General features: G+C 38.2%; 1 protein-coding gene and 1 pseudogene across 2 annotated transcripts; one reads left to right on the top strand and one right to left on the bottom strand.

Annotated features, from left to right (window-relative positions):
- Positions 1-3,699: 3,699 nt before the first annotated feature.
- On the bottom strand, positions 3,700-33,438 carry LOC117408706 (peroxisomal acyl-coenzyme A oxidase 3-like; annotated as a pseudogene).
- A 31-nt stretch (positions 33,439-33,469) lies between these two features.
- On the top strand, positions 33,470-55,210 carry trmt44 (tRNA methyltransferase 44 homolog). Of its 2 annotated transcripts, none has more exons than XM_059005118.1 (12): positions 33,470-33,919; positions 38,191-38,308; positions 41,155-41,374; positions 41,569-41,637; positions 42,270-42,377; positions 42,903-42,974; positions 44,382-44,488; positions 45,330-45,513; positions 45,822-46,242; positions 51,975-52,091; positions 53,150-53,359; positions 54,155-55,210. In XM_059005118.1, the coding sequence occupies exons 1-12, from the start codon at positions 33,562-33,564 to the stop codon at positions 54,256-54,258; spliced, it is 2,088 nt and encodes a 695-aa protein (XP_058861101.1). In that variant the 5' UTR covers positions 33,470-33,561; the 3' UTR covers positions 54,259-55,210. The 2 variants fall into 2 exon arrangements, with proteins under 2 accessions (XP_058861101.1, XP_058861112.1); XM_059005129.1 differs by having other exon boundaries at positions 33,471-33,919; positions 54,193-55,210.
- The last annotated feature ends 5,738 nt before the right edge of the window (positions 55,211-60,948 follow it).

Genomic DNA, 60,948 nt, shown 5'->3' with positions numbered 1-60,948 from the left:
ATCTGAAAAACCAGTGTTTACAAACCACTCAGTTCAGAGGCCTTTTTATGTATATTAAAATACCTTTAAATGAACATTGCTCGTGATATTCTTCAGATCAGTGCTTATTTTCCAATGTGTAGTTTTGGACCACCAAACCCATTCGTTAGTTCTGAAATGCAGGTTTAAACTTAAGTCTCAAGTGTTTGCCCTGATAAGACCTACATGATAATTATTGCTAGATAATTGCTAGATGACAGACCGTGTTTAAAATGAACCCATGTAAAAATTTTCTCAAGGTTGATCTATAGAATGTACAGAGGGTATTATATATACAACACATAAAACAGCAATAATATGTATCAACTAGAGACACAAACATCATTGTTTTTTTATAGAGAGCAACAGTGTTACTGTTGCCTGAACTTGACACATCAAATGGCCTTATATATAATAGTATTTCATTTCTTACCCATTTGACATGTTATTGTATGACTCTCTATTGCTCTTTCTTCTTAATCATTATGTGTCATGCTTACAAACTATCCCACGGAAGTATATCAGCGTTGTGCAGGCAGCAGAGCACAATACTTCATCTGTGGTTTTCAGTACAAAACACAACACCTGTTTAAGACTAAAATCAATTGAAGTGAACGTTGCAGGGAACAACTAACCATATACATACTTATTTGAGATTGAAATAAATGCCAAACACATCATTTTGTGCTCTCTGAGCTGCCTAAATCGTTTGTGTCTCTGCAAGAAATCCAAACCACAGCCTTGAATAATGTATCTGTATTCTGTTCTAACAGTTCTGGCAGGCTGTGAAATTCCAAGGGTTTCTGTCAGCAATGCTACCACATAACTGCCCCAGATTCCGCTGAATATAGGGTAAGTTAGACCATGTTAAGTCATCTTCTTTGACTTAGGTTTTAAGTGGGATAACATATATGGCCAAATCAGGCAGTAAAATAATTAACTTGCAACTAGTATGACATAATGTTGAACAAAGACAAATCTGCTATAAATGTTTTTTTTTTTTACTGATTTAATTTAATGGATGACACCACCTTATTAAAACATCAGTCAAATTAAATGGATAACGATTAAAACAAACTGCAATTGTCTTATGTGCTGACTAGCTCCAACCAATGTACATGTAGCAGAAGCATTTTGGATAGAACTTTCTTTTTAGTACTACTTAATATTTTATGATTGAGGGTTATGAAAGCAGTAACACACAACAGGGTGTTGAAATATGGTCTAATATCCACATGCTAAGGAGTGGGGTTTGGCACAAGGGCTTATAAAATGGCACCACCCACCCGTCCTTACCCCTACCAAAGTGAACTGGTTTTCAAGTGAATCAGTTAGAGTGGTTCTAAAGGTTCCATGCCATGCTGGTATGGTGACATATTTGTACAGGTTGGAACACTTAGCCACTGAGATTGCTCCCTCTTTTCTTGCCATTTTCATAAGGATGAATAAAAACTATAGGTTACTGTCAAAGATGGCTCGAGTGGTGCGTGTGGGTGGTGACGTCAGGTTCAGGAAGCAACACACAGGCAGGCAGTACTGGGTTGAGACTGAGATGCAATGGCTGTGCTCAGTGTTTTAATGAAACAAATAAAAGATTTAAACAAAAACAGCACACGGCACTTAAGGCTAAAATAAACAGACAAACAAAACGGACTAACACTTAAACAAACAGTGGACTTACAGGCAAACAAACACGGTGAGTCAAAATAAACATGTATCGTGCTGGTCCTTCCAGCACGAAATAGCAATTGTTAATTATTATTATTTTACTTTATTTTTCTCTTCTTCTCTCTCCCGTTCTCTACTCACCGAACACCCAACCCCGAGTGAGTGAAACACTGCATTTTTATAGAGCTGTACTGAGATTGGATTGCTAATCAATCATTCAATTTCGGTACATCTGCCCGTGAACTACTTTGTGCACAATAATATATTTTAAATCACTCGTTGTCAGCAGATGTGCTGACAACGTCAAGGCTGGCTCCTCCAACCTCGGCAGTCCCGGCAGTGGTGCACGGGCACCCCCCTGCGATGGCAAACGGGTATCCCCGGGCTGTGTCATGCAGGCATCCCCGGGCGGTGACGTACAGGCATCCCCGGGCAGTGAAGCCAGGATGGGAGCCCCTGGCCCAGAAGTCGGCAGCGGGAGCTCCACTTCTCCCCCTGGTGATGGAGTCAGGACCAGTCGTGGTGCTGGGGTTGGCCACTCTGGCAGTTGCTGCGGCAGTGTTGGCCCTCTTCGCGGCCAGGCTGTTTTCCACCATGCTCCCCTCAGCAGCCTATGCAGTGGCTGCTGAGGAATGCCAGCATCACATCCTGGTCATTTCTCTTGTGGTGTAAGTGGGAGCTGCAAGTAGTCCTCCCACGGCGGTGGAGGCGGAACCAGCAGGCATTCTCCCTCTGCGGGTGGAGGTGGGAGAAGCAAGCAGTCCTCCCACGATGGTGGAGGCAGAGGCAGCTCCTGCTGCTCTCCCTCTGGCGGTGGAGGCGGAGGAAGCTCCTGCTGCTCTCCCTCTGGCGGTGGAGGCGGAGGCAGCTCCTGCTGCTCTCCCTCTGGCGGTGGAGGCGGAGGAAGCTCCTGCTGCTCTCCCTCTGGCGGTGGAGGCGGAGGCAGCTCCTGCTGCTCTCCCTCTGGCGGTGGAGGTGGAGGCAGCTCCTACTGCTCTCCCTCTGGTGGTGGAGGCGGAGGCAGTTCCTGCTGCTCTCCCTCTGGCGGTGGAGGCGGAGGCAGCTCCTGCTGCTTTCCCTCTGGCGGTGGAGGCAGAGGCAGCTCCTGCTGCTCTCCCTCTGGCGGTGGAGGCGGAGGCAGCTCCTGCTGCTCTCCCTCTGGCGGTGGAGGCGGAGGCAGTTCCTGCTGCTCTCCCTCTGGCGGTGGAGGCGGAGGCAGCTCCTGCTGCTCTCCCTCTGGCGGTGGAGGCAGAGGCAGCTCCTGCTGCTCTCCCTCTGGCAGTGGAGGCGGAGGCAGCTCCTGCTGCTCTCCCTCTGGCGGTGGAGGTGGAGGCAGTCGTATCCCGTGGAGGGACACAAAGGAAACATTGGTCCTGCATCAGTGTAAACCACCACTCTTAATAATAATAATAATAATAATGATAATAATAATAATAATAATATTTAGTTACATTTCACATAGATCTACTGTTCCATTCTAATGGCTTTTTGGAGACATAGACTAAAATAGTAAACCCATATAAAACATGTATAAATATCCACCTAGTAAAAACGACATACCTGATATGTCAGGTATGAAGTCAGTCATACTGAAGTCAGAGCTGAAGTCAGTCAACTAATACTAAGAAGAAAGTGTATATAGTATACTGTAGCTGTGAACATTGTTCAAACTGTCTGGTAGCAGCTGCACAAGATGTGTCAATAATAACTAGATACAGATAGAGCACAGATCATACTAGCCTGATGTAGGGCCCCGGAAAATTCACAATATCACAAATTTTACAGAAATCGTGTATTTGACTGCCGACCAAGAAAAATATGCATTTTATTTTCCTTACAGTATTTTACATTACTGTTCACCTCCCCTGTTCATTTCATACTTTTATCAAGCAGAAGCAGCACACGGTCCAGCGTCAATACCGTGCATTTGGTTACAGGGTCATAATTGGTGAATTCCTCATACTGTACGATGACGTAACATGCGAGTCAGAGGCGAGAAGTTTAAAATGGTTGTTTAAATAGTGCTGATTTATTAGCTTGCAGCATATGATTAACATAAAAAATGCAGACAGCTGACAAATCAAAAAAAGCGAAATTCATTTCAACAGAAGATGGCGTTCAGAGCTAAGAAAAGGGGTCGTTGCATGCAGATGGTGGGATTCTGTTTTGCTCAACTTGTAATGTGTCTTTGGATCACCTAAGAAAAGGTACTATTGACAAGCATCTTGACAGTGCAGTACACAAAAACAAGAACATCAAACTTGAAGTTCAGGCTAAACAATTACCGTACAAGCAGGTCACAATCACAGGATTGTTTAAAAAGAGCACAGAAAGTGGACAAACACGTAATGTCAACATGTTTGAATTAGTGGAAGCCTTTGTGCAGCGAACATACCGATACAACAGCTGGTCAATGAAATAATACAACGTTTTTTAAGAAAATAATCCCGAATTGTGGAGCCGTGCCTAACAGTGACACACTCAGTATTTCCCTAAAGTGTCTTTTATACAGAAAAACACAGAAGCTTTGTTTTTGTCATTTCAGGTTTGCTGTTAACATTTCCCATGTCTATGGGAATTACACGGTCATTGCATAATGTGTGAACATATGTTTTAAAGGTTTACAATACTCAAAAATGTTGCTGAATTTGTGATTCAAGGTTGTTTTTAAAAATGCAGTGTGTGTGTGCGTGTGTACGAGAAGAGAGTTGAACAAGTACAGCATGACGGTTAATAGTTATGCAGGGATATGGGAACTCTTACAATAATATGCATATATTGGCTATCTGTGGTTTGTGTACTCGATTGTGAGGATGGAGTAACGAAATATTATTATTATTTATTTCTTAGCAGACGCCCTTATCCAGGGCGACTTACAATCGTAAGCAAATACATTTCAAGTGTTACAATACAAGTAATACAATAAGAGCAAGAAATACAATAACTTTTGTTCAAGCAAAGTACAAGTGTGACAAACCACAATTCAATAATACAGCAGATAATAGTGATAGTTACATCAGGATATGATTAAATAGTGATAGTTACATCAGGATATGATTAAATACAAAGTACTACAGGTTAAACACTTGGCAGATTACAGTATTCTGAAGTACAGGATTAAATGCAGTAAAATAGGGGGCAGATAAGAGCAAAATAAAGCACATTTACATGAAGGGTGATAGTGTCCCAGGATACAAATAGAGTTCTACAGGTGCTGTTTGAAGAGGTGAGTCTTAAGGAGGCGCCGGAATGTGGTCAGGGACAGGGCAGTCCTGACATCTGTAGGAAGGTCATTCCACCACTGCGGAGCAAGGGTGGAGAAGGAGTGGGCTCTGGAGGCAGGGGAGCGTAGCGGAGGTAGAGCTAGTCTTCTAGTGCAGGCGGAGCGGAGAGGTCGAGTGGGGGTGTAGGGAGAGATGAGGGTCTGGAGGTAGCTGGGTGCAGTCTGGTCAAGGCATCTGTAGGCTAGTACAAGAGTCTTGAACTGGATGCGAGCGGTGATCGGGAGCCAGTGGAGCGAGCGGAGTAGTGGAGTAGCGTGGTCGAAGCGAGGCAGAGAGAACACCAGACGGGCAGCAGAGTTCTGGATGAGCTGGAGCGGATGGGTGGCGGACGCAGGGAGGCCAGCCAGGAGGGAGTTGCAGTAGTCTAGGCGGGAGAGTACCAGGGCCTGGACCAGGAGCTGGGTAGCATAGTTGGTGAGGAAGGGTCGGATTCTTCGGATGTTGCTCAGGAAGAATCGGCAAATGCGTGCCAGAGTGGAGATGTGCTGGGAATAAGAGAGGCAGGGGTGATGGAAAATAAAAACTGAGGCCTTTCCAAAAGTCTGTACTTCTGTGTATTCACTTTCCTACATTGTTACGCTGGCCGAACCTTACTGAAACCTTACTGTGTTATTCAAAAGATGCTGCTTACACAAGGCATGTAACCCAAGGTTTCTCAGTACTGCTCTATACACGGGTAGCGCAATTATATACATGCTGGCTGTTATAGTACAAAAAATGCAGTACCTACTTTACCAAACAGTTTTAGAAATGACTTTGCTGAGTGTCAGCATTGCAGTACTCGTAATGTATTCAAAACAATGTAACATTTTGCAAACCCAATTGTTCAGATGCATTTCTTACTTGCCAAATAGAATCATGATTCACTGGACATAAACATATTGAGGTTGTGTCTCTGCTAAGTGAAGTTTTGTTTCCTGTTGAATTTGGCCAAAAAAATGGCCAAAAAAATAAAAAACAGAAAATGAGTTGTCAGGATTAAAGGGAACTTGGGAGTTTCAATGCAGCAATCACATTAGTCATTTTATATTCCTTATAGAAAGGTCAATGTTTACCAGAGCATTTAAAGGACTGCGCAGGAGTTATGCAGTTTTGTTCCTTACCTCACCATCTGCCTTGCCAATTGGTGAGTTCAGAATGAAGTCAGGAGGAGCAATGACATCTACCAAAGCAACGACATCATCCTTCAACTATGTGAAAACAAGAAAACGTTGCATTAACGCATATGCAGCTCTAGAGTTACACTTACACAAGTCATGAGAAGATGCAGCATTTTTTGTTGCTACGACTGTAAAAACAATATAATTCTGTTATGGCAGTGGGGTCTGATGAACTCAAGTTGTTTTCCTCACTTTATCCGACGATAGAAAGAAAAATGAAATCTATATCAATAATACTCAATAATGTAATTTGGAAATAAATGACCACATGAGTTTACAGGAAATACCATATGAACCAACAGCATACTTATAGTAAAAAAAGAAAACAAAATCAAATGGATGAAGCCAAAAACAAATACTCCACTACCAACCATCATTTTGGATTGTTAGTATTGGCACAAGAAGGTTGGGGTATGGAATGCAGAGGGAACACGGAGAGATTATTTTTTGGAAGTGGCTGTGTTGTCGGAGGTGCTTAGCATTCAGATAAAGCTACTTAAATGATTCTCAACTACTAAGTAATCATATCATTGAACAGGGACAGATTTGCAAAAATACGTATTTTTTGTTTTTGTTACATGACACATGATGAGAGAAACTGTTCAATTAAGGAAATTAGACAGCCAGTCCTGGCCACTTTGCCATTTAGTTATTTTTTATGGACTTTACATCTCGGTGCTGGTTTGTATTGTTATTATTGATATGGCTTTCATTCACTTGTATTAGATGTAACATGTGCCACCCATTCAACAGAGAGTTTTTTTTTTCATCGTGATTAACTGACCAAGAGTAATATATTTGTATAATAACCTGAGAACAGAGACGAAGAATTTAATTTTGAATCATTTCAGCAGACTGCTTGCTGGAGTGGTAACCACTTGTAAATAAAACCAAAACACAACTGAATCACATGCTAACTAAATGTGTTTTTATTTTATGGTATTACTGGAGTAATTGTTCCAGAAATGCAATGCAAGCTTTTAATTAGTCCAAAAACAGCCTGTAACAGCAATCAGGTTTGTATAACATTCTATAAAAAACATTTAAGTAATATATTGAAAATATAAAATCAAACTACAAAAGGAAAACTAAAATATGAAGTTAATGCAAAGTTTGCATGGTAAAAACCTATTTTACTGTTGTTTTACTTCCAAGTAATTATCCAAAACTGATGCAGCTTCTCTCAAAAGAAACCTCTATGGCTGAGATACAGAAAATATATTTGAACACACTGCATCCATGACTGTAATGGGTGAAGAAATACTGAAAAGCTTTGTCAAGATGCTAGATATGAATGGTACATGTTTCTGTATGCTCAGCTACATGCAGAAGGCAAGACTCTTTTTGGAAGCCTGCAGTGTGTGTAAACCAGTAATACATTCAAGTGAATATGACTAAGTTGACCGACAGCAATGTGAATACAGACAGTGGCTTCATGGCAATTGAAATGTGACAATAAATGACCTGGTTGTGAACATATAAAATACCTTGGTATAAAACATCCATATGAGTGTTGAGAGTCCACAGGGGGTATAATCATGGAACCTCTGCAATACCGTGTGCTCTATAAAGGCAATGGCTAAAGAGCAACAGTAATAAACCTGAAGAAAATAAAAAGAAACAGAAAACAGACAACAGTTTTCTTTTCCATTTTACTTTCTTATAAGCATCTCCTTGGAATTCAAGATTAAGTGCTTTTGAAGTTATGGATTATGACATGGCTATCTTCTGTCAACCCTTACAGTATATAGAGCATGGCACACACTGCTGAGTTTGTTGAGGAAAAATACTGCTAGCTGAAATTCTGCATCTATCTAACCCTCAATTGTCTCTTCTTTATTGGAAAGCAGCTACAACTAACCTCCAACAAGGTTAAGGATAAATCAAAGGAAATACTACCACTGTATGAACATCGGGGGGATCACTCTTCTCATGTTTCATTTAAAGCCTATGTTATACTTGTTTGTATTTACAACTAGAAAATACTTTTAAAGACTGAATGGTTTAAAATAACTTTGATAAGTTCACATTCACAGGGTTTTAAAAGTTACTTCCTAAATTGAGGCTCTATAGTTGTGGGATAGCATCCTAAGAATGCACACTGTCTGCATTTTACCCCTGTGATTGTCTTAAGTAAACAGCTAAAGTCTTCATGAAAGAAATATAAAATACTTTAGAAAAACATAACGTGCAGGAAGAGAAAACAAGTAGAACAAGGTTATATTTCTAAATAATGAAATATATAAATTATATTTGAGACTTCAAAGGGAGCTGGGTAAAAGGAGATTGTCTTAGCTTTCCAAATATCAGAAAATAATCATTATCTTTGATCTGCTGCCATGATTGCATGTTTCCCAGCTCCATGTCTGTTCGATGTCAAACATGTGGTTAACAATGAGAATACTTGAATTAAAATGCAAGTTAATCAACTTTTTAGAGTCTGCTTATCTTTACATTAAAATATTAATATAAAAAAGCATGTGTAGGCTACAGTATATAAAGTTTATATTGATCTTGTATATGAATGTTTTTATTTCTGTACCAAATTTGCTTCATAAATTAAAATGTTTAAAATATCTTACATGCAAACAAATCCTGCGCTGCACATTCTACACAACTATATGATCCCTTAAGGTAACAGCAGCACTTTATTTAGCTAATTGAGTACAGCTGCAAAATGCAATGAGTAATTTCTACTACTGTCAGGAGGAAACCAGCTTCAGTTGGGAGGGGCACACCTTTGACCTACTTATGCACTGTATAATCCTGACCTTGTTTTTGTCTGAAGATATGGCAATGGCCTTGGCTTGCTAACTTTCACATGACTTACTGTATGGCACCAGGTGGGGATGCTAAGCGTACACAAGAGAGTTTCTCATGCCAAACAAACCTGTCTAAAAGAAACACTGGCCTAAAATGTGTTTGCCACCAATGAAAAACCTGCATCTGCTTAGCAACAAATTGTAATTGTTAGCAAAAAAGTGTAATTCGCACGGTGGCTGGATTTAAATGAATGCAAGGTCAATTCCAAAACGAGGTCTGGTAAAACAAACAACAACAACAAAAACAAATGAATCAGCAGGGTTGAATCTGAAAAAGCTATTCCACGTTGATCTCTCAACACTTGTATAACCATATATATGACTTTATTTTCAGCCTGTTGTGTGTATACAAGATTAGTACATTAATGTAAATGACGGTGGCATTTTCACTTATTTATAAATCACACTGCGTGCACAGTAGTGATCGCTATGAAAAAGGTTTTTCTTAAAACAAAGGGAAAATTCCTATTTTAACTATTTTGATGATGCTATGGCTGGGGACATCTTTCTTTCAATAAATCATCTACTGTTAAATGTTGATATGTACCAATGAGTGTTTGGAGTTGAAGTTTTGTCTCCCCTGCCAACACTGGAAAGGACACTGTATTATGTTATATAATTATAACGACTAACTAGAATAAAAATAAAGCATACCTGGGGGCCTCTCTAATGGAATATTCTGTAAACAAGAAAAATGGATAAGTGAAAAAAGATTGTTATTACTGAAATTGCTAGTGGATAAACGGTTAATACTGGATACAACTGTAAAGACAGTATCTCAATGTGTGTGGTCTGTATCATTAAATGGCCTAAGGTTAAAACAATATAATGGTTAATCTGTACTGGCCAGCACTGGTAGTGGAAGTAATGGAGAAAAAAAAACAATTGTGTACCAAATAATAAGGAAATCAATTCAAAACATTGTCTCTATATACCCAAGGAGCTTAAAAGCCCCATGACATTAATATGTCAGTGTGGCAATGTGCCCCGCCCCTGTGTGCATATTATGTGTTGTATGTTGCGTGCGTGTGTTAATGTTGGTGTATAGTCATTGGTACACGGGATATAAACGGGTCTATGTTTCACGTGTATTTAAAAATGTAGATTTATATTTAGGCACGAGGAGGGCACAAATCACTTCATGTGCTGGTTAAATGTAATATGTGAGCACGGGATTGCACAGAATTAATTCACGTGCTGGGATTCAAGTGAATAATTAATTAGTAATTGAATCCCAGCACAACAGTATATATAGATGCTCAGTTCTTTCACTGGTGGTTGGGTGTTCGAGAGTGGAGAACGGGAGAGAGAGAGAAGGAGAGAGAGAGAGAAGGAGAGAGAGAGAGAGAAGGAGAAAGAGAAAGAAAAACATAAAGTGTTTGTTCTCACCGTGTTTGTTTGTCTCCGTGCACCGTTTGTTAAGTGTTAGTTCGTTTTGTTTGTCTATTTATTTTGGCCTCAAGTGCCGTGTCCTGTTTTGTGTTTAAAACCTTTTATTTTCTGTTCTGTTTAATTATTAAATGCTGAGCGCGATCACACGCTCAGCATCATCAAAACCCCAAGTCTCTGTCTGTTTATTTCCTGCTTCTGGTCTGACGCCACCCACTCCGGCCGTCTTTGTGACAGTCAGCCATATCAGGTCAATGTCTGACCCACATTAATAGGCTTGGCAGAATTCGATTTTTATTTTTTAAGAATTTCGACGTATAATATCAGTGTTTATTTGTAAGCATATATTTCGATATTAATCAATTGAAATTTTCAGGATTGGGCGAAATTAGGGGGGTGGAGGGGGGGTGTGTGGGGGCAGACAGTTCATTAATGACAGACAGTATACTGTTAAAAGCGTTATAACATCACATGTCAAAATATAAAAAGGAAATATCCATAAATCAATAAATCATACCTGCTTTAAATTATTCTGTTCATCTGGTGGTATATTCATAAAAAAATAAAAATAAAAAAAAAATTAAAATTAAAAGAAAAAAAGTACAGTTTGTTAGTTACTGGAATGCATATTTATTTGCTAGATCCAGCAAAGCTCTCCAAATTTAAGTTTATGTCTTTATTGTAGTAGCCTACAAAATGTTGAGCTATCCAAGTCGGTCTTCAGAGAGGCGCATGCGATGTTTGTCTTGAACTTTTCTGAACAAACTGAATCATCTTTCCATAGACACTGAGGCACTGCGAGCGCACGAAATGACACAAAGGACATGACAGGCAGTGACTGGGTTTCACTTTTCCAGTTATAGTGCAGTTTAAACGCCCGCGACAAACATAACTGAGTATGATATGATCTTTCTCAACTTTAACCCCAACACACCGTATTGAATAATGTGCAACATAAGTTATTCACAGCTCCGCCCTGGAGCAGTCTGCTCTAGCCAGGGATGTAAATACCGTACCTCCTTCACTCATTGTATTTTATACATTAATGAACTCTTATACATTTTCAGCCATCATTTTTCTTACATCACCTTTCTATAAATTTTGATTATTAATGACAGAATTTTTTTTTTTCGTCAGTCTATGAGCGTGAGGTGAAATCGACGTTTATCAACATCTTAGCTGTTGAATCAGAGTGGTGGCTGTGGAATGACAATTACATATAGGCTTACCAATGGAAATCAGTCATTGTTTTTTTTAGATAAGTGCTCACACAGCTGACCTATCACAGTGAATAACCTCAGGAGATTAGACATATTCCCTGAAGCACTTATGCTGAATTGTTAAGTACCGGGAAGACACAGCACATGGTATCTCTTAATGATGAAACAGAAGCCACTATTCGGGATGGGAGAAACTATGAGATAACTACAGTGCCTATAGTAAGTATTCACCCCCCTTGGACGTTTTCACAGTTTGTTGTGTTACAACCTGAAATCTTGATGCATTTAAATTGTTTTTTTTTCCTTTGATTTACACTACCTACTCAACACTTTGAAGAGGCAAGATAATTTTTATTTAAACAGTTCATGAAAAATAAAAAAAACTGAAATGTCTTGGTTAGGTAAGTATTCACCCCCCCTGAGTCAATACTTGGTAGAACCACCTTTGGCAGCAATTACAGCTGTGAGTCTTTTGGGGTATGTCTCTACCAGGTTTGCACATCTGGATTGTGCAATATTCGCCCATTCTTCTTGGCAAAATTGTTCAAGCTCTGTCAAGTTGGATGGAGATCGTTGGTGGACAGCAATCTTCAAGTCTTGCCACAGATTCTCAATCAGATTCAAGTCCGGGCTTTGACTGGGCCACTCTAGGACATTCACTTTCTTGTTTTTAAGCCACTCCAGTGTCGCTTTGGCTGTGTGCTTGGGGTCATTGTCCTACTGAAAGGTGAATCTCCGTCCCAGTCTTAGGTCTTTTGCAGACTGAAGCAGGTTTTCCTGAAGGATTTGCCTGTATTTAGATCCATCCATTTTGCCCTCTACCCTGACAAGCTTCCCAGTCCCTGCTGATGAAAAGCATCCCCATAGCATGATGCTGCCACCACCATGCTTCACAGTAGAGATGGTGTTACCTGGGTGATGTGCTGTGTTGGGTTTGCACCAGACATAACGCTTTGCATTTAATCCAAATAGTTCAATTTTTGTTTCATCGGACCACAGAATCTTTTGCCACATCTTTTCAGTCTCCCACATGCCTTTTTGCAAATTCCAAGCGGGATTTTACATGGGCTTTTTTCAGAAATGGCTTCCTTCTTGCCACTCTTCCATACAGGCCAGATTTGTGGAGTACCTGAGCTATTGTTGACACATGGACAGTTTCTCCCACCTCAGCCATGGAACGCTGTAGGTCTTTTAGAGTTGTCATTGGTGTCTTGGTGGCTTCTCTGACCAACCTCCTTCTTACCCGGCTGCTCAGTTTGGGAGGACGTCCTGCTTTAAGCAGATTCTGGGTGGTGTCGTATACCTTCCACTTCTTAATGATCGACTTGACTGTGCTCCAAGGGATATTCAATGCCTTTGAAATCTTTTTATACCCCTCCCCTGATCTTTGCCTTTCCAGAACTTTATCCCGGAGCTTTGAATGCACTACCCAACTGTGGGACCTTACAGAGACAGGTGTATTTAATCTGAAATCATGTGAACCACTTTTATTGCACACAGATGGACTCCATTTAACTTATTGTGTGAATTATGAAGGCAACTGGTTGCACCTGAGCTTATTTGGGGCAGCAGTGTGGAGTAGTGGTTAGGGCTCTAGACTCTTGACCGGAGGGTGGTGGGTTCAATCCCTGGTGGGGGGACGCTGCTGTACCCTTGAGCAAGGTACTTTACCTAGATTGCTCCAGTAAAAAACCCAACTGTATAAATGGGTAATTGTATGTAAATAATAATGTGATATCTTGTAACAATTGTAAGTCACCCTGGTTAAAGGTGTCTGCTAAGAAATAAATAATAATAATAATTTAGGAGTGTCATAGCAAAGGGGGTGAATACTTACTTATCTAATGAAGACTTTTCAGGTTTTTATTTTTAATTGATTTGTTTTTCCACCCCCTCCCCCCCCAATTTTTTCACACACTGAAAGTGTTGAGGAGGTTGTGTAAATCAAAGGAAAAAAATCCCATTTAAATGCATCAAGATTTCAGGTTGTAGCACAACAAACTGAAAACGTCCAAGGGGGGGTGAATACTTCCTATAGGCACTGTATGTATAACTATACAAGTTAAAATGAGATATCACAGTACACTTGTTGTCTTTCAGATTTGCTCATTTGTCTGCATTGTAAGGGTGCTGAAAATTAATCTTATCCCTCAAAATAACAGATTACCAGAAGATAGCAGTGGATGAGCTGAAGACCGGGATTTGTTTACCTGGTTGTTGTTTCTAGCCTCAGAGTCTGGTTTTCCGGATGTTTTCTCCCGATTTAGTTTTTTGTAACTTTCTTGCAGCAGGAAACAGACCAGCCACTTGTAGGCTGCCAATGGAACTGGAGGATAAACAACAAATAAAGAAGGATGAGCCGAGTCAATGTTTTTAATAAAAAAAATTGTAAATATGAAAAACCAAAAATGGCCTGCTGCCCAGAAACAACTGGATACAAACTTATAATTTTATTTTTTTTTAAAAAATTTTAAGACAAAATTATAAACAAAAGGGAAATAAGCTGCTTTGTGTCTACAATTGTATCAACAGTTGTCTGGCTATTTGGAAAGTCTATCAACTGGACCCAATCACAACAACACCGTTCTTTGGCATAAGTAGTGCAATTTTCTGCATATATATATATTTTTTAAGAGTTATATAGTGTAAATATGAACATCCCATTTTAACTGTGACTATATCAAACATCTGTTGTATTGTACTCTGGGCCAAATTCTCATATATTCTCCAAAAAATGCATTAGCCATCAGGACTTTAACCTATTGGGGGAAAAGGACACATCTGTGTGCCTTTTTTGTTGTATTTTTTTATAGCAATGATCCCAATGATGTAAAAACATAGATACACAAATATACTTCTCTCAGCTCTCACTAGATGGCAGCATAATACATCACAAATCACTGTGTCATCTTGAGACTTATCACAAGGTGAGTTTCGCTAGGCAGTAAGTAGAGTAAATACCTGGTAATATTTAAAATCAATAAGGATCAGAGGAGCATTTCTTAAGTGACATTTTCAGAGAAAAGTGATATGAATGTCGAACAGTGTACTATATGTTTACATAATTAGAAATAGGTCAATGTTACTCGTGTGTGAACCTGGTTGGGTATTAATTCAGATACATTGCTGGTACAAATACTGTGAACCTAGCTTGAATACTTAAATATCCAAGTATTTCATAAGACAAAGCCCTGTAACCTTAAAAAAAGGTAATAGTCATTCATGTGTCAACTAGTCTACATTCCGGCTAGCGTACCTTGAAAAGTTTAATAGATATCTAACAATAATTCTTAACAGACGGATTTTCAGATAGATTTGCTGCCAATAACCTCTTCAGCACACTGGGCTAAATCGATACAAATAGCAAGGAATCTCAGTGTGAAGAACATTAGTTTTATACCATTACAACTGTCTATTTCCTCTCAGAAAAAAAAACTGTTGCATCCTTTACAATGCTTTCAATTGAGGCCTAAAGCCTATTTTCAGACAACTTCAGCTTACATTTTCCATTGTTTCCAGTCCCTTATTCTACCTAGATCACAAAAAACTGTATCCCACAGTAGTTTTTCACCCTTAACTGTTTTAACTAGAAACATGCCATCTTTTGCATGGTAACTTGAACAAGATGAATTCCCTGTGGACATTAGAGCATTACACAGATTTTGTAGTAGTACGTTTTTGTAACGTTACCTAAGTGGTGCTATCTCATTCCTGGCTGTTTAGATTTTCAACAAATACTTCTTCACACAACCCAGCTGCGAGATATCAAAACTGGGGGCATGAACCAATGTTCTCCATATGCTGTAACTATAGAATCTTGTTAGCCTACACTGACAGTAATATGTGGAATTACTTCTTGTCACAAATGTCCATGCAAAGTTTCATCAAATGGCGAGTGGTTCTGCAGATATAATGTTGATTTGTCAAAGAATAATTATTATTTGTTTATTTAGCAGACGCCTTTATCCAAGGCGACTTACAGAGACTAGGGTGTGTGAACTATGCATCAGCTGCAGAGTCACTTACAATTACGTCTCACCCGAAAGACGGAGCTCAAGGAGGTTAAGTGACTTGCTCAGTGTCACACAATGAGTCAGTGGCTGAGGTGGGATTCGAACCAGGGACCTTCTGATTACAAGCCCTTTTCTTTAATCAATGGACCACACAGCCTCCTGCATGAACACATGCTTAAGTTATCATTAGCATGAACACATGCTTAAGTGACCATACTGCATATTCAAGACACATTACCAGCTTGTACAAAAGCAAGTACATAGGGATACTTTGTAGATACATTTTAAATAGTAGGGGGTCTAGATGTAAATGTCCCTTGTCCCCTCAAGTACTCTGCAACAGCGACATTTCCATTTATTAGCACACATTTGCCAAAGTTGCTGCAGGGGCAAAAACAGTTGCACACCCCTAGTGGTCATCTTAAACCACCTCACTTCAGAAATGCAACTTGAAAAGAGACATTAAGTCTGGTTAAAATTAAATCATAGAAGCACAGCATTATAAAAATGATAAAAAGCACACATCATGGGATATTAAACGTAGAATCCACTGAAGTTATTTGCCTCCCTACCATTTGTGAGTGTCAGAGCCAATGTGATACTCCCTGTGTAATCCCCAGCAAAGATCACCAACTTTACAGTCAGGACCCAAATCTGCTCCCCCTTGACTGAGTGACTCTCCCTGCACACCACACAACCGTGCCGTTACCAACTGAGCCACTTGGGAACCCTACTTTCTTACTGTTTGATCTTGGGAATAAACATAGCATTGAGGATAGATGCTTCAATCTAAAGACATCTGAAATACAGATGTTCTAGTAACAGAATGAAAAAAGCCATTATTTATATTTCAGCAATCAGTACTTCTCAGAGTAGGACATACAATGCAAGCGTTATGCTTTATTTTACAAGGTGTGTATGTATTAGCCCATAACTGGACAAGAGCTATGCAAGGTTTTCAGTTGGCAATAAATATAGGAGCTGTGATGTACAGTATGTTTGTGTAAATCTTTACTTTAATGTTTTGACATTTTTACTCAACAAGTTGTTATGAAAAATAACACTTCTTTAGTGAACATTGTATATTTTAACAGCAGCTACAGTTGAATACCTAGTTTACACAAATATTTGACATGGGTGTCACATGTGAGATGTTGGGCTTCTATCAGGCAAGCTTTTTAAATTGGGTGGGTGAATAAACAGCGTTTGTTTTGTACAAAAAAATCTGTAAGTATAATTCATTATTGTTAATTATTAAGCTGGCACATTTATATTTATTACTGGACAGCTGATCTTGACTATGTACTATTATGTACACATTGTGTTGGTCTACGTTTACTTTTATTAAGCTGATCCATTTTCACCCCTTTAAAACAGACTTGCTGTTTACAATCCTGGGAAACAATTGCTGGTATAACAGACAGACTAAACAAACAGGTCTATCTATCATCGCTAAGCAACAACAGTGACTCACCATCTGGGGTATGATGTCATTATGCACAACAGATGTTTCCCATCTGCGGAGGAGCTACAGCCAAGGTTTACATTTCTCTGTACAAATCTTTGTTTACTTAAATACATTATAAAAGGTTCCTGTCCAGCTTTCTTGTTTGTTTTTTTGTTTTAAGGTAATGGGGCGGGTGATGGACACAAGTTTTTGTACCACACTATCTTATGACTCGTCTGACTGGTTCATGTTATTTTGAGCGTACATCATTCTGACTCAAAATAAATAGATTGAACTGATTATTTCAATATTTTTTTCTGAAAATTGAAAATGCTGTAATAAAAATTCCAGTAAAGACACTGGACATTTTGGGCTATTTTTTGCTCATTAACCAATAGCGATGAAAACACCATGCATTTTATATATACGATGGGTACTGTTGCACAAGGTTGTGAAACCAGTTAGTTAGCTGTGAATCTGGTCACAGAAAAAAGTATCCGGCCCTGCACAAACCACATTTATGGACCTAACAGTAAGGGGGAGAAAAATAACCAAAACACATTCCAAAAAATCCTAACCCCATAGTAATGCGTTTGTAATATACTGGTATATTTAGTTTTTTCATCGTAATTGCTTTCTGGGCAGAAAGATGTCCCTAAATAGTAGATGTCCTTTACTTTGTGTATAATATTATTAATAGTACCAGTATATCATGCCACACTGGCCAGACTAGATTGTGAGGCTGTCTCTAGAGCACATGTTTACAATTGCATTTGTCTACATAAGAACATAAGAAAGTTTATAAACGAGAGGCCATTCAGCCCATCTTGCTCGTTTGGTTGTTAGTAGCTTATTGATCCCAGAATCTCATCATGCAGCTTGAAGGATCCCAGGGTGTCAGCTTCAGCAACATTTAGGTAAGTAACAAAATGTGTACTGTATATAATACATCTGAGGTTGTGTGGGGAATTCTATGAATTGTACCATGAATAGTGCTAAATATTATTTTTAAAAAGAATTGTGTTTTTTATGGAATTAAAAACATGAAAGTTGTGTAACAAACAATAAGACAATGACCTTAATGAATCATGTACATACAGTACAAGTCGGATGGTCATGTAGGCAATTAAAAAACCTTGGACCAAATATTTTATCCACTGAAACTCTCTCTCTCTCTCTCTCTCTCTCTCTCTCTCTCTCTCTCTCTCTCTCTCTCTCTCTCTCTCTCTCTCTCATCATTAACAAATGCTTACATCAATTTGAAGGTACAGGTGATCCTTATAAAAGATTGTTAACCTAATTAAAGTCTTAACAGTACACCTTTGGGGGGAAACGTGTAAGTTATATGAGGCGGCAGCCCCACAGACACAAATATTTGAAATAATTAACAAACACATCGGAATATAAATTATTTAATAAAGACAGTTTTTTTTTTTTTTTTAATTTGGAACTTGTCCAATACAATTAATGTAACATCTGATGGGTAAACATAATCCCCCTTCTGCACTTGGAGTTGTGATTTGAACCTTTTCGGTCCTAATTTTATGTATTTATAATTATCTTGGGCAAGCAACTCATGTTTTTGATTTCTATAAAGCATGTGGTACCAATCACATAAATATACCACAGCAGGAAGGGTAGGTATGCAATAAATGTTGTTGTTTTCATTTTAGATAATTTAAATGACCACCAAGTACTCAACTGAGTAAAAGGGTAGTCATTACCAAACAGATACAAACTCTGAATCAATTCATGATCATACAGGTAATGATATTTAAAAAAAAAATTATATTAGATATATAGATAAGCCCTGTTTTGACCCGCCTGTCAGTCATGGCATTGACACAAAGAGGTTGAGTGAGAGTGTGTTGCTCAGACCTCTGATTGGCTGAGGGGCGGGTCTTGGGGGGTACGGTCGACCTCATAACAATTATGCTCTCCTATTTCTGGGGTTGCCCCTAGCAGGATACCATCCAGTGGAAGCTCTGGCTTAAACACAGAGAACTTGAAGAAACACAGAGAGAAAGTCTACGGACAAAGAAACATAAAGAAACTACCGGTGCCTCACACAGCAGCAGGTGACAGTTGAGCATAATAAAAGGCAATAGAGACGGCTGAAGAAGACAGCCATTCGATTTGATTTTGTTCACATAACCATACTGATAAAGTCCCTGGGACGTTATTTATTTTAGCTCAGGGGGGTCTGGGCAACCCGATGAAAGTATACTGAGGGAACAGAACAGTGTCCTTGTACATCGTGCCTCGCAGGATAGCGGAGGCTGTGAGGCCCTGCTTAAAGCAGCTCTTTTCTTTGTAGTTTTATTTAAAGTGTTTTCCTTTTTTTATTTCTCCTTTTGATTATGAACTATTATTTATACATGTACAGTACCTCAGGGTGATACTATTGTTGGTAGCAACCTTGAGAGTTTCAAATAAAAGACCACCTTGTAAATAAAAATAAAAAAACCTGTGCGCCTGTGTGGCGTCTCAAAGACATTTGTGACTCCAATATAATCAGTGAACCACCCACACACCCTCCCACAGAGACCAATTCAAATAGATTGTTTGACATGATGATGAAGTGGTGAAAGCTGCATGGCATGGGCTTGCATGGCACAGACTGAAGTATGTTTCTTGGAATGAGCTCAATCAGTTGTTACTTTTTCTGAGCCACAAATGTGCGAGATCAGATTTCAGCACTAAATTATTGACTTATTTAAAGTCAGTCGTATATGGTGCACCATCTGTTGTAATCCCAGTTAGTTTCTTCTATGGTAATTCTGCACTTTCCATGGCTTCTTGAAGTTAAAAAAAAATGCTTTCCTGTGGTTGTGGTGTTCATGCTTTTTCTTTTTTTTTTTTTATAAATGTAGTCGTTGCCAATTATTTTTATTAATTTGAAATAGCCAATTATTTTATTATGCTCAGCTCACCGCTAGCACCCCTGCGCTGACTCAGGAGGGCGAAGACGAACACACACTGTCCTCCGAAGTGTGTGCCGTCAGCCGACCGTTTTTTTTCACACTGCGGACTCACCACCCGAGAGCTACAGCGTCGGAGGACAACGCAGCTCCTGGGCAGTTTACAGGCAAGCCCGCAAGCGCCCGGCCAGACTACAGGGGTCACTGGTGCGCTGTGAGCCGGGACACCATGGCCGACCTCCCCCCGGGCGACGCTCGGCCAATTGAGCGCCGCCCCCTGGGAGCTCCCGTCCTCGGTCTTTTACTGGATGCGCTACTCGGGAGCTCGTGTTGTTCATGCTTAAACGTAAAAGCTCTTCAATAACATAAAAGTTAATATTACCTGCCACTTTGGTAATGCGCTTAGCAACCGTGTTACGAGACAGACTGACGTTAGAAAAATTCTCTTTTTTCAGGGCATACTACATCAGCTGTTTTAAGCATGCACCTTTTAACAAATTCACAATCTGAAAAAGGTTTGGCAGCACATGCAATCTCTTTGCTAACAATAAAACTGGCCTCGACAGCAGTTTCATTTTTTCTTCTATTTTCAGAAAAACCTTTTGTTGAGACCATAGCTTTTTTCATCTTTGTGACTTTCCAGTAAATTCAGACTACATTGCTTTGTGCAGCGTGTCCTAGTGCCGTTGTATGTTAGAATCTTTCATAACTGCAACTGTTGCACGCAAATCAGACATTGCCTTGCTGCCATAAATAGTTCAAACAAGCCTCATGTGCGCCATTTGATTGGCTATTTGACTAACTCTGTGAGCTGTGATTGGCTTAATGGGAATGTCACTCATACAATGCAGACTGCACATATTGAATACATGTGTTATATTAAAGGGGTTGTCTTAAAGAAGAATTCCAAAATGATACAGTATATCAATGCAATTTTAGAAACTAATGGACAGGCCGTATGTTTGACACCGCTGCTCTAAATGGATAGTGAAGTGGACTGCTGTTGAGACCACCAAACTCATTTGATTTGAACCCTAAAACAGATTTTAACTCAAGCTAATGCATTAGCTTTTGAGTATTAATGCCAAACATTTTGAAAGAAACCATTTGCCACATATAAAATGTGTTTGCTGATGGTGCATGAGCTGCATTTGCTGATGGTGCATGAGCAAATTCCTCAAAGGGTGATAGGATAACATACCTTGGTGTTTTGCATTCACCCAGCTGAGAAGGTAGTTGCTGGTTTGCTGCAGAAGTACATTATTATCTCCTTCATATGTACAGTTAGGGTCACTGTCATTTCAAATGTCACCAAGCCGATTCACTGAAAAATATAAAAACAAAAATTAAATCAATGAATATAAAATTAAATACATAAACAAAAGGCAGCAGGCCACTTTTAGCTTGAAATGAAGTTTCTGGACTAATATATAGCAGACGTGGTTTTAATAGATCTGCTATTCCCCAAGTAATAAACCATACATTAGCTGTCTAGCCATACCACAGTCTGGTGGAAAAAAATAAATAAAAACAATACTAATTGTTGAGCAGTCCGGGCTGAATCATTTGGCTGGGTTTTGTGGTTGACAATTATGGCATTTTTTCCTAGTTCACAGCAAACTTTTTATTGATTACAGGTTTTCTAAGTGAGCTGTCGGATGAAAGTGATAGAATGCCGGTTATCCAATCATGATGTGGGTATTCTAAATGCTTAATATCTGTGCCATGCTATAAGCAATGTCTGTCTTGTCTCTGGGTGCAACATAAATCCTATGGTCCCCAAAAATGCAGATCAAATGGCAGCAGTTTAATGGTAAAGGAGAATCTATTCAGATGTCAGTGTTTATAATTCTATACCTTTTCAAGTGAAAAATTGCAGTATATCTGATCAATGTTTCAATCTCAAAAAAAGGTATTACAAACACATACCAGGATAAAGGATAAAGTTAGTGACCGAGTCAATTGCTAATCTACTTACTGGCCAAGTAACCATGTCCTCCGCAGGCTTCCCTGCACTCTTGAATACCCCGCTGAGCTGTCCACGAACCCAACGGTTTGCTGGCACAAGATATGGCGTGGATCTCTCAGCCAAGTTCTGACTGCATCATAATAGAAGCAAAGAGTTATAAGAATAGAAAATGATGGGGGCTCCCGAGTGGTGCATCTGGAGGATGCGCCCTATAGCTTGGAGATCGGCGGTTCGATCCAAGCTATGCCACTGCCGACTGTGGACGGAAGTTCCCAGTGGGCGGCACACAATTGGCCAAGCGTAGCCCAGGCAGGGTAGGGGTTAGGTTAGTTGGGGAGTCCTTGGCTCACCGCACACCAGCGAGTCCCGTAGTTAGCCAGGTGCCGGTAGGCCGGTCTGTACACGGAGGACGCGAGTGCTCGTCTTCGACTCTCCCAAGGGTTGCAGCGGTGAGCCAAAATTGGGAGAAAAATGGAAAATGAATAAAAATAGAGGCATAGAAAATGTTAGGCTAACCCTTTGTGTTCCATTTATTGAGCGCAGTTTATTTTAGATGCACCGTTTAAAAGTAATTTTATTTACAGCAAACAGGTTTAAAAGTTATTGCATATCAACAGGACACTCAGTACTGCATCTCCAGCCCCACCCCTTGTTCGCTGTATTTTTCACATACAGTGCCTTGCGAAAGTATTCGGCCCCCTTGAACTTTGCGACCTTTTGCCACATTTCAGGCTTCAAACATAAAGATATGAAACTGTAATTTTTTGTGAAGAATCAACAACAAGTGGGACACAATCATGAAGTGGAACGAAATTCATTGGATATTTCAAACTTTTTTAACAAATAAAAAACTGAAAAATTGGGCGTGCAAAATTATTCAGCCCCCTTAAGTTAATACTTTGTAGCGCCACCTTTTGCTGCGATTACAGCTGTAAGTCGCTTGGGGTATGTCTCTATCAGTTTTGCACATCAAGAGACTGAAATTTTTGCCCATTCCTCCTTGCAAAACAGCTCGAGCTCAGTGAGGTTGGATGGAGAGCATTTGTGAACAGCAGTTTTCAGTTCTTTCCACAGATTCTCGATTGGATTCAGGTCTGGACTTTGACTTGGCCATTCTAACACCTGGATATGTTTATTTGTGAACCATTCCATTGTAGATTTTGCTTTATGTTTTGGATCATTGTCTTGTTGGAAGACAAATCTCCGTCCCAGTCTCAGGTCTTTTGCAGACTCCATCAGGTTTTCTTCCAGAATGGTCCTGTATTTGGCTCCATCCATCTTCCCATCAATTTTAACCATCTTCCCTGTCCCTGCTGAAGAAAAGCAGGCCCAAACCATGATGCTGCCACCACCATGTTTGACAGTGGGGATGGTGTGTTCAGGGTGATGAGCTGTGTTGCTTTTACGCCAAACATAACGTTTTGCATTGTTGCCAAAAAGTTCGATTTTGGTTTCATCTGACCAGAGCACCTTCTTCCACATGTTTGGTGTGTCTCCCAGGTGGCTTGTGGCAAACTGTAAACGACACTTTTTATGGATATCTTTAAGAAATGGCTTTCTTCTTGCCACTCTTCCATAAAGGCCAGATTTGTGCAGTATACGACTGATTGTTGTCCTATGGACAGAGTCTCCCACCTCAGCTGTAGATCTCTGCAGTTCATCCAGAGTGATCATGGGCCTCTTGGCTGCATCTCTGATCAGTCTTCTCCTTGTATGAGCTGAAAGTTTAGAGGGACGGCCAGGTCTTGGTAGATTTGCAGTGGTCTGATACTCCTTCCATTTCAATATTATCGCTTGCACAGTGCTCCTTGGGATGTATAAAGCTTGGGAAATCTTTTTGTATCCAAATCCGGCTTTAAACTTCTCCACAACAGTATCTCGGACCTGCCTGGTGTGTTCCTTGTTCTTCATGATGCTCTCTGCGCTTTAAACGGACCTCTGAGACTATCACAGTGCAGGTGCATTTATACGGAGACTTGATTACACACAGGTGGATTCTATTTATCATCATTAGTCATTTAGGTCAACATTGGATCATTCAGAGATCCTCACTGAACTTCTGGAGAGAGTTTGCTGCACTGAAAGTAAAGGGGCTGAATAATTTTGCACGCCCAATTTTTCAGTTTTTTATTTGTTAAAAAAGTTTGAAATATCCAATAAATTTCGTTCCACTTCATGATTGTGTCCCACTTGTTGTTGATTCTTCACAAAAAATTACAGTTTCATATCTTTATGTTTGAAGCCTGAAATGTGGCAAAAGGTCGCAAAGTTCAAGGGGGCCGAATACTTTCGCAAGGCACTGTACCTCTTCATAGTCGTGCATACTGATAAATCATCTCCTGATCACTCGTTTTATCACCAAACTCCTGAATAATGCGATCCAAGTCATTATTTTATTACTATAACATCTCAAAAAGCTCTGCAGCTATTCTTTTTGTTTATGGCCGTGTTATTTCTGTGGTGCCGGGGCTATGTGTATTGCTGAGATCCACCTCTTTTTTTAAAAACTTTGGCTTCTTTCAGCTCCTATCGGTCTCACTCGGCCATTGAATGGTTTTCGCAGCTTTTTCCGCAGAAAAAACGACTAGAGACCTGTGTTTTACTGGTCCGACATAGGACCGCAAAGTGTTAAATCATACATATTCAAATTGCTAAGTCAAAAGTAGGTTGCATGTATACATCCCCAGTCAAAATTCAAAAAACACTAAAAGCTGCTACACAATACTTGTTACTATATCTCCTTATTGCCAGTTCCAGTGAACCAAATGTAAAACAGACAAATGGTGAGCTGTCTGCAACATAAAACTGATACAAGACATTCTGTTGATTTTCAGCATTGCACATAAACACTTTGAAATTAAACAGGTGTCCTTTTACAATTCAAAATACTATAACTGTACAGTTACTTTACCTGTCTTGTCCTTCATCATTAGGCCGATTTGAAACTCAACAAAGAGAGTTTTTGAAAAATGGTCCAAGGCTAACACTGCAGCCAAATAGGGAACAAGACGCCATTGCTAAAACAGAATGGAAATAAGTTAAATAAAGAACAAGAGCAATGGTCTATGTACGGATGTCATTGGACTAATGAATTTATCAGAATGAAGTAAGTAAAGCAAAAAAAGAATTATGCTTTAGTGAAAAACCTTGGAGTATCAGTTCAAATAAGACAAGTTGTGTGGCAGTAAGAATAAAATCCAATTAGTTAATTAAGACTTAAAATAAACAATTTTTTAAAAACATTATTAAAGTTCCTGACTAATACAGAACTAAATGGACTTACAACCTAGAACCTAACAACCAAGCTATTTCCCATCAGTGCCTGCATTTGATATTCCAGTACTGGTATCTCTTCGTTTTCCTTAGGTCCAAACTGCCGTCGTGTTGCTGAATAGCGAATCTCTATTGTCATGGCAAGTTTGAGGTTTATGACTCCCATTCTAGTAATAGGTACTCTGCCACCTAACAAATCACCAAGTGAGGCACCAAATCTCTTATTGGGGTCCTTCATTTAAAAAAAAAAGAGAAAGACATTTTATATTTATATTTCGTATAGCAGTATAGAACGAAATGCTAGACTGTGAAAAGGGTATAAAGTACAGTTACAGTAGTCAAACAGCATTCTGCAGCTATACATTTTGACCTATATAAAATGCTGCGGTGAAATTCTAAATGCCTACTGGATTTTATTTTTCTAGTTCCAAAAAATGTAAGACTATGATCTTTCAACTCTGTTGGCTCCTCCTGCTCCATAGTGTATTTGGTCAGTGTGACAAGGACAGAAGGAATCTGAGCTGCAAGTCTACCTCTCGACCTGGAAGGGAGCTGGGTAAGGTTGGTGGTACGCCTTCTTCGAGATGGGTCAACTCAATGGTGGGATGAAACCAGAAGTCGTCCATCTTGGGTAAAGAGCGGAGCTGTATGACTGAGGAACAACTCCATTGCTCAGCTGTGGTACGGGCGGTGATTGGACAGATTACAGGGAGGAGATTTGCAGTACAATGAGGACGCAGTTACATGAGTACGGCCCCTTATGCTGATGTTAATGCAGCCGGACCGCTGTGTGTTTTGTTTTTGTTTTGACAGACGGAGACAACGGGAGCTGAAGCTACACAGCCAGCACAGCACCCAGAGCACCGGCACTGCCACAGCACTGTAAGCACCCTGCACACCACCACTGGAGCACACTTTCACAGCACTATAAGCACCCTGCACCCCACCACTGGAGCACACTTTCACAGCACTATAAGCACCCTGCACCCCACCACTGGAGCACACTTTCACAGCACTATAAGCACCCTGCACCCCACCACTGGAGCACACTTTCACAGCACTGTAAGCACCCTGCACCCCACCACTGGAGCACACTTTCACAGCACTGTAAGCACCCTGCACCCCACCACTGGAGCACACTTTCACAGCACTGTAAGCACCCTGCACCCCACCACTGGAGCACACTTTCCTGCAGGCTGGATTACCATTGTGTATTATTTTATTATTACTTTGGGACTGTAACCTGCTGTGTTAACCCCCATACCATTGATGGTACTTTGCCTTAATAAAACATAGATGTTTTTGTGCAATTTACCTCTGTTTGGACATTCACTTTGTAGTCGGTAAAATCCCGCTCATATATGAAATGACTGATGACTCCACTCGAATAGCAGTTTCAAGAAGCTTTAATACAATGCGCGCAAGGGAAGAACAGCAGCGGTTACAGGAACACACTCTCTCTCAATGATTGACAAGGTAGCACAATATTTATACTTGTTTAGCATAGCAACAAATAGGCAAATTAACACGTCATGATTACAGAACTTTCTAGAACTCAACTCAAACTAGACAAAACAGTGTCCTAACTATCTTTTGAGAAATGCATCTCAAGCAGTTCTCACCAAAATGTGCCAAATGTGCTGTGCTCAGAACACAACATGATAACGCACAGCACTCACAACACCACACAATCGTTTTGAACCCTTTAGATATCACATCACATATTCCCTGCTTCTTCAACTTCTTCCCACAACCACTCACATCCTGACTACAGATAAAACCTGAATAAAACCCATTATCAGATCAATAGAAGTCTTTTAGAATTATATTTTCACACAAAAATTCCCAGCCACAAAAAAAGACTTAACTTATATTAACTGACTTCAATCTAATGCAACAACTAAAGTTCCATTACCTTGAAAGGTGTGACATAATGTCCTTCAGGTGTGACATCTCCCGTTTTGTTCAGCAGGTTTTCTAGAGGTATTTGAACATTATGAAACACAGTAAACCTGTGAATGAAAACAAAAGAAAACGCTTGAAGGAACAATACAAATATCTCTACAGTTTGCCTTCTGAACATCATATTCCTAATTTGCATTGCTAGCGAGCCATCAGCCAACTCAAAACCGAAATATCTCTATACTTCACTGCACACAGACCTTCTAGCCAGTCCGGAAGTAATTTAATCTTTAGATGCTCTGCGTGTAAATGCTGACTCACAACACCTCGAAAAGTATTAAGTAAGGTGTCATGACGAATTTTGCATTATTTTGAGATGTGTTTAGATTTTTTAAAATTACATCTCATTTATATACCGAAAGTTCACATTTTTAAAATACATTAATAATAGCGTGAGTAATGAACCGCTGACACATGCGCTTATCTCAAAATAATGCAAAACGGATGGCCAGTAGTGCTTATGCAGCATGCAAATAGCATTTGGTACGTAAACGTCAATCAATGGAATAAAATGGTTAAATATTACTTTAGTGTGTGGTTGCCTATGAGACTTACCATGATTAGTATGTATAGGGTTTGTTGTATATTAATATAAAATAAACCTGATTATATGTTTGTATTTTTAGCAGTATCAGCAATAAAAAAAACTATGTCTCTGCAAGCGTATGTGAATTTCAGTTTTTTAATTCCACGATATCGCGATATGGAATTTATTATCAATATTGCACGATTACTATTACCAAAACTATTACTCTAATCTAGGGTCACTGTAGTTGAAACTGCAGTATGTACCCTTGAGCAAGGTACTTTACCTAGATTGCTCCAGTAACAACCCAACTGTATAAATGGGTAATTGTATGTATAAATAATGTGTAAAAAATAATGTAATTGTATGTAAGAAAAATAATGTAATATCTTGTAACAATTGTAAGTCGCCCTGGATAAGGGCATCTGCTAAGAAATAAATAAATAAATAAATAAATAAATAAATAAATAAATAAATAAATAAATATCCTTCAAAACCACAAAACTGAGAAATGACAACAGAGGCCTTGTTTGTCTTAAACTCTGAATCATAACATCATGTGCCTTCAGTTGTTAACTGCTGGCCGTTTATGTTTAGTGGAGGCAAGCCTGTCAGAAACGCAGCCTGGCTGCACAGAGTTCTGCTAGACAGAACCACGCTGAGCAAAGACAGTGTGCAAACAAGAGCCAGACATCAAATGATCTGCAGAACTCTGGAATAATACAGGAGACACGGAAGCCTTGAACACTTTCTAACTGACATGGAACATTTCACATTATCTCTTCCCTGAGAAAGGAAAAGAGTGGAGTATAGTCATGTTACGCAACATAATTTGTATAAACTTCTAAATAAATGTGTGATAGTCTGTTAAACATTTTGAACCAGAATAATTCTGTAGCTAAAAGGCAATATGCTTTAACGCCTTTGTTAAGACCTTTTGACATAAAAAACCACACACTGACACTGCACTACCCTCTGTTGTCATGGTTTAATTACAGAATTTGTATTTTTCTCTTTTGTGAAAATATGTTAACAAGAAACCCCTTAAAGCCAGTACTTCCATGAGTGCACAATTGGAAATTGATTACAGCAATGATTTTAATCTTTTTTGACGAGAGTGACACCTTTCAAAATTCAATAGAGGAGCACCTATTAGGGTTTTAGTTAGAATTACTCACTATGCCACAGCAGCACAAAGGAATAAATAAGTCAACCAGATAGTGATGTTCATACAGATATGCATCAGTGCTTTATGACACCTCATCATGACCTCTCTGGATTTGTACACTTTAGGATATATATATATACCCAAGCATTCTGTTTGCCTTTCTGATTGCTTCCACACACATGGTTGCTGACAGTGGGGATTCTGTTACAACACTGAGATCTTTCTCTTGGTGTGCCTGTTACAATTCTCTCCCCCCCCCCCCCCCCCCCCCATCCTCGTTTGGTATTTGGATCCTACATTTGTGTGACTGGCATGTAACTCTTTACATTTGTTGACACCGTATTTAATTTGCCACATTTCTGCCCCGTTCTGTATGTGGTCTAGATCTTTTTGGATTTCCTGGGTGGCTGTAAATGTGTCAGCCACTCCCCCAAGTTTTTTGTTGTCTGCAAATTTGACAGATTTACCAATTATAAGTGGATAATGTAGATAAGAAACATGAGTGGTCCAAGGACGGAGCCCTGCGGCACCCCTAGAGGTTTCCCCTCTTACTCCCTGCTTCCTGTGTTTGAACCAGTTGTGTGACCTTCTATTCCCACGGTCAGCTTGAAGATTTGCCTTTCATGAGGCTTTTTGGAAGTTCAAGTATACATTGTCGTAGGCTCTTTTTGTGTCCATCGTTGCAATAACTTCTTCGAATGGTTTAGTTCCATTGTACACTAACACATCACACAGCAAAATCTGATAGCTTAACAGGGACTTCTTTCTCATTACTTCTGAATATCCAGTATCAATGTATTTTGTAGCAACATGACCTACTCCCATTAAGGCAGTAGTTGTGAACCCATTTGCATGTACAGTAGAACACCCGAGTTATGAACACCAAACTTACGAACTGACCAGTCTACTGAAAACAGGAAGAATGCAATCACTTAACCATGAGTGCAATGCAACCACATAGGCGCTCCTATAAGCGGCATGCTGGTCACGGAGAAAGCAAAATTACTGTACCATCAAATGTATCTAGAAAGGTGAGGCAGATTTCAAAGCAAGTACAGGAATTTTTATAGGAACATTTTAGTTTTAAACAAAGCACCGTTTTTTTTCAAGCCAAGGAGGCAAGCTGCACGAATGCATTTTGTTTAAAACAAGCACAACGTTAAACCAGGTTTTCATGGACGTTTAAATCTGTGTTTTTGCTACAGTTACAATTTCAATGGTAACTTAAATGTAGCTTTTTCCCCCCCATTTATAGTACCGTTTTAGAGACTCTAGAACCCTAACAATATGAGTATTGTATTACTGTTCTGTATCCTTGTATTATTTGCCAGATTGAGGATGTCGATAGCAAGTGTCCACATTTAATAAAACCATTGACATTTCAGTTTTCAGAGTGACGAACATTTCAGACTTACGAACAACGTCCATTCTCAAGATGTTCGTAACTCTGAGGTTCTGCTGTACTTGAATGTTCAGGGAATATTTGGAAATGATGCTTTAATATTTATTTTATATTTAAAATAGTTACATCTTTATTACATTATTGTTTTTGTAATGGTCAGCCATTTTTAAGCATAGCAATACTAATTCACTGTTTCATATTTTTATAGGGAGGTTTTTTTTTATTCTAGGCGTGGAATGCCATCTAGTGGAAATATTGTGTACTTCATTTGATATAATTCCATCAATGTTGGCATACAGTTAGTCAGAAAATGAAATAAAATAGTGCTTGAGGGAGGAGATATTCTAAACATGTAGCACCAGAATCAAAATGATGTGTTCTAGTGCAGCTACTAATGATGGTACATGCAAATTAAGAGGATAGTATTAAAAAATAGAAGGCAAAAGAGACCGGAGTACACTGAAGTGTGCTGCAGACAGAACCACAGCAGAAAGCATGCGAGAGAACTCAAAAGTAAACTGGAAGTGTTGTTTAAACAACAGATGGTTGTGAAATGTCTGCTTGATTTATGCGTGAGCAGCCTTTCCTCTGTGATTGTTAAGATGGCACAAGCTTAGTTATGCAATTATTTGCATGAATAAGCAAAGGAAAGTTCAATCATTTTCATCTACTGTATTCTATCACTGTGAATACAGATGCATATGAAATTACCGTTGGTGGGTGCAAACTAAATCTGTAAAGTTACGTTACTTCTGAGACTTCAGATGTTTCTTCTTCAGGTGTAAGTGGGTATTTAAAGAAACAGATTGTACAAACACGAGGTAATTTCTAAAAACAGACTAAATAAATCTAAAGGTTTTTCAGAAATCTATACTTTTGTGCACTGATCATAATCTGTACCATAATTTAATACTGATGAATAAAATGTTGGGCGAGGATCAAAAAGATAAAACAGACAGTGGTAAATGCTTTACAATTTCTTCATACAATTATGATATTGAAATCTAGTTTTTACAGCCGCATTTCAACATGATTGAGTGGTTTGTATTATAGGTAAATTCTGATTAATGACAGTCTACTGTATGTTATCTGTAATTCTTCATTAGGTATATTTTGGTGTTGCCCTGATGCTATCCATCGGCCTGCAGCATCTCCATTGCCACTCTAACTAGCACAGCACTACAAGGTTTTCTATTTGCATTATGATGTCCACATAATTCCTTGGAGAGACAAAATGAATCTATCATGCAACAAAAACCCTCTTTTTTTAAATCACATGACACCAGCTACCGGGATCAGCATTATATGATTGTTTCCCTCACTGTTATTAATACTACTTTACTGTATCTACTGTACTTGGGAGAAGGTGATTTCTTAGACTAGATATGACCTGAAGCTTGTATTCTTACCCATTATCCAGGACATTCTGCCCAAGTTTTTTGCCCATATCTCCAACCATCACCACTGGCATGGGAAGAAGTGACTTTGGATCTCTGACCTACAGACAACACAAAGACTGTTTCTCATGCAGACTCTGTGGGGGCTAATGGGTCATTCATATTCAAATGCTGACAGCTAAAATGATTATCTGGCAGACATACAGCTACTTCAAAGGGTAATTTACAATTCTATTGAAAAACATTCAGATATAGAGTACCAGCGCCCTCCGGTGGAAAATGTCAATTGTGTTGATGAACTGGTCCTGAAAACAATTTAGTATTGAGCCATGGATATAGAGTTGAAACTCATTAAAATCAAAAATACCTTTGTAAACTAAGTTTAAAAACTTTGTACATTTGGGAGGCCAAAAATACTATTGGATTCATCAACAAAAACAAATTTGCCTTTAATAAAACTATGATGTTATAAAGAAAATTGTTTACTTTTCAAGAATAAAATGCACTGACATATATTTAGTATGTGAAGATAGGGAATATCTTCCGAAAAATTTACTAACATTCTCAATAAATAACAATATATTTGTCAAAAGATATGTTCTTTTGAAAGATAATGTGTTTTTAATTAAAAGGTAACTATGTTTTTTGAAAGACTGGGCATGTCTAAAAAAATGTGCCTTTCTTTGCAGTTGACCAGTTATTTGAGAACTTGGTAATAGGAAGCCATGTCCTGTAAGGGCATGGACCTACCATGAGTGACACTGGGACAAACAATGTGCTTTTGATTAAATGTTAGTAATCCCTTGTGTGATTGCATGTGTTGGATTACCTGCCTTCTTCCCTACGGGTTAAAAACCGCTGTTCAGGTTTAAATCTCTTATAAAAAAATTGCTCTCTGTTAGGGAACTTAGACTTTTTCTAGAGAAGCTCTAAGAAAATACATTCAAACCTAAAGACTGTTTTACCTCAAGGATGCCGCTGGAAAGAGAATATTACTGTTTTTGCATAGCGTCCAATTAAAGTTTAATGTCGACACAATTTATCAATATGTTTGGGAGCAAATACAGATCCCCCTGGTCTCTAGCTCAAAGAGATATATCAAGCTAATTCCTTTGTCGTTGCAGAAGACTGGGCTCTGCTTAGCTCCACTTTTCAAGAACTTAGGTATGGAGAACTCGACCTCGGCAGGTAGTGTAGATGTAAGAACAAAAAAGGTCTTAAATCTAAGTTTATTTCTAGCAAGCATATGTAGCTGTGTCACCATAACATGACCTGTACTCATTGACATAGGGGCTGTGTCACCATATAAGCACCTGTACTCATTGACACAGAGGCTGTGTCACCATATAAGCACCTGTACTCATTGACACAGAGTCTATGTCTCCATATAAGCACCTGTACTAATTGACACATTTGCTGTGTCACTATTTAAATACCTAACTTTCCCAGCTGACACAGTTGCTGTTCAGTTAAAAATATTGAAACAGTGTAAAACAATGGGATATACAACATAGTAAAGGTGCTTTCTTCACTGTTAACAATTTTTAAAGCGCTGCTCTTATACTCATTACGGTACACTTGCATGCGCTGCGCAGTCAGTTTATCCCTCCCAGGAAAGAAAAAGAAAGCAAACTGGTAATAACTCTTACTTTATTTTACGTACATTTATAATGATGACAGAGTAAAATCAGAAATAACGGATGCTACAGATGTTATTTTCTGTGTGTGTGTGTGTGTGTGTGTGTGTGTGTGTGTGTGTGTGTTTAATTAAATCCCCGATCCACGGTTCTAACTTTCATGCGTTAACCTCAGAAGTTGAAGGGGCGGGATCTCCCAGTTAACTCGTCATCATTGTGCGCGTCGGTGTGCTTGGAGTCTGTAAAGAACAATCGCATGTGGGTCGATTATTTTCTGTTTAGAAAATGACAAAACTTTCAGAAATAACATTTAAAGACCAAGGCATGGTATCAGCAGACGGCTTTTGGTCAGCTGTAGATGTTTGGATTCACAAGCCTCATGTTGTCAATAAAAGACTGTGTGGTGCAAAAACCGAAGAGAAAAAAGAGGTTAATGTTTTGGAGTTGGAACAACTCTTGTCTGGTTATTGGTATGGTGATATTAAAGACATCAACTCAATATTGAACTATTTAAATGAAGTAAATGACGTTTGCCTCAATCAACCTGCACGTAAAGAGGAACCACGGTGTTTTATTTTACGGTCTTTGATTCCAAAAGTAAACACAGACGGCGTTCCCTTCAAGAGAGAGATGGTTGTGAAAGGTAAGAAAGGTCTTTATATATACAGGAAGATGCTGTTGACACGATTGTGCGATCATGCAGACATCTAGAGACACCCATGTGGCAGCAGACAAGAATGCTGCTGATACAGAAAACAATCATGTGTTAATGGCAGCGTTGATTTATTTGTGGGGCCATTTCTAGTAAAGGGCTAGTACCTTTGGTGGCTTTTTGGAGGTGCATGTTGTAGTCTGTACTTCTGCCGCAATGTCAATTCAGAAATCATCTACATTATACACCAAGTAACATGCTGTATGTTTTGACATAGTTTGATATGTATTTATTTTGTAATATTGAAACATCTCTCCCCCCCCCCTTCCATACACACACACACACACACGTGTGTGTATGTATATGTATGTATGTGTGTGTGTGTGTGTGTGTGTGTATATATGTCATTCAATGTTTTTCCTTCTTTATGCAAGTCAAGGTTGTTAATAGTAGAAAACACTAGTGGAGGCTTTGCACAGCAATGTGTGTGTGTATCGAAACGTTGGGCAGCTGGCTCTTTGAGCTAATGTATAGCCTGTGTTTAAAAGTTTTAGACAGCAAAAAGTAAACAAACCAGATTATGTGTGCGCATGCATAGTGATCTCTATGGAAAGCCATCTGGGACAAAAATGTGTTGTGCTGCTTTAGAGCGAGTCAGAATCTCATGGGACAGAAAAAAAAGGCAAGCACGTCATTCTGAAATGCCTCGCTTAAACAGTGCAATGTTGCGACTTTCTTTTATGTGGAATGCAATAAACGAGAACCAAAACGGCGTGTTTTTCCCCCTTCACTGTACAACGCCATTTCCAAGTTTATTTTATTTTAAGTGTTTAAAGTTAAATTTCAGTTTTCGTTTGCTTGTTCATCAACAAAAAGGCACAAGTAAACCTCATGTTTAACTTGACGTTTAACTTGAACTGCTATTTGGCATCCTTTGTTAACGTGTTTCATATTGTAAGGTCTTGCTGTAAAATAAAGGCACACACACAGGGGCCACTGCCACGCCCCTCTGCCCCTGCTGCTATGCTGTCTCTGCCTGTGTTGAGAGCAAAATAATGGCTTTTATTACTTTTTGAAAAACAAACGAATATTTAAATTGAGCGAATATCCGAACATGAAAATCCTGTGTTCATCCCAGCAGTAGTATATATAGTGTGTGTGTATATATATATATATATATATATATATATATATATATATATATATATATATATATATACACACACACACACACACACACACACACACACACACACACACACACACACCACCCACTCGATATATCGCGGGTGTCGGGGTCCAATATAAATTTGCTATATATCGAGGGCCGTGATATAGCGAGAGACCCATAGAAAAACAAATAGGCTAACAAATACTGTACAACCACTCCCTCGTTTTATCGGGGGTGTCAGGGTCCAGTATAAATCCTCTACTCAACCCGCTTTTTGTCATTTTTCGTATAAAAAGCAGCACACCATTTTAATTCGTACTGCGGATGGTAATTGCTTCTCATCAGCTTAATATATTATATAATTTATTACACACACACAGTGGTTTGCAGAAGTATTCACCCCCTACCAATAATGTCACATTTTGTTGAATTACAAATAATGTGTGCACAGTTTTTCAAACAAACTTTTTTTTATTCAAAGCTGTAGTGGTTAAACTGAACACTGTTATATGAGGAGGAGGTTAAATGTCAGCAAAACTTTGCATAAGTGCATAAGTATTCAGCCCCTTAAGTCAGTACTTGGTAGAAGCACCTTTTGCAGCAATTGTCTTTTTGGATGGGTCTCTACTAGCTTTGCACAGTGGGATGGTGACATTTTTGTCAATCCTTCACGGGAAAATTGCTCCAGTTCTGATAAGTTTGTTGGGGATCGTCAATGGACTGCAATCTTCAAGTCTCGCCATACATTTTCGATTGGATTCAAGTCAGGACTTTGACTGGGCCACTCAAGAACATTAATTCTCTTGTTTAACCACTCCAGTGTGGCTTTGGCTTTGTGTTTCGGGGCATTGTCCTGCTGAAATGTGAATTTCTTCCCCAGTTTCAGCGTCTTTCCTCAGGGATTCACCTGTACTTTGCACCATCCATTCTCCCCTCCGGGCAGAGCTCAGCCAATTGTGTGCCGCCCCCTAGGAACTCCCGGTCACGGTCGGCTGTGACATAGCCTGAATTCGAACCTGCGATCTCCAGGCTATAGGGCACATCCTGCACTCCGCGCAGAGCGCCTTTACTGGATGCGCCACGCGGGAGCCCCCTGATGCATCTTCCACTTAATGATGGACTTCACTGTGCAGAGAGGGATAGTCAGCGCCTTTGACATTTTCTTGTACCCTTCTCCTGCTCTGTGCCTCTCTACCACTTTATCCCTGACTTGTTTTGAAAGCTTCTTGATCTTCATGGTTGCTTTGTTGGATCACTATGTGAGTTGCAGCTTGAAAGTCTTTATATACCTGAGCAGAGAATTCTACAGGAGAATGTCAGGCCATCCGTCCATGAGCTGAAGCTGAAGCTGAAGCGCAGCTGGGTCATGCAGCAAGACAATGATCCGAAACACACAAGCAAGTCTACATCAGAATGGTTGAAGAACAAGAAATTTAAAGTTTTGGAATGGCCTAGTCAAAGTCCATTGAGATGTTGTGGCAGGACCTGAAACAAGCAGTTCATGCTCAAAAACCCACAAATGTCACTGAGTTGAAGCAGTTCTGCATGGAGGAGTGGGCCAAAATTCCTCCACGGCGCTGTGAGAGACTAATCAATAACTACAGGAAGTGTTTGGTTGCAGTTATTGCTGCTAAAGGTGGCGTAACCAGTCATTGAGTCTAAGGGGGCGATTACTTTTTCACACGGGGGCATTGGGTGTTGCATAACTTTCTTTAATAAATAAATAAAATATGTGTCATATTTCTGTGTTATTTGTTCACTCAGGGTCCCTTTTATCTAATATTAGGTTTTGGTTGAAGATCTGATAACATTCAGTGTCAAAAAAATGCAGAAAATCAGACGGGGCAAATACTTTTTCATGGCACTGTATATATAATATATGTATTTATTAGTGGTAAATTATGGGGTAGAATAGCAGAAGGGAGATATATTGGTCCCAGTTAGATCTGTTCGTACCAGGCTGTTGTCTGTGTTCGGCTCTACTTACCTCTGCGAAGCCACATTTTCAACAGTGAAAGTTCTGAAATCATAAGTTTAGGAGCTGACTTTCTGAAGTCAATCTGGAAGCACAGCTATGCTGTGCAGTGAGCAACTCGCTGACTCCCAATTTCCATTTACTGGTGCAGAATAAGAACTCTCAGATTTCACATTGATTAGTACAGAACATATTTTCCAGTACTTCATTTCCCAGACACTGGAAACGTTTTGTTTTTCTTTCTGTACAAACTTGTTTAAATAAAGTGCTGTAACCGTTGAATTTTATCTATACATATTTTTTGTTCAATGCAAAAGTTAAAAATTCTTTCAGCCAAACTTTCAGTTTCTATAGAGACATTCATGGTCACACTCTTGTCATCTTGCTTCAGAAGGATTTAAATCCTGCCGTTTTTATTTTCTTCAAAATAAATCTCTTTATTAATTTAAAAACATGATTATAAAAACAAACAACGTGTTTCAACACATACACATATATAATATGTATACACACAATAAATATATATGTGTGTGTATATATATATATATATATATATATATATATATATATATATATATATATATATATAACCTGTGTGTGTTTGGAAATAAAGTTAACAAAAGTAAAATTGTCTGGTGGCGGGGTGCCCTGGTGACCCGTGGTCATATTTGGGTTCGTGACCACTGACTTAAAACATAACAAAATAATTTTGTTAATATCTTCTTTATTGTGTTTATCTATACTGTAGATCATTAGTTTTCCAGACTTTATTTGACTAATTTAACTAATCTGATGAAGCCCGTTTTTCATGCCAACTCACAGTATCACGCCTCAGTAGTAATTAGCATAATATTAATGTTATACCAGGGAGTAAATGTGGTGGCAGGTAAAGGTCACATCACCAGAGGCAACGTACAAATACAGCCAGGGAGATTAATGGGTAACTGGTTGTTTTGAGCTTCAAATCACATTCTCCTTTGGTTCTTCATCCCTGTCTTTAACCAAAATCATGGACTAAGAAGCCAACCAACCATCTTCAAAATTGCTCCACAATTTGAGTCTATTAACTTCCAAGGTTGGGTTTAAATGCTGAGTCTCTGTTTTTGAACCTTGCAGATGTTGTTAATCAGCGTGTGACGTTTCTGCCTTTGGAGGAAAATATTGAGGGTCATGCTGTTCTTAAGAGAAGCAACATTTACCAAATTCAACTCAGACAAGTAAACAATGAAGAATGGTGAGTTGCGTGTGGGATTTTATCTAAATCTATATGGACGTTATAAAGAGATGATGATATTTAACTTGGGTATGACAGTCTTTATCACTCCATGTTTGAATGTACACACTGTGGTTTATGGTCCTGGTAATCTGCTTTTTCATAAATCTTTTCTATTTAGAGCCGTGGCGAGGCATACTTGTTTACCTCACTCATACAGTATCAGTACTGTTTCTTATTTTAGTGTAAAAGTGAGACATCCTTTGGGTAAATATTGGACTAACTTCTCAGACATGAAGACGGGTGGTAGTGAACAGGGAAAAAGAAGGGCTACCCATTCTTTATATGAGATGGTATCTATACATATGATCTAATATGATAAATATGGAAAACATTACTCTGTCACGTTTCACTTTTCATGTTCTCTTTTTACTGTATTATTTGCTCTGCACACACTCTTAACTCAGGGGAGACGTTGAGGAGGACAGAGATGTTAAAAACTCCTAGTGGTTTGCAAACGAGCACTGGACGAGCGGTGTGTCCATTAAACCTTTATTTAGTCAAGAAAATCACTCTCTCATTTATTTGAAGTTTTACGAATCAGAGCAACATCAGCGCTCCTTCGGTTTAGTAAAATGCCTTTAATATTGGATTAGTGGTTTGCGCATACCACCAAAACCCAGAAACATGTAATAATAATTAGCAATCCTAAGTTTATTACAAGCTCAGCATTAATACTTCAATAACATAATACAATTATATGTATTTAGTGCAGCCCTCGGGCCAGCTAAGCACAAAGCCTACAAGCACCCACTGCTATATTTTAGCACATTCAATATAACACTCTCAATACTAAAACATAGTTTCAAAACCTCATAGCAATATAACCAATACGTGCAAGATACAATATTACCATTAATATGCTTACCTCCTATTATAAGGAAGAGTAGCGTGAACAAAAGAGAAGGACTGTCCTGTGGAGATCTGCAAAAGATGGACCACGTGGCTCTGCCAAGCTAAGTCTTGATTGTGGTGGTCTCAGTGTAATCTGCCTAGGGTTTTATAGGATTTCTGTCCCATTGAAAGCAATAGGAAGCCCCAATTAAATCCAATCATTAATCTATATAGACAGCTCCTATCTCTTGGCAAACAGTAATCTGTTAAAAAATTCCAACCAACTCTTCAGACTTAATTGGAATCATATGCCAACAAATTAACACTGGCCCATGATCTCATCCACTCATTTCTGACCCCCTCCTTTTTTGAAAAGTTAGGTGAAGCGGAGTTCTTGTTACCTTTTTACCTTTCTATATGTGCATTTATAAAAGCATATTTGTTTTAATTTATGAGTGTTGTGTAAATATATACCACTCTAATAGTCTTGATTATACTGATTATATGTGCCTGGCTTCTAAAAAATATATTCCCTCATGTTATCTCATTTTTCAAATTGGTTTCCTTCTCTCCTTACAGGTGTGTGTATAGCAAGTATTATAGGGAACTTCCACCCTATGTCTTTTAGTATAGAGCTTCTCCCTGTGGAAAATCTAATTATTTTACTTGAATTGCAAGGCTGTGCTGTCTTTCTCCTATGGGTCCCTGGTAGCCTGCCTTCAAATTACTCTGTACTTTTCAGCTACACACAAACTGGCTAAAACCAGCTTGCTGGAGACACCTCTTTCCTTGCCAAGTTTAATAGTGATTAATGTTCCCTAGAACTTCCCTTACACCTGTATCTTACATGCTTGTTCCGCCCGGAAACTAACTATCTTAATATATTTTGGAATTAGACCATTTCTATTCTGTCCTTCCTTCTTCTAAATTGAAGAATACTTCTAGCCTTGATACCGTAAATTCCTGATAAGAGAATCCCTGCTTCTCTTGCCAACGAAGACCTCTTGGCATCAAGCACTGATCCCTCCAAGGGCACTCGCTTATCCCTTTCTGAAAGGCGAGTTGACATGTTTAGTTCCAGTAACTTGGTGAATAAGCCTTATCCTTCAGCAGGGGGCAGCAGAGAGCTGAAAGATTGGTTTGCTAGTAAAAGCATGAAATGAGGTGTCACTGGAGTCTCTAGCAGTTTAATCCAGGGCAGTTAGTCAAGATGATCTGAAGATCGGCTGGACAGCCGGTATATCAGGAAAATTGCTATGGGCGATTTATGAGAACAGGTTTAAATATTGGTAATATCTCTAGGCACATCCTATAGTATAATGTTTCATTTCTGATGTCAATGTACATAATAAATTAGGACAGAAATGTGGAGGGCAGTGCAATTGCTCTTAAATGTGTTATTGCAAGATTCATGTTCTGCATCTAATACCAATTAACACAAGTTTGGCTGCTATGTTGAATTGATTAAACCTTTTTTATGGTTATACCCCTCTGGAAGTAAATTTCATGTCTCTTGTCAGCTCATTTAATAGATACAAAGCCATCATCATCTCTGGTTAGTGCAGAACTACAGAAGGGAATATTTATAACTAATTGTTTATCTCAAATAACACCAACAGATCTTATTATGTACATCTGCAAATTAGGCAGTGTTTTCATTTACTGAAGAGCCATTTTTGTAGTGTCTGATCTGACCTTGAGGCGAACTGTGATTAACAACTACTGGTTAATAATCACACACAAACACACTCTGAGCAACCTAATCAGACAGGTTGCCAAGGAAATTTGTTCTGGACTGGAAGAATGAACATTTTCGTTAATTAGTGCACACATCATTTAGGAATCCTGAAACGTTGTACTATATGGATAGCAGGTCATTTGATAGCATGAACAGTTGTTATAGGGTTAACTTTCATTTTCATGATATACTTTAATGGAAGGAAATCCCTATCTTTTTTTTTTTTTCTTTTAAGGTCTGTTTCTATTTCAACACTGTGCTCAGAAGGCTGGGATTCGGATGGGGTCATTTACCCTAAACTTGCATGGCTGAGCACCGAACTGCTGTCTAAGCTAGCAAAGTGGTCCACAGAGAACAAGAGGAGTGAATTTAAAAGTACCCTTTCACTTATTGCTGTGGAAAAGTACAGCCACTTGTATCAGCAGCTGAAGGAAAAATACAAAGAAATGGTCAAAGTAAGTGAATGATAAATGACTTCTAAAGCAAGTTTCTGCATGTTGGATTTTTTTTATACTTGGTGACTTCAGATATATATGTATGTAACGAAATGAAATACTTCAAAATGAAAAGCCTCCATAAGTCATTGACAGAGCTCTTGCTAAAGTTGTTTATAGATGTTATTTGTCATATTCATGTTGTTCTGTCTTAGGTCTGGCCTGAAGTCACTGACCCAGAAAAATTTGTGTATGAGGATGTTGCCATTGCAACATATTTACTGGTACAGTATGTGTTAATTGCTGTCAAACAAATGCAGTGGGTTACTGTCATGTAAATTGTGGAAATCGAGATTTAGGTAATATGGACTGTTACTGAAAACATACTCCGGGCTGTGAGTCCCATTTCAGAGAGACCTCCCTCCTTGTTGAGCAAAGCCTTTTTTTTTTTTTTTTTTTTTTAAGACATGCGTCCCGTTATTTATGACAGGGGTAATATGCTCATTTTTAAGCTAAGACGGGTAATATATAATTATAAGTGGAATAAACCACTACCGAATAAGATCATTTTGTTACCTACTTTCCAGGCAGGTAGCAAATCCTCACTTCTGCCTTAAAGTGAACTAGCTCTGCAGTCTCTCTCTCTCTCTCTCTCTCTCTCTCTCTCTCTCTCTCTCTCTCTCTCTCTCTCTCTCTCTCTCTTTCCTCCTCTCATTTTTTTTTTAAATCTGTAAATCATAAAATTAGCACAGGCCTACATTATTTCTAAAGATAAGATAAAAGTTTAATTACACCATTATAAAAGTACTGTAATGTACATTGAACTAAACTACATTAGGTTGGATGAACACTTAGAGCCCCTGCATTATTTCCATGTTTTGGGTGACATTCACTCCAACGGTCTCTTTTTCTCTAGGTAATGTGGGAGGAGGAGCGCAAAGAAAAAGATTTAGCTGAAAAGCAATCCTTTGTGGACCTGGGATGTGGAAATGGTCTTCTAGTTCATATTTTAAGCAATGAAGGGGTATGTTAGATTTTTATCTGCCTTGATTATGTGCATGCACACACACAACTTGAATCATGGGACTGTTTTCAAGACAGGAAATGGTTTGTGGTTATGTATGTATGTATGTATGTATAATGTTTGTCATTATGCAGGCTTCTGTTAAAATAATATATGGATTTGGAATAAAGCCTAAATATTCCTCATAATTCACTGCATTCAGTGATGCAGACCTTTTAAAGTAATTGTATCTATTAAAGTAGTTCCATAGATTTTCTCCACCATTTGCATCCATTCATTATGTTGATCTGAAAGGTGCAGTTTTAAAGGAAATACAGTCATGAGAAGTTACAGGCTTTCTGGATGGAAAGGCAAGCAAACTGCGAACTGTCTTTAACCTAGTGTAGTACCAGAAGCCATGTTTTAAAATTAAAATGCACATTTGAGACCGATATAGTGAATGAAAGTGTGTGACGGGTAAGATTTATGAAACCACTTAAAACTAATTTTATACTAGCAAGTTAATCTCATTGTGATTATTTTAAGCATCCTGGAAGAGGCATTGATGTGAGGAAAAGAAAGATCTGGGATATGTATGGGCCTCAAACCCACCTGGAGGTAAGGTGTTTATTGTAGTGTTAAATTATTGTTCTATCTAAGATGATGAGCATTAGAAATCAAACATGCAGATTTAGGTGAGATTTTGAGAGTTAATTATTGTAAAGCATTCACCTCCCACATGAGGTTTTGAACACAGTTTAGGAATATAAAGTTGGGGCACAATATAAAAGCAGCTTTTTGTCAAGTATTTTTAACCACTTCAACTCCAGATGTAAAAATGAAACCCCTTCCCAGGAACCAGATTTTGAAAATAATAATAATAATGTTTTCAAACCTGTAATTGCTTTAAAATGTTAACATATTATGAATAAATTACCTAAACTGTTTTTCATTAACCCTTTAAGCTGCTGTGTACTGCATACCCATATTCAATATAGAGATAAAAACACTTTAAAAAAAAAAAAAAAAAAAAAAAATTTGAACAATGAAAACAAAAACGCTGCTAATAACAATAATAATCAGTAAACAGTAATTATCAAATAAAAATCAAACAACCTCAAATCGTGTGCCATTATCCACTTGCTCTGTGCCATTTATTGAAATGTTTAATACAACAGAACCCAGGGTTGCCTTTGTTGCAGTCTCTGCTTCCCTTGTGTTGGAGGGACAGTCACAAATGCGTGTACACAGCTACTTTGCGCAGGCATTGTGATGGATCTGGCTGCTGCATTGCTTGTACCCAGTGCTGTGTTTCGATAGTATTTCGTCACAGCACTGCCATTTCAAACCAAACAGCTTCCCGTTTGCAGCTGGCTTACCTGTGAAGTAGCTGCATGCTCTTCTGTTTGTACTGTTCTTGGCTCCACATCCTCTTCATCATCGCTGAGTGATAAATCAGCATCACTGTCGCTGGTATCGAAATCCTCCGAACCAACTTCACTCCCATTGCTCATTATAGAAAGACCACATACGTTGCCATTTTTAGCTTTCACTAAAAACTATATAAATTACAACTAAACAAGTAAAACTAATAATAAAACAAAAAATAATAATTTAAACATTATATATACTTGTAAAAGTTGAATGGCTTCCTGCAATATATCTCAGTCTTCTAAACGCCCACAGGTAGATTGGAATCGCTACATGACACACAATTGGATACAAATGTCACCTGACCCTCCCCCGACTTTCATTGCACATTCCACAGTACTAGCACTGCCTTAGAGAATGAAACCTGAAACGCTAGACTGAGAAACCAATCATAGAATAGAATGGGAAACTTGACGTACGCAGGTACGGCATGGTACTGTAAGTGGGTTTTCATTTGACGTATGTGTGTACTTCATGGTGTTGAAGTGGTTAAGAGTACTAAATGTGATTATTTAACACCAGCATTACTGTCTAGTGTGATGTATGTGGAATGTGCGCATTTGTTTCAGATGCGTTTTTATTTTTCGTTATAAGGAATGTGCAATTACACCAAGTGAGAACTTCTTATTCCCAGATGTTGATTGGTTGATTGGAAACCACTCGGATGAACTTACTCCATGGATACCAGTAATGTCCTCTAGGTACGTGATCTCATTAAACAATGTTATATGAATGTTAATACGCAGGTCAATTCCATTTCTTCATTTCTGATGTAGTTATTTTAGACCTTGGTTTCCCAGTAAGAAGAGTTTCTTTAGACCAGCTCTGAAGGTTCATTCATGATATAACATTCATTGGTTTAAAAACTAGCAACGTGCAAAGTTAAACCCAGTTATTACATTAAACAAGTATTTTAGAACATAAGAAAAGTTACAAACGAGAGGAGGCCATTCGGCCCATCTTGCTTGTTTGGTTACAGAATCTCATCAAGCAGCTTCTTGAAAGGATCCCAGGGTGTCAGCTTCAACAACATTACTGGGGAGTTGGTTCCAGACTCCCACAATTCTCTGTGTAAAAAAAAAATAAAATAAAATAAAAAAAAAAATAAAAAAAATTGTCTCCTATTTTCTGTTCTGAATGCCCCTTTATATAATCTCCATTTGTGACCCCTGGTCCTTGTATCTTTTTTTAGATTGAAAAACCCATAACAACTCATAACTAGGTCTGCACAAGCTGGAGAGAGCCATATGCTAAGCTGCCCTTGCCCCATTAAAAATTTAAATTGAGAATTGGATTATGCTCAGTGTTTCATTGGTTAAATTCTAATCATGTCTGTCAGTAAAGAAGCCAGTCTTCCTGTGTGTATTTCCTCAGCAGTGCTGGATATGCATGAGGAATGAGAAATCCATGTTCATTGAGACCATGATTAGTTTAAACTATCATCAGCTCACCAACGTTGGAGCTGTCTCAGGCACGCAAAGCTGATTGTTGGAATATTCGACTTCCAATAACAACATACATGTCTATATTTTTCCATTTCAGGTCATCTTACTCCTGCCGGTTCTTTGTGTTGCCTTGTTGTTTTTTTGATTTCATTGGAAAGTACAATCGAAGACAATGTAAGAAGACCCAGTACAGGGAATATATTGATTTTATTGCGGAAGTGGCCTCTGTCTGTGGATTTGATGTGGAAGAGGACTGTCTGAGAATTCCTTCAACAAAACGGGTTATTATCTATTTGTTATTATTTGTTGTTACAGTATTTTTTTTTTTAAAGAAAGAAAGAAGATACTTGGTAATGACCACTATTAACAGTGATTTCTTTATGGTGGTTAGTTTTGATTTTTGATTAGAAGTTGCAGAGTAAGCCTATGTGGTTGACAAATGACATTGTTTAGTTTCATTTTCTTTCTCATGTACAGAGGGCTAAAGTGTTGCAGAATCTAGAAACAGGAATTATTTCTGTGTAAAATTGAACGTGATTGTGAATTTGATTTGGTTTTGTACTTTTTTTTTTTTTTTTTTTTTTTTAAGGTATGCCTTGTAGGTAAGACTAGAACATATGACTCCTCATGTGAAGCCCAAATAGATGAACAAAGAATACAACTTATTAAGAACAGACCGGTCTGCAATGGAATAAACGGCCAAACAACTGACTCCAAACTGGTCACAGATTGCTCACTTGGTCATAGTGCAGAACAGTCTAATGATGTTGATCACAGTGTTGAAAAAGTACAGGAAGCAAGCTTTGAACCTGAAACCCAAACGTGTGCCAGCAGGAACTGGGCTGCTGGATTTCAACCCAGAGAGAAGGCGATACATGTCAGGAACTGTGCCTCCCTCCCTCGCAACTTCATTGACAGGGTGGTCTTGCAAGTGGCAAATGCTCTTCTGGATTTGAATGAAGGAGTAGTTTGTGGCTGTGTAGAGGGACATAACATTTGGAACAGGGGAGGTAAGTTTTTGTTAATTTTATTGACATGCCAACTGCCATTTTTAATTGGCAATAGTTTCAGACTTCAGAACTGACGTTATCAGAATTTGTAGACTACTCGGGATCTTTCAGCCAATCAGAGGGCACGTTTCTCCTTCTCTATGCCACTTTCAGCCCGGTTGATGTCACCTGCTTTAAAAAAAAAATAAAAAATCATACCTGAAGCACCTCTCAAAATTCCATTCAACTGCAAATTTTTAATTTGTGCATTAACAGTATAGCAGTATATAATAGTTACAGGATGGTGAACATCTGTTAATGGGTTATGTCAACACTTTTACTTCTACTTGTGCTGATATTCCACCTTGTGTTGTCTTATAACCCTATAAGCACAGGTAGAGTAACTTTCAAAAGCAAACTAACAATAAAAACTAGTCAAACACTGTGTTTTCCTCCCTAAAATGTTTTATTGTATTAGACTTATTGTCATTCAAAACAGCAGCTTTAAACATTATTATTATTATTATTAATAATAATAATAATAATAATAATAATAATAATAATAATAATAATAATAATATTTTTCCTGTAGTGTCTGCTGTTCCAAATATAAAGTTGATGCATAACAACTAAATCAAGCATAGTATTCAATTTTCACATGAAGCATTTTAAGCATGTTATTTTATTGGCCTGGATGTATTGTACTAGCTAGTTTTGGTAAAACAATGAGAAGGTGCAGTAGGCAGCAGTAGTGTAGAAGGGATGGGAATTTTAAACATATAAATGCTAAAGAAGAGGTAAAACATTCAATAATATGTTAGACGTATAACAGGTCACGTGACAAATTTCACCAAACGCATTTTTATTTTTATGTATTTATGTAACGTCGAGTACAAATAAGCCAGATAGCCGCAGCAAGATCTCATTCACTGAAACAGCAGATTTTATTTGACAAGAGTCAGCACACAACAACACAGCCCACAGGACATAGACAAAACACAGAATAGTGACACAACCCCCCCCCCCCCCCCCCCCCCATCACAAATAAAAAACAGCTCTCAATATCTTCAAAAAATAAATGTGACCAGGACTCTAAGAACAAACATTCAGTCCATAGCACGTGGACAGAAGGAAGTCGATACCTGTGTGATAGCAATTCAAACATTCAGTCCATAGCACATGAACAGAAGGAAGTCGATACCTGTGTGATAGCATTTCAAACATTCAGTCCATAGCACGTGAACAGAAGGAAGTCGATACCTGTGCGATAGCATTTCAAACATTCAGTCTATAGCACGTGAACAGAAGGAAGTCGATACCTGTGCGATAGCATTTCAAACATTCAGTCCATAGGACGTGAACAGAAGGAAGTCGATGCCTGTGCGATAGCATTTCCAAACGGCCGCTATGAGCTGGAGGAAACCCCAGTAAGGTTTGGTAATATTTTAAAACTATCGGGGATACATCTGTTCAATGCTCTATATGTAACACTAAATTAAGTTACATTGGTGGGAGTACTGGCACGATGGTAAACCATCTTAAACTTAAACATGCAGTTTCAAATGAAGCAGAAGGACAGAATGATGGTCGCTGCAGCACAACAAAAAATCAGAAGCTTTGTGAGTTTTCAAAGTGTACACCACAAAGAAGCGAAGGAATCCGTAATCTTGTTGCAAAAATGAACGTAATGGATACGTTACCTGTTAGTGTAATACAAGCAGAGGGATTTGCATCTCTTTTGAAATATCTGGAGCATCATATCAAGTTCCGTGTCACAAAGCTATGACTGGACGAATATGCAATATGTATGATTCAGTGAAAGAAGAAAGGAAAACGCAGTTAACATCAATGTATCAATCACAACAGATACTTAGACGAGTGTGGCTGTGGATTCGTACACAACTGTAGCTGTGCACTACGTTGGTCCCGCCTAGGAGCTGATAGGAACCAAGCTGCAAAGTATTGCAGTGCCTCAGTGACACACAACTCAAAATATAGCAAATTGTTTGGCAGAAATAAAAGGTTGTTGCATGTGTACATGACAATGCAAGTAATGTGATTGCTGCCGGAAACTTATGTGACAAGTGTAGCATATTTTGCACACACTGCAGTAAGGAAGCCATCAAAACAACTATCGCTGCAGCTAGCAGCTTGGTCGGCTACTTCCATCACAGCACTGTTGCCGCCCGCGAACAGCAAAAGAAGCAGCAACAGTTTGACACAACTGCACATTCTCTAATCCAGTATTGACACACTTGATGGGATAGCATTTATGCAATGTTTGAACAACTAGTCCAGCAGAGATGCCCAATATATGCAGTTCTGAGCGATCGACAGGTTATCAAAAGCACAGATGCTAGGGTGCTGGAATTGAGACAAACACTGGGAAAACATGGCAGAAATGGTTCCAAGTGGCTACACAGGCAATGTCTATTGAGCAAAACGTATCAATCTCTTCAGTATACCACATTGTATATGGCCTGATAGCTAATCACTTGTTTAGATCAGAGGATGACTGTTGTGCATCATTTCAAGACCATCTTGCTCGGTGAACTGCGTAGATCTGCAACCGCAATGGTCCTTGATCCGCGACACAGGCACCTACCATTACCATTGCTGTTTAATTGGTTTGGTTTCGCCGTCTACTACCACAGCAGCAGATACAGCAGCAAAACGCCTGAAATTGGATAATGCTGGCCCATCATCAGCCCCCTCCCGCTCTTTTTTTTACCTGCTGGGCGGTCAGTACGGCAGTGCAGCTAGAGAAAGCCAAAAAGATGAAAATATATCTCAGCAAACCAGCTGAAAAAACTCAAAAGAATGCCACTTGTCCCCCAAATCCAACCAATTGACGACTTCTGCTTTAAATGTCAGTTTATAAGCTAAAGCATGAATCACAAAAATATATACCTCTGTGCCCCTCGCTTGGTGTGTGTTTGTCAGTAATGACAAACACACAAACCATGACATGTCTATTTCATGCAAGTACAGTATCTTTATTGTAAGTAATATATAACTAAAGTTTCCAAAGTATACTATAGGGTTTCAATACAGCCTGAACCTAATGTCTGAGATCAGTATTCCTGTATTCTTACTTGGTACGCTGTGACATTTATGCTACGGTTCTGTGGCATTCTCACATTTCTCTCATGAAAATAACATTTTGCTTTTCTAACTCATGTGGACATATAGTATACTACCAAATAAACTAGCAAATATCTTGACATTAGAGAATACGTCTCTCTTTTTATATGCAAATGAAAACTGAGTCATAATCTAGCTGGTTATCATATATGAATCTCATCTTTTTCACAGTTTGGTATTTATTTTAGCAATGTCCCAAAAAGCTCATTAAAAACTGTTGACATAGATGTAACCATAGTTCTAAAATTATGTTAATCTGTTCTTGCATGGCTTTCAAATGTTAATGTTATATAATAGGAGTCATTGTCTTTTCAAATGGCATCTATTTATTTAAAAGATTTCACAAAAGTTCTCTTATAAATATAATTTTAATTTTGACATTCTCATCATTCTGCTAATTGTAAACTCTATAAAACTCATACTGAGCCCCAGGGAAATCATTTTCATTGCTTGAAGCTGCCAAGTGTTGTATATAAAGGGTGCTGCTTATGATGTGGCGATGTCTTAGCAGTTCTCTTCTCTGAGATCTCATATTTACCTCATTATTTATTTTTTTCGCCAGATTAAAAAAATAACACTTTGCAATAACTTCCCGTGCTACTGTAGTTGGTAAAACATGTTGGAACATAATTTTGATCTTTTACTTAACATTGTGTAATCCATAATCTGGAAGCCATAATAGTAGTACAGTATTTCATGTCAGATTTCGAAATGTCACATTTTTCGCTAAGTATATGGAAGACTATACAAAGCGGTATGTAATTCAGTATGTTACCGTAACATTATTCAGCAGGTTTCAAAAGACTTTATGAAGCAAAATGAGTTAATTCTATAGGGTGATGCAAAACCTTTGGTTATAGCTGTAGAATAATATTAGAACATTTATATTTATATCTTGATCAGAACTACAAAGAACTTAAATGTGCAGGTAACTTGTCTCATTTTTATTTTTATAAAATACACAATATATACTGTAGTTTTTGAGTAATTTGGAACTATCAACAAATGTAATGAGTTATCTAAATACATTATTATTATTATTATTATTATTATTAGAGGGCTACGCAACGAAGTTGCTGTGGAACCCTATTATTATTAAGATTGTTGTTGTTGTTTATTATTATTATAACAAAGTTGCAGTGGAACCCTATTTTTGTTAAGATTATTATTTTTTTTTTTTCCGCCAACAAAACCTTAAAAGTTGCATAAAATGAAAACCGTTGAACTCTTGAAAATTCAGAGTTGTAGACGCTAATGGGAACTAATGTACACAGTTGAGTGAATGTGATTGGTCACATGGTTTGGCAGCCAATTTTAAGAACATTGTCTTCTCAGAAACCGCTTATGGTAGAGAGATGAAACTTGTGGCACAAACTACCCTTATGCCCTAGATTTGTTCAAGAGAAGTCGATTGGTCTTTGGCAGCCATATTGGATTTGTCAAAAATATAGTCAATTTGCATATATTGCAGTATTGATCTAAAATAGAATGTTGTACACACATGAATCTTCACACAGTAGTGGAAGCCCATGGGAATGAATGTGCTCTATTAAACAATTACCTTGATCTTGACCTTTGACCTCTCATTAAGGTCAAATGTAAAACTAGCTTTTAACTTAGAGTGCAGATAGTGTCATTGTTACTATGGAACAAGGATAGGAATCCATATATGGTCTATCCAAAAATGACCTTAACATTGACCTTTGACCTATGAAGTTTGTTAAAAGTAAAGTTGCTGCGTCAAAAAACATGGAGGCCACGAGCAAATCAAATTTCGGCATATGTTGTACTATTAATCTATGGTAGAAAATAGTACAGTCTACAAAGTTCAAAGACTAGTAGAGGCCAATGGGGTGCTGTTCCACAGGGGAAATAGTCATAGGTCACATGGTCTGGCACTTGGCCCCCAGTCATTGCTCCTTGCAGCTATATTATTATTATTATTATTATTATTATTATTATTATTATTATTATTATTATTATTATTATTATTATTTTACATTTTCTACTTGAAAGCCTTACTAGGACAGTTGTAAAAGACATTTTAAGAAATGTTCCTGCTTGTTGGAAACCTTCCAGACAGATGAAACTGATTGATGTAAGCAGTTGGAGGACAGGCAATAACCTGCATAGTCTCCTGCTATTAAAAAGCCTTGATACAGCTTATTCCCCTGGGTTTGTAGGAGGGTTACCTTCTAAGTTGCATGTGTGCACTACGTTTTATTTGACATATTTGAACATCATCCAAAATACCTTTCTGGAATATAAATTACGACTTGTGTGTGATGGACACCACTAGAGTTGTCCAAAAATATCTTCGGGAAATAAACTGGAAAAATGCCTTTTGTTTTTACTGAGAATTCTTTGTTACTGAATTCGTACCACTTTTGCACAAGTTACTGTTACATATCCTGTAGAATTTCTTTGCATTTCGAGAATCACTAGAACCATTTATAGTTGTTGTAACACGTAATCCCTTTACCCACCAATACTGTGTTTTTAACAATCTCTATACAGGAATCAACTTTTTCTTAAACTTTTCTTTTTCAGTTGTTGAATTAACATTTAAATAACTTGGTTTCATTTTTTTTTTATTTCACTCTGTACAGGAAGCCTTTCTGTCCGAGAGGTGGCCGAGCTCTTAGACAAAGAGACATTGCAAAACTTGAAAAATGAATGTGGAGGTTTACAGACACTGCTTAAAAACAACCATCAGGTATTCAGAGGTAATAAACCGTTTATTACATCAGAAACATATCTAGAAACAAAATGACATGTTTTAAGAGTTCATTATATTAATTTAGTGAAATCATTTTTAATCTGACACATATTGGTTTGGACAAAGTTCTTAACAGAATAAACATTCCAAATGGTTAAAGATTATGAAAGCATGTAGGAAATGTTTACCTTAATGTCAATGCTTTTATAAGGCAGAAGCAGTACCTCATCAAAGTGATTAAAGCTTGTGATACACCTCACCTGTTGGGCAATTTCATTCTCTTTTTATTTAGGTCTCGCATATGCAATTTTGGTATTTGATATTTGTTTACACAGTGTCCCAGAAATGAAATAAAATCCACTGACATACATGTGACCAGAGTTTTCAGATGATTTTATTTTCTTCTTGGGGCACCAAATCAAGAATTGGCTTAATTCATTCAAACCCTTCAATGCGGCTTTTCCTATCATTTAACCAACATATGTCTCACCAAATTACTGACCTGCTTTGCAGCCATTAACATTGTTAGACTCCAGATTATAGTTTTGTACCAGATATAATTTAAAAAATGAAAATATAGTACATGTGTGTTTTAAAATGACCAATATAGCAAATGGAAGTGCAAGTGGTAAGATTTATTGAAAATTGTCATTAGCATTAAAAGTATATCCCTTTAAAAGTAATTAATGTCTTCATAACAAAGATTATGCCACTGGGGAAGTAGAGTCTATAATATTGTGTCTTGCCTTGCATTTCCACATTTAAAACTGCAGCCGAAGGTAGACTTTTCCCAAAACGAGAGATAGCTTTTCTATTAAGTTTACAGCAGTGTTTGTTAACACTTGTTTTAACAGACCCTGACAGCAATTCGATTGCTGCTCTTTTTTTTCTTTCTTTATATTTCTTTCCCTGTCCAAACATGCAATTTTTCAGTGGCTTTCTGCTTAATAGGTTTTTTGTCAAAAGCCTTTTTCCATATTCTATAGCACTTGTGCGTTTTTGACATTTACATTGTTGTAGTTATTAAATGGCTGTTGAATCATTCTCATTTCATTTAATGGGCAGTTCTCGGTGGGATTGTTCAGATTCGTGACTGGAGAGAGGAGACTGGAGGCAGGAAAGCCAAGCCTGATCTGAAAAGAAAGCTGTCCTCTGCAGTTTTGAAGACGCGGTTATGTTGGTTCTTTGTGAATCACCCAGATGGCTGCCCCATCCCCTCTGAATCCTGTCTGTTTGCACACGGGCCAGAGGAGCTCAGACCATCGGCATTCAAGAGTAAGAAACAAAAGTAAAGGTTTATTTGTCAAGAATTGACACACGCATTTCAAGACCAGAATATCATGCTGTTTTAAAGCCCATTCATAAATATTTTATGGTCAAGAAAACTTTGCTGTTTTTGAAATTTCTGTGTCTGTACAGTATGTGTGTATCTATCTATCTTGATAAATACACTCTCATTTTTTACATTTAATTGCTCTCCATGAGACTTGGATTTTCAATACCCATGCCAGTTTTCTAGAAAGGAGTGTTGTGTACAATTGATTACATTTTGAGATGTGGGAGTTAGTTTTTCCAATACTCAGGAGATGAAACAAGTCTGTTATACATACCACTAATCAGTCAGGCTAGTTTTCAAGGAACCTGTTCTTTTAAAAAGCTATACTAATGATGGAATATATCAAAAATTGTATTCCCTTTGCTGTTCAACCAAACCTGCTATTAGGAATAAAGGTGTACAAACATGATCACATTTACATTTTCACTGTCATTTTGCAATTATTGGCTATGCTAGAAAATAAATATAACGTTTAGAATGACAGCAATACCGTCTCAGCCATCATTTAGAGCATGTCGGCTCTTGTAGTACACTTCTCAGCTGGGCTGAATATTTTATTGTTACTGTTAGAAAAGTAGGGTGTACCTTGTTTTATTAGGAAACAGACGTGAACCTCTGTACACTACATCAGCTCTGTTTTTTAGTCTGTTTGGTAATAACTTATCTTTTATAACAAACGATGTTGATAAATGGTTAACTGACCCCACTGTGATTCCAAAATGCATGCTTCCCAGGGTCAAAGATGGATGATTCCCACCTTGTCTCACTGCAGGCAATAAACCCCACAACAGATCTTTTTCAACTGAAGGACCTCCCCTGTGGACATGAAAAGGGTTAAGAGAGAATGGGAACTGTCACATTTCTCTTTTATCAAAATGTCAACATCATAAATAATTCCAACAAGAAGCAATGGGAGGTGTTGCTAGAAGGCCAGTGTCCCTGCACACATGACCCACCTCCTAAAAATATCACTTTTAAACAAGAATACAAGTGGCAGACTGTCAAATGGTATCTTTGAGAGATCAGATAAAATGAGTGTTTAAAAACAAATTGCATGAGAGTTAAAAAGATGATCTAATATATGTTGATTGAATCATTCCAGGGTTTTGGTTTATGAATATAGTTCTTCATGCATAAGCACCACAATAAAAAGGTTTGACATTTAAGTGTGTGTGAAATGAGTCAATATTGGAGAGAATGAATGATTGTTATATTTGCAGGGAGTCGCAGTTGTAGTTTGGTTGATGCAGAAGATTAGCAGTCCTTCTGAAAATGAAAGTCAGCATGGTACAGTATCTATCTTTTGCAGTGTGATTTGACTTCATTAACATTTGTAGTGTGCAATTTGGTGTGACTTAATATTTAAAGTTTTTTTTTTTTTAACTACATTAAGCAGGGAGGCATAGGACAAATGACAGCCACAGTGGCATGAAATTACTCCTGTTTTGAATACCTGATCAGAAAAGAAATATGTAGCACCTCAACGGAGTGCATTGCACACTCTTTTTTTTTAATGAAAAGGAAGGTTATTAACTTGCAGATATTTAAGTGAAGTCAGCCTTTATTTGTGTTTGGACATTTAAACCACAGGCACTAATTATTATAATACAATTGACTGTAAAATGTCATCTAACTTGTAAACAGTCAACAGCAGAATTGCAGTATGCATGTTCTGATTTGCCTTGTACATGTTTATACTGGGGGAAGTGTCCTGTTTGGTTGCTTTAAAACTGAACCTCTGTTGTAAAACCATCACCCTTCTCTTGAAATAAATAGTTGTTTTTCCCTTGCTCATTCTTCTGCCTGGTGTCAATTAACAAACAAAGCTTATATAAATACAATAATTGCATGCTTTCAGTCTTCCTGCATTTGTTTTACAAGCTAGTGACATTTGACCTGGAATGTTGATAGATTCTGTTTACCTAAACATTGCAAAGACCTGTTGTGCACACAGAAAGGAAAAATACAGCTTATATTTGATTCTAGAGGAATCTCATCTCTCTGCCAAAAGGAACAGAACTGCCAGATGTGGTTTATACAACAACCAAGACAGTGGTTCATTATTGTAACTGGCATAAACCATCTTATGAACCAGTAGATGGTGCAAGTATTAAACATTCTACCAATGAAACAAGACTCTCTCAGGTTTAGGGATTCCATCATTATTTTTTAAACAAAATATGTGTTATAGGAAGAGAAAAAAAAAACAAAACATAACCATATGGTGGTGCATTCTTTGTTGGAAATATAGCAAAGTGGTTAACCATGGTCTTCAAGGTCCATACCACTAACCTACTGCACCCTGTTTAAATGCTCAAAAAACAGTTTCACTCCATATTCCCTGTTCTCTAAACACAAACATTGAAAAGCAGAACATTTGCATATAGTATAAACTTAAGGAAAACATGATTTAACTGCTTGTAAACAAAAGGGTTATCCTAAAAAAAGAAGTGAACAAAACCAAAATGTATCTGAACAACAAACAGACAATCACAGGAATACAGTCTGCCCCTGTAAGGTTATCTGATGTACATGAAAGATGAAAGCAAATGACCTGCTCTCATCTGTTTTTTATCAGATTTGACAGGTTAAGTTCTCACTCTAGCTGTATGAGACACAAGTACTGTTCAGGTTACCTTTTGAAGCTCAGCTTGCAAACATTAACAGCTTTACAAACATACAACCTTGCTGTACAAGGAAACTCCATATTCCTTCACTCTTGAGCGAATACTCCAAATGAGGGGGAGATTATTTTCTATAACTTCTGGACATAATGCTATCCAGTCATCGTATAACAGGAAAACAATAAATGAAATGTTCAGTCTGATCAGCCGTCAGTTCTGCAACATGTACTGTAGAACAACAGGAATTGTCTGGTCTGCATTGGCTGAATGTACCAAGGAACTACAACATACGACTGAGGCAACGTAGGCCCAATAGCTCACGACTTTATCTGTTTTGACACTGGCAATATGATTTGTATCCAGCTGGTACAGTACCCAGAGAATAGGTCTGAGAGGTCCTGAAGTATAGGGCCTGAGCCTGATTATTTTTCAGTGTTAGATTTCTTTTAAAAGCACTTATTTCTGTGAGAGAGAATTTTTGCTGCAGGTATGTGTAATTGGAAATAAAAACCTGTATTTAGCTTAGGTGTGCAGGAAATGTATATTTTACCTTGCAGTCTGCAGATACTGTGCTTATATATATATATATATATATATATATATATATATAGATAGATAGATAGATAGATAGATAGATAGATAGATAGATAGATAGATATAAAATCAGACTTGTGGTGGAGTCCTCAAGTCACTTCAAACACGTCAGCTATGTCATTGGTACAGACTAAAACCTTAATCGGGAAATCACCCCTCTATTTAAGCGAATTGTTACAGTAAAATAGGGGGCAGATAAGAGTAAGTAAAGCACATTTAAGGGAGGGTGAAATGTGACCCAGGGGAGTTCTACAGGTGCTGTCTGAAGAGGTGAGTCTTGAGGAGGCGCCGGAATGTGGTCAGGGACTGGGCAGTCCTGACATCTGTGGGAAGGTCATTCCACCACTGCAGGGCGAGGGTGGAGAAGGAGCGGGCTCTGGAGGCAGGGGAGCGTAGAGGAGGTAGAGCCAGTCTTCTAGTGCAGGCGGAGCGGAGAGATCGAGTGGGGGTGTAGGGAGAGATGAGGGTCTGGAGGTAGCTGGGTGCAGTCTGGTCAAGGCGTCTGTAGGCTAGTACAAGAGTCTTGAACTGGATGCGAGCGGTGATCGGGAGCCAGTGGAGTGAGCGGAGTAGTGGAGTTGCATGGGAGAAGCGAGGCAGAGAGGACACCAGGCGAGCAGCGGAGTTCTGGATGAGCTGGAGCGGACGGGTGGCGGACGCAGGGAGGCCAGCCAGGAGGGAGTTGCAGTAGTCTAGGCGGGAGAGTACCAAGGCCTGGACCAGGAACTGGGTGGCGTAACTGGTGAATTGTTGACTATATCGGTCTCCTATAACAACCTTTGATTCAGCAATTTGATTAGTTTAATTGTCCCTTGTGTTTTTCCTGCTGTTGGGCATAACTCATTCCAATATGCAGCTGCTCACGATTGGAATGAGTTACAATCAAGGCTTAAACTTCCTGGTTTTATCTCAGAGAGTGCTTTCTTTTCTAGACTTAAAGCTTTCTTCCCTGTTTCATGTGCTTGTCAGAGCAGACAATGATTTTATTAGGGTTTTTTTTATTTTTTTATTGATTTCGTATTGTTGTAATGTCTCTACCTGTCTATGTATTGTTGTCTGTTGTATTTATGTTGCCTCTTGGCCAGGTCGGCATTTTAAATGAGAACTTGTTCTCAATGTCTTTACCTGGTTAAATAAAGCTTTGAATTGAACTGAATTGAAGTCCCGAGTCCTTGAAACAAACTCAAATAAATTTTCATTAAACTAGTGATAGTAGTGGGGGAACAGTTGTCTGATATCCCTCAGGAAAAATGCACAAATAATTAAAACATTTAAGAATTGCTTTCGGTTTATTTTTTCCAGCTGGATTATTCTATTTGCATGACTTTTTCAACTTGTCTGTCACGATCTTTTTCTTTTGGAATTGGAATACTGTTTGAATGTACCTGAAGTTTATAGATACGCTTTAAGTTCAAGTTAGTGGATGTTGTTTTTCACTTTGATGGAAGCCGTGATCTGGATATAGAGCTGGTGTAGTGTTAGAAAGTGGTATGCTGTCAGATTTTGATACATGTGCAATCAATTGCGATCTGATGGGTGTTTTCCTATTGGCAAAAAGAGGTACATTTACCATTAATTCTACATTATTTTTTTGCAAACTTAAACTGGAAACAACCAATTTCTCTAAAAAGAAAAAAACTTTGAAGTCCATTGCAAAGTTGCACAAATAAAAAAAACATGTACAAGACCCAATGTATTGCATATGATAAATATTCGCATACTATTTTCATAATAGTGGAAAAATATGATAAATTACATTAAAAACGACGTAAAAAGACTGGAAAATGATACATTCAATTTAAAAAAGATGTAAAAGACTGAAAACAGCATAACGTACCAGATTTGAGTGGGCGCTTCCCTGCTTTCTTAGTGGAAGTTGTTTAGGCATGCACGAGCAAGCGCGGTGTGATGAGTACCACTTTAACACTTACCTGAAAATAACACTACACCGGTAAGAAATTAAAATTACTTTCACTTTTCAGACTATAGCATCTACTTTGACTTCAATTTGGGTAAAGTCTGCCAATCTGATTTAGACATTGCCGGAACTGTATATATACTGTGTTCTTAAATAGAATATTTAGTAGTATTTGTATTACTTGTTTTGCAAAACAGAAACATTATGTTTCCCTTTCATTGCATTTGCATTTTTATTAAGTCTGTAATACAATGATGCATTTACGAGATTGTGCTTCAGTTCATTTGATTTCAGATAATGTATTTTTTATCTTTTCTCTTTTACACAAAAACATATTTATGTATTTCCCCTCTGTGTAGGTTCATAATGGAATTAAAAAATGAAGTTCACACAGACAGATTTCTAGGTTGACGCTGCACAGCGTAGTATTAATATGTTTTTCCTGCATCCGTAATAAATTATTTTCATTTTGGTAAATGAAGTGGTATTAAGTTACTCTGTCATTCTTTTTTTTTTTTTTTTTTTTTTGCTATCACCTCCTATCATATCAGTCTGATATATCTACCTGTTTGACGGTAGGCAATTTTCGATTTGAGACTCTAGTGCCTAGTTTTACACTGAATTTGCCAGGTGAATTCATTGACGTTGCTTACAAACAGAGATGGCGTGTGCTGGGAACGAGTGGAGATTAGAAGCAAAGCACAGAATATTTAATCACACAGCGACTTTATGATATGACTTAAGAATCTCTAAAAGTATGATTATAACTAACATGATTATTCTTTTTTCATTCATTTTTTTTTCAGAAAACTCAAAATTATTAAGATGACCAATGTTCTATTGTTTTCAGTGCAAACAAATACATTATATTCCAGATTCAGGGAGCTCAGTAAAATCAAATTACGTATTTTTCAAGAATGCAGTTTTAAAAATGTATTTCAACAATGCTAGCAGCAGTGTGGAGTAGTGGTTAGGGCTCTGGACTGGAGGGTCGTGAGTTCAGTCCCCGGTGGGGGGACACTGCTGCTGTACCCTTGAGCAAGGTACTTTACCTAGCTTGCTCCAGTAAAAACCCAACTGTATAAATGGGTAATTGTATGTAAAAATAATGTGATATCTTATAACAATTGTAAGTCGCCCTAGATAAGGGCGTCTGCTAAGAAATAAATAATAATAATAACCTAAGTTGCTTCCAATTTCTTATTCTTACTATGATGGCTGCAAAGACAACAGGGCTAACCAGTGATTGGATAATGTTTTGTTGGGTGGGTTTTGATGGTGCACAGTTTCCTAGTAACTGTAATATTACTTGTGTAATGGAAAATAAAAAGGACTCATTGTTAATATACCCGAGTCACGGAGCCCGCGGCTGTGACTCGAGTTCAAGTACGAGTCAGGAAAAATGTGACACGAGTCTTCTCTCTCTCTCTCTCTCTCTCTCTCTCTCTCTCTCTCTCTCTCTCTCTCTCTCTCTCTCTCTCTCTCTCTCTCTCTCTCTCTCTCTCTCTCTCTCTCTCTCTCTCTCTCTCTCTCTCTCTCTCTCTCTCTCTCTCTCTCTCTCTACACACATTTGGGAGGTTGCTCACACTTACGGATAGTTATGTTATCTTAAGAAAGCTATACACTTATCACTGAATAAAGCAAATCCCAACTTGCATATCATGATTTCTTATACAACAAAAATATAAAAGTTTGGAAAAAATCTAAAATGATAGAGTACAATTACTCAAAATCCTCTTCTGAAAACAACCTGTAAAAGAGTAGACCTATTAGCACCCAATGCTTTAGGTTATAATAATTCAGGAAACCTGGCGTTTAACGTTGTCTTTAACTGTCTATCATCCTGACAGGCTTCATGGTCTACACACTAACATTGATTTTAGAATGTGTGCTGCTCAGCATTTAGCATTGAATTAGCCTTTTTAATTACTTCCATTTCCAACTGGATACACAACCAAGGGATTTCCCTTGGTGCTTCCCTAGCCTTCTGACTCGAAACGCATTATGTTTATTGAACATGTGAACAGTGTAGGTGGAATTGCTGGTGATATTAAAATAAAATCTAATGGCCAAATCCATAAACAGCCAGAAGTATGTATTGCTAAAATTGCTTACAGTGCATCCAAGGGAACGGTAAACAGGATAGGTCATCATGTAAATATACCCATGAGAAAAAGGTGTGTATCTGTCTAGCAGTGCTCATTAATGTAAACCCTACTATAAGGTGTACCTAATTATTTGCCAATAAAGCAATAAAAACTTAACTGATAATTCTCTCATTCTCTCTCTCTCTCTCTCTCTCTCTCTCTCTGTCTCTGTCTCTCTCTCTCTCTATATATATATTTTTAAATACATAAATATCTTTCCTTGAACAGAAACTAATAACTTGGCT

This window comes from Acipenser ruthenus, chromosome 2, assembly GCF_902713425.1.
Source record: "Acipenser ruthenus chromosome 2, fAciRut3.2 maternal haplotype, whole genome shotgun sequence".
Taxonomy (NCBI): domain Eukaryota; kingdom Metazoa; phylum Chordata; class Actinopteri; order Acipenseriformes; family Acipenseridae; genus Acipenser; species Acipenser ruthenus.
This window is presented reverse-complemented; position numbering and strand designations above follow the sequence as displayed.

Bases quoted from the DNA above. Each gene is read 5' to 3' on its own strand.
- trmt44 (XM_059005118.1), top strand. From the start codon at position 33,562: ATGACAAAACTTTCAGAAATAACATTTAAAGACCAAGGCATGGTATCA. The intron at 44,489-45,329 runs GTACGTGATCTC...TTTCCATTTCAG, and splicing joins ATACCAGTAATGTCCTCTAG to GTCATCTTACTCCTGCCGGT. The intron at 53,360-54,154 runs GTAAGAAACAAA...CATGCTTCCCAG, and splicing joins CAGACCATCGGCATTCAAGA to GGTCAAAGATGGATGATTCC.